The sequence below is a fragment of the Lissotriton helveticus genome, chromosome 11, assembly GCF_964261635.1.
Source record: "Lissotriton helveticus chromosome 11, aLisHel1.1, whole genome shotgun sequence".
Taxonomy (NCBI): domain Eukaryota; kingdom Metazoa; phylum Chordata; class Amphibia; order Caudata; family Salamandridae; genus Lissotriton; species Lissotriton helveticus.
Window position 1 is genome coordinate 613,510,011 of NC_136072.1, and position 72,089 is coordinate 613,582,099.

The following is a 72,089-nucleotide window of genomic DNA, read 5'->3' on the forward strand; positions in this document are numbered from 1 at the left end:
TAGACCTTGACTGATGGAACATAGCCAGTTGGCAGCGATGGGCGAGATGCTCCTGAGAAAGTCACCTCTGCCCTGCGAGAACAGCGAATGTGGCTCCTTATATGTTACATTGTAATATTACGCTACTGTTTGCCGTGTAGCTTCTCATGGGAACCCCAATCTTACTAGGCGGTGCCCAAACATGCAAATACAGGCTTGAAATGTTGAATTGTGATTGGTGTGTTACCCAAATCCTACCTTAGGACCAATCGAAATTGAGGGATTCTGACACTTTGCAACATTGGGGGGTGGTACACTGTCCCCAAACTGTATATCTACCCTGGGTTCACCTAGGGAACCGTCCGACTTGTCTGGTTTAGCTGACCTGTCACTGACCCATCGTACTCAATAGGTGACTGAAGATACAGAGCGCTGCAGAGCACTCTGTCCGAATTTGACCATAGACTAAGGTTCTACTGAACCTTAAAGTGCTGGCGAAGCACTTTGCTGGAAGTTCGCTGACCCAATCGGGGTCTTGATCGATAACTGCAGAGCGGGTGGAGCGCAGGCGTTGCTTCCGAACTGTGGGTTCCGGTCCTGTCCTGAGCGGTCCTGTCCTGAGGGTTTGCTGTCCTGTCCTGAGGTCCTGTCCTGATTCCTAATCCGAGGGTATTCTGTCCTATCCGGGGTGTCCATTCTGCACCTGCTGTCCTTTGAGGGGTATCCTTCCTTGAGGGTTTCCTGTCCTTAACTGACCCGTGGCCAGGGTTTGGTTTCCACACCTTTCTAGGTAAATATTGCTCTGAACCTCTTAAATCTTGCACCTTCTGAATTTCTAACTTTTGCTTCAATAAAGTTTACCATTGCACATGTTATTTTTCCATGTCTTTCTGCAACTATTGAAAGTCATTTGCATTTTTCCATAAGTTTGTTCCTATGTCTTCTCACTTGTTAGAAATTATATTTTGCATTGCAGTTTGTCATTTTCTGATATGGTCTAGAACCTCATTGCCTAGATTGTTTAAAGGCCCGTTCACCTTAAGTGAAGCGTGTTACTCTTTATAGGCCCTCCTGTAGTTATACCTACATAATCCGCCCATGCTTAAATATTATTGAATAGCATAGTATCTTCTCGTTACATTTATATCAGTATTTCAATGATTACTCTGTCATTATTTCTTTACAGTTATATCATTTACGTTATCTTGGTTATTGATTGCCTTATATTGATGTACCTTATACATGAAGCAAATGAACTTTAGATAAACATTTTAAAACTTCCCGTTGTCCGTGGTCATTTCAAACAGTATTTGAATGTTATTGGTTGGGTTTGTATTTTGCTGCCTTTCCTTTTACAGCTAGCTCCCTGATTCATTGTGGTCATTAGGTACCCGCATCGGTGGATGGTAAGTCGGGTGCACTGAGAAATAATAGTAGGGGACACACACACAAATTGGTAGAGCTCGTGAAGTCACCTGGTCAATGTATATGGTGATTTGAAAGTATATGGGCCCTGAAGCCGGAAACGGCGAAAATTATTGGTCGGGTGGCCTCGCGCGCTCTATCACTTATGCCCTGATGACAACAAAAATCACCACCAGTGAACCAATCATCATTGCTACTGGAGCACTCAGGGCAGGGGTACACGTCCATCACCATGCAAGGGACTTTACCGCCTGCATACAGTGCAAAATGCAAAAGGCCGATTAATTCATTAGCAATGTGTCCAAGAGATCTCATGTAATACCTCCACTTAAACATCTGCTTTGGGTGCCTGTGAAATACACTATTCAAATGCAAATACCATGGGGCTTATATACAAGCCCCTTGCACCGCCGATGCGTCAGTTTACGACGCGGATGTTACCCCACGCTACCATTACGATGCATCCGTACAGTGCCCTAACTTGCCAATGCAAGAAGCGGGCTGCAGTTCCTCTGTATATAGCTCCATACTGTGAAACTTCCTCCCGCCCTCGCTACTTCCTGAGATCGATCAACTCTCCATCAGACATATCTCAAAGGCCTGTCACTTCCAACAAGTATATTCATGTTAATTGGAGAACTCTGACCTTGTTCAGCCAGCGCCAAGAAATCAATGGTGAGCTAGCGCTACATTAGGTCTCAATTACAATTACAGGATTAGAGATACTTACTAACCATTTTCACATTCAAATGAATTCGTAATATAAATGCACGATTGCTCAGCCAATTTCAAACAGCAATCGGACCCTGTCAATCACTGCTCATTTCTTGGTCATTTTAATGAGAAGAGGCTTCTATTCCTTATAGTTGAACCTGGTAAGTATCTTGATGAAAGAAAAGCAGCCATTCCATATTCTGAGAGGGTGGCTGAATTGCGAAAAACCTCTAGACGAACAGAAATAAATTGAGTCATTATGAAGCGTTTTGTTGGCAGAAAAAAGAAGTGTCTATTCACAATATGAGTTCACGGTCAAAGAATAATAATGCATTTTTCAGTTCTTCATTAATGTAGTTTTTCAGAGGGTACTACTTGGTGGGATAAAATGCGCATATGCACAGGAAATTAGTAATCGCAGGCCACTAAGGGCACGATGCTGAATACTGCTTAGCTCTAAAAAAAAACCTAATGACAGCAACAAACAAAAACATCCCGAGGATAACTCAAAATTCAAATTTTAAAAAAGCATAAATTCTTGCCTACAGAAATGAAGGGGCATATTTACAAGGCGACGTTCTGGTTCCGCAATGCCTTGCCCCATATTGACAAAGTGGGATAAGCCAGTTTTATTGGCCTCACGCCGCTTTGTAAATATGGTACCCATTCAGGCAGATATCTGCGCGAAAGGGGCGTACAGTGGGTGTTGCTCTGGCCATTCCATCACAACACCCATTGCTTTTTGACGCTGTCCCAGATTTACAAAGATCTGTAAATCTGAGAAAGACTCAAAAATTAACATTTTGTGATAGCAATGTTGGTACTAGGCACTATTTAAAGCGCCAGTGCTAGGGACAACACAAGGGTATTGTTGTAAATATGTCGCATCACTGTGTTTTGGAAATGGTGGAGCACGGCGCTGCGAAATTTGCTGCAGCGCTGTACTTTGCCATTTCCTCAAAATCTGCCCCTAAATATGTGTTATATATACAATTAAATGGAAGATACTGTAGTGTAGGATAGAAAATAAATACTGGATTAGGTGTCAAATACCACAAGAAGAATGTATCTTTGAATGGAAAAATATCTATGAAAAATGTTTTATTCCAAAATACATGCAAATACTGTTGGCATGTCTTAGAACATTGGTTAAAGGCAGACCCATTGGCCTTGACACAGCACTTTTAATACAAACCACATCTAAGGGGCATTGCATACAGCATATTTAATTCAAACTTTCTCAAAAACGCATTATGCACACATGACCTTTAATACAAACGCCATCTAAAGTGCTTTACTGGGGCTTTCCCACTATATTATAAATGCTGCTCCACATCTACAAAGCCCTTCACAATGAAGGACCATCACACATTAACCGCCGCATGAACTTCCACCAACCCTCCAGACACCTGCGCTCCGCCTCACTCGCACACACCCCTCGCATCCGTCAAAGCAACAGTGGAGGACACTCTTTCTCCTGCCTCACTGCAAAATCCTGGAATGACCTCCACCCTCACCTCTGGACCTCATCCTCGCTTCTAGAATTCAGGAAAGGACTCAAGATCTGGCTGTTCAACGGAACCCTCCTGTAGCAGCAAGGTTCTCAGCACCTAGATACCCCTTGTTGGGATTAGCTGTGCTTTATAAATTCTGTTTGATTACAAGCTGTATCTAAAAGTCTTTTTGACAGCAGACCTTTAATGCAGATGGTATCAAAAGCATGTTAAAGACACAGTGCGTTTAAAACAATCTTTATCTAATTTCTTTTAACACAGAGTGCACTGAAAGTGCTCTACCAAATCTATGTTTTCATACAAACTAAATAAAACACTTTGCAGTTTGTGCTTTTCATAGAAACTGTACCTGAAGCACCTAAAGACCGGGGGCCGGATTTATCAGACTTTCACGCAACACAGTACAGTAAGACATCTTGCTGCACTGCCCTGTATGAAATAGAGAGTACAGTAATGCGCCATATTTAGCATTATATGGCGCATTCCGGTCCTCTCCTTGTGCAGGTGCACAATGTGCTACCAGGAGCCAATGCAGGCACCCCTGCACCATGGTTATGTTATGTTATGTTAATCTATATTTGTATAGTGCACGGCTACTCCAAGGAGTGTCCCGGCATTAAAGAGAAGAGCAAGACCTCATAACATCAAACCATGCACAGCCACGGTTCTGAGATTCACAGCTGGAAAAGCCACGTCTTTAGACTTTTCCTGAAAATGAGAAGGTCAGGGCTCTGTCTGATAGCGAAAGGAAGGCTATTCCACAACCTAGAGGACACAGCATGAAAAGATCTACTGCCTACCCAAGAGAGTTGAACCTTTGGGATGGTAATCAGCCGTTGGGAAGAAAATCTCAAAGTGCACTGCAGGAAGTAAGGCTGAAATCTGTCCCTAAGGTAAGGTGCTCCAAACTTGTGGAATGCTTTAAAACCCAGGAACAGGGCCTTGAAGTGTATTCTTCGCCGCACCGGGAGCCAGTGCAGTGAGGACAGAAGATGAGAGGGATGGGTTCTGGGCCCAACCTAGAAGATAGCCCTGGCCGCTGCATTCTGAATCACTTGTAGTCGGCCCAGAAGAGAGTCCGGTAGGCCGAGATACAAGAAATTTACACAATCCAGTCCAGAAATTACTAAGGCCTGGACAACAGTTTTCCTCTAGGGGATGGAGAGCAAGGGAAGGAAATTACGCAGCATTCTCAATAGTGCAAAACACACCCAGCCACAGTCTGAACTTGGACTTTCATAGCGAGGTTTGCATCCAGCTTAACTCCTAGGTTTTTCACGGTGGAGACAGATGGCCCAGTGGGGGACATGTCTTGTGGCCACCAAGTATGCCAGGCTTCAGAGGGACGTGGCCCAAAAAATAAAATCTCAGATTTCTCGGAATTGCATTTTAAATGGTTGAAGCTAAACCAGGACAACACTTTTGAAAGACAGGAATTAATTAGAGTACCATTAAAATCAGCGCCCTTCTCACAAGTAAACAGCAACTGGGTGTCATCAGCATAAGACACTATTTTAGCCCTTGATTCCTCAGCGAGGGGGGCTGCAGAGTCAATTTTGAATTGTCCTCATAAGTCTCCTCAAATCATTTTAAAAAGCTATTTGTGAAAACAAATTCCCTTTAAGGCACTCTCTACCCTTCCATATATTCTTACCCAAGCCCTCAAGGGTATATTGGGTAGCTCACTGATATAAACCTGCCGTGAACCAAGGCGCAGAGTCACGGGTAAGTTTAGCACTCCTGAGGGAAGGGTTGGCCAATTCCGATGCCTGGCTTCGGAGCAAGCCTTCTAAGACCTGAACGTCGTGTTCCAAGTTGCCACTTAAGGAAATCGGGTGGTGACTCAAGGCATGCTGAATCGCCTCAGGTGTCATCAGATGGAATGGCCTGGAATTGTGGCATGTTCTGGCATTGTCTAAAAATTGGGATCTAACGTTGTCTCGATGAATATTAAATACCACTAAATGATGATCGGACCAAGTTAGGGCACGGGGCCCTTGGCAAAAATCGGGTTAGAAGAGAAGACCTGATCCAGAAGATGCCCTCTATCATGGGTAGGGAGATGGACATAGGGAGTCAGGTTCAAAATGTCAAATAATTCACATAGTCTTGTGGAGTCAGGAGCAAGTGGCTTTTCCTTATGGATGTTAATGTCTCCGAGGACCACGCAGTGGCTATATTTAGCCGCAATAGGGGAGATAATAGGGCTAATAGAGTCTAGGGTGCTTGAATTGTAGCCAGGATTGTTTTTGTGCAAGAAGGAGACCTTCCTGCAAACATACACTCCTCAGAGGCATTTTCCTCTTTGTAAGGGTGCTGTAGAATACAGCACACTTAGAAAGAGAAAACAACGCGGAGAAACAAAGATATGTCTTCTCCTTGAGCCTCCCTAGGAAGGTGAAGCATTTAGATGTATACTCAGGTTTACATGTCTTAGCAAATCTAGAAATAGGCCAGAATCCATGGGCAGAAGCATTGGAACTCCCACGCTCCACCCATGGTACCCCTTCCCATGGCAGAGTAACACCAGGCAGCAACTTCTGCTGTCTTGCTCTACTCCAGCTTTACCAAGCCATGCAGAGTCATGCAAGGTGGCCTTGCGTGACTTGTTAAATCTTATTCTAGGTTTTGAATCACAATGCATCACCTTCTGTGGAGCAATGGCAACACAAAAGCTTGATACATTTGGTCCATGGAACGTTTTTTACATATCATGCCCAAAGCACTTTAAAGACTGTGCCTTCATAATAATTGTGCTTTAAACACTGTACAGACACTGCATGGAAATCAGCTTCTGGAGTGTACTCTCCATACACCTTTTTCTAACTTGCCCTACTAACGCTACTCCTTTCATACAAACTAAATCACCTCACAGACAATGCCCTTCTTATGCACACTGTACATAAATTACTTCGCCTACACGAATCCAGTAGTAAAAACTGTACTTACTTCAGGTACTACACCTCTCATACAAATGTTTTATAAAGGACGTTAATGACACTATGTCATCCACACACACAATAGTCAAAGCACTTTCCAGACAGTACTTTTCTCACACAATGTTTGTAATGTCCTCTTTTCAGTCACCACACTCTACACACTCATTGTAATGCAGTATTTTAGACAGCACTTTCCTTATAAACTTTACAGAATAGAGCTTTAGACAGTGTCTTTCATGCAAACTGAATCCAGATCTATTGACAAGTTATGCAATTTAAAATGTACACTTGGGCCCTGATTATGAGTGGGGCATAGTGACTCCCTTCAGCATGGGTATATGCAAATGATCATGCAACACAGTTAGCTTGGTATTACATGCCTTTATTTCTCAACATGTAACCCTTAGCTCAACTGACTACATCATTACTTCTATCACCCACACTCATGCACTTACGTCACTGTCTATGGAGGCCGTATGGAAACAAAAAGGTACCGTCAGCTCTACTTGACTAAACACTATATCTCCCCGTTTGTTAATAAAAAGTACGAATAATGCATATATACCTCTCACTCTTCAATAAGTCATTTTGGTGTGCTAATAAATCACCCAGATCTGGTCATGTGAGATGCAGGAGAAGTGTTCATGACTGCCACTGGTGACAGATACACTGTACTGGTAACAGTTGTTGGGCTTTCCGGATTCTCAGGTGGATAAGTCTCACTTCTGACATCTGGTGTTGGCAATGGTCGAGGCAGATGCTTGAAATGCAAATAATCTTGTGTAATGGACTTTCCAGGAAGGTGAGCAGTCACCATATGTACTTTACTAATCACAACCCTCAGCAGGTCAGTAAGAAAAGGAGAATCAGACTTGCATTTATGATTCTGCCTGACAAAGTTTTTGTTTCCTCTTTTGAACACAGTGCTCTGAGCAGAGAGCATCTATCTGCACAATTCTTTATTGTGTGTTTGTGAGAAGAATCAGTAGTGTGAAGTTTATCAATTTCAATAGATCTCTCAGTTGTCCATTGTGGCAATGTGGTACATATGGCTTTCTCAAACATTAAGGTGGCAGGACTTTCACCTGTTGTAGAATGGGAAGTTGACTTGTATGCACGAAGCGTAGACTGAATAACTGATTTGAGTTCAAGCTTTTACAGCGCAGTGCAATGAACGGTGTTTTTGAGGGCGCTCATAAATCTCTCTACCACAATATTCACCTGTGGCCAGAGAGGTGTGCTTTTCTGATGCTTGACATTTAGATGAGTGAAAACATCTTTCAATTCTTGACTATTGAAAGGCAGACCATTGTCAGATTTCAAAATAGAAGAAACACCTCATATTGCAAAAATACTTTCTAGTTTCTCAATGACTTTGTTGTGAGTAGTTGATAACACATCTTCTGACAGGGGAAACATGAATATTCATCTACAATTACTAGTAGATGATGTCCATTGTCAAGGGGTCCAAAGAAATCAATTGCAATCTTCTCCCATTCATGATTTGGAAGATCAGACAAGTTTAAAGGATGCCGGACTCTCTTGAAAGACAAGGAGTTGCACAAATGACATGCCTTTAACTCTTTTTCAATTCTTTCATCAAGATGAGGCAACCACACTCGGTCCTGTAGAGCTCGTTTAGTAGCAACAACTCCACAATGTCCCTCATTAACTAATTCAATGTGCACATTTATGTGGAGCTGCACTTTCATTGTGTTAAGTCTTCCAAGAAACAAGGATAGGAACTGATTCACTATCTGCTGGTAGGCATTGACACTGCAGTTTACATAAATCAGCCCAATGTCAGCAGTGCACCTGATAAATAATTATACCACAGTGTATGTATTGTGCGATTAATAGCACCTATTATGAGTTTAAGGGGAATAACATGCAGATTTTGACATGTAACACACCAAAATCTGCATGATACAGTAAATACTGTATGTTTTTCCCATGTAAAATTTTTGCAGGTGTGGCCTGCCATAATTTTATGAAGGTTGAGTTATTTAGCACATCCGATAATTATTGGATGCGTTAAATACCTAAAAACTTGCAATTCCAACCGGGGCGTAACAGGGGTTTATGCACAGTTCAGAATTAATTGCCTAACTCGTGTTCAGGCCCTATATAAGACACAGGCAATATAATACAACCAAACGACTTTGACACAAACTTGTAGAGCGTGTCCAGGTATTGAGGGCAGAGTGAATAAAGAACATCACTTTGAAAACAGTGCATTATTTAAATCACATGATCGGCCTATTCAACCTGTCACTGCAGCCTGCTCCCTGATCCTACTGCATAAACATAGGGGCAGATTTCTGACCCTGCCACACGACCCAGCGCAGCACCCAAAGTTGCTGAGCTGCATGACAGGAAGATAGGAGGAAAGCACCTTTCTACAGAGAACTGGTACTCCCCTCTCCCTAGAACTGGCACACAATCAGCCTGCCGCGTGCCACAAACACACCTTTGCACCATAGTGCAAGGTGGTCTGTGTGAGTCTAGCACAGGTTTTATACTGGAAAGGTTTCTTTCCAGTACAAAATACTGTGCCTAAACAAACTGTTAAACTTTTCCTACTTTGTATGTGTGTTGTACAGTGCAGCACACATGCAAAGTTGAAAAAGAAAGGAGAAATAAAAGTGTTTCTCCTTTTAGCACCAGGTTTAAAGGGAAGCTATTTGTTGGTGCAAACCCCTGTCTACTATTGTTAGTAGATGGGGATTTTGCATCAAAAAGAAAGAATGAAAGCACAGTAACACCCACGCATCACTCGTGTAACAGCACTCTGATGCATAGTATCAGAGTGACTATTTTCAAATATTTATTTGGACTGATTGAGGCAGGAAAACCTGTCATGCAGCTCAGACTGTACTGATGAAAAAAGAGAAACTCAGTGTCATGCTTGATAGTGAACTCTGCCAAATATTTATCAATAAAAAACATGCTTTTTCCAAGGACTCTATAACCCTATAGTGCTTCTCATTTACAAAACTGAATGATTTATTTCTTATAATTGAATGAGGGTGATATCTATTTAAAAGTGCAGCTGGCCAGTGTGCAAAATACGGCATTTAGACAAAACATCAGAAAGGAAATAGTGTGTGGCAAAACATGGTGTCAAGAATATCGAGGACAAAAATATCATGAAAGTAAGTTTCTATAGGTAAGCAAAGTTTGACTATATATAATTCCACTTATGTGTACCTTGACAATAGATATATCTTCAAGGTATGTTGATGTAGAATTAAGAATAATAAATCTATACAAACCTATTTGCACTTACCTTCTCAATACTTTGTTTCCGATATTTTGCCAGTAATCCGCAAAATATGAATTGACTGCTGCAGCGAGACATAGCTGTATCGAATTTCGGTAAGTTTCCTATACTCTGATTTTGAGTTGAACAGTTCTGATGGGGTAGAAAATGGGCATGCACATTTACTCTTACCATGCAGTAAATCTTCACCAGTACCATGCAATTACAAGTTGAGGCCCACAGAATGAGGCATTACCATGTACAACCACTTTTACCACTCATAAAACCACATAGATGTTTGTATTCTGTAGGGGTTTGCAAAATATTGTCCACTTGATCTGATCAGACAGTAAATGTATGCCTCTGCCTCAGAATGGGGTGGGGAATAGGGAGGGTGGCGTGAGTAGAGTGTAAAGATAGGTTCTGGCAGGTGATGGAATTTCCTCTCCCTTGCCATAAAGAAAACAAGGCATAAAGCTTTGCTGCTGTGGCAGCAAAAATCTCATGCAATTTTTCAGGCTGGAATAACTGTTTGGAAAACTTTGATCTACTGTTCCTACACCAAGAAAAACCTGGACCGAGATTTACCAAGATTTTGCAAAGCAATCTCGACACAAAATCCATGTTGTGATTCACCAAGCTACACAAATCAAGATTTGCGTGGCTTTGCGTGGGATTTTATCCCAAAAGTCAAGCCTTATGCTACATTGCATCTGTGAGGCATAACAAGGGTAAAAAATGGGCGTCCCCGTCCATCCGCCCATGTGTTTTGATGCAAACCCATAATTACAAAGTCAGTAAACATGGGTTTGTGCCAAAAAGGTGTGCGTATACGAGGCTGGCGTAACAAGGAGAAATATCTTCATTTCTTTTTTTTTGCATCCTCCTTGCATGTGAGTGGCATTCTCCAGCACACATACAAAAGGAAATAAGACTCTAAGAATAGTGCTTGTGCAGGAAAGTATCCCTTCCTGCACAAAAACTATTCTAAACACAATGCAGGCAACCTTACTTCATGGCGCAAATGTGCCTGAGTTGGCACTAGGCAGCAAGATATGGTGCATTTCTGCTCTCGCTCTTTGACACAATGCAGCACCGAAACCTGCCTTACTGTGTTGCTTTAAATGAAAGTTTAGGAAACCTCGCCCCAGGTACAGGAACAATGGCCTACTCTGAATAAGTCAAAGTGGAATTCCATATGGTAATTCAGTTTTGCCTCACTGATAATCAGGCATAATGTCTTAAGTAAGTAAAAAATGGGGAAAGCAACTACAATATACAAATTACTCGCAATGTATTGTATTGTATTGTAATTGCATTTATATAGCGCTTACTACCCCTGACGAGGCGTCGAAGCGCTTTTTCGGCAGGTAGCACGCTACTCTGGGACCCATAGAGGATTAGTGTTGAATTAGTATGGTGAAACATGCAAGTACATTTTAAGTGGTGGATAGGTTAGTCAGTTATTTGGGTTTGGAATGATAGCAGAAGGATAGAGTAGGACAAAGGTTTGTATTTATTTATCGCTCGCTTGTTGACGCATGCTATTCAGGAAGCCCATAAAGGATTAGTGGTGAATTAATATGGTGAAATATCAGGTAATTTCAGTGGTGGATATTAGTCAGTTACTTGGAGTGAGAAGAATAGCAGAGGGATAAAAGGGGAAGAAGGTTTGCATTCATATAGCACTTGTTACCCCTGATGGGTGTTGAAGCGCTTTTCTGGCGAGCAGCACGCCACTCCGGAACCCATAAAGGATTAGTGTTGAACATTAGTATAGTGTAATTATGAAGTAATTTGAGTAGTAGATATGTTATTCATTTATTTGGGCAGTATATTAGTATAGTTGAATATGGAATATGGAATTTGAGAAGTAAACATGTTAGTCTGTTAATTTTGATTGAAAAAGGATAGTGGAGGGATAAAAGAGTGAAGGATTTTTTTTTTTTGTGGTCCAGACCAGTCTCGAACAGGCTCAAACAGGCAATTACCCTTGTCCTCTAACAGGCTCAAACAGGCAATTACCCTTGTCCTCTCCACCCTTAGCCTCGACGCCCGGGCTGAGATGCCCTAAACATGGCCTTTTATAGCCCTAGTAATCAGGTGACCCCTTCAGGCAATGGGAAACCTAGCCCTAACACTATCCAATCACAACACTAGCCCTAACATCTAGAACCAATAGGAGACTAGGACCTTGCAGCCAATCTTAGCCCTAGTCCAAGCACCCAATCAGTTCAAAAACCCTGATCTCTACGTCCAATAAAGGCCTTAGCCCTACCACTAGTCCCAACCCAAGTCCAAGCAGCCAATGGTACAGGTAGCCCTAGTCCCTACTTCCAATAGAAAGCCTAACCCTACTCTTAGTCCCACAACTGGTCCAACAACCAATCAGACCAGAAGCCCTAAATAGCTACTTCCAATTAAAGGTCTAACCCTAGCCCTAGTCCTACCTCACTCCCAACAACCAATAACATAGGAAGCCCTAGTCCCTACTTCCAATAGAAACCCTAACCCTAGCCCTAGTCCCACCCTACAATGATTGAACCAGACCGAGAAACCAACCAGAACCCTCAAATACCCAACCAATGAGGACATTAACCCTAACCCAATAGAAACACCAGATACAACCACCAATCAGTGTACACATGTGCCAACCACTAGCAGACCATATAAGGTCCCAGCAACCTCAGACAAGGTTTGCTGGCGAGGGAGTTGGAAGCTGCTTTTCCTGTTCAGAATCTCCTAGGAGACAGACAGGCTCAATCCACAACTTTGGACTTCAGCAGGTAAGGGCTTCACTAACTCGAAATCTAACAATACTGTTTGAATAAAGCTTTACTCCCCCTGCTGGCCAAAAAACGAAGTGCACAGGCCCCAGTAAATACAGTTTAAACAGCTCACAGAAGCACTCTCTGATGTAGAAAATCCCTGTTGCTGGGGGGGGGGGGGGGGGTGGCCTCACTGGCTTGTGAGCACAAAATGGTGGCTGGGGGTGCACTGTTTTAGCACACAGGTCTAAGCACGGAGCAAAGGAGAAATTTGGAGGGAAAACAGATTTGTCATCAAGGAATGAGAGGGACAAACTACAGAGGTTGGACTGCAAATCCCACAATTCAACACACTAAATGAAGGCAATCATGGGCAGGGAAAACCACAAATTTCAAACACAACACAGGTGATAAAATATGCAATTACAGGCAGGTTAAAACTACAATTGTGATCACACAAATCTTTCTCCTGTCAGAAGAGCATAACACAAAAATGTAGCTATCACTGTTCTAACACAACGCTTTTTCCGTTGGCTGCACTGGTCGCATTTTCCAGGCTTTATGCCTTGAAGTGATTTCTCACACATTTCACTGCAAACCCTTGTCAAGCTTAGCCATGTGCAGGAGGATACCTGCGAAGAAAGGATTCACAGTACCGCCTTGAAATTCTGAAGCATTCCTGAAGATGCGCGTGCTTGAACTGAAACTGAGCTCCAGCGTTAATTTCAATATTCATTCTCATCTCTATAGAGACAGCAATATAGGCCAGGTTCAGTTATAATCTCTCCTGGGCCCACCAACATAAATGAGATAGACAGCCAGCTACTGGATTAGACCTACAATCAGCGAATGGTGTCAGTGTGGTCACCTCAGTTACTTTTATCAAGCAATTTTAATTAAACTACAATATCTGCTTTTTATACTTCGCAGGCGAAAAGACAATAATAGTACATGTTCCTCTATTTCATGCAATACTATGGTCACTCTAAATGGTGCCCATCTGTGAGGCGGGAGAATGTTGAGGAGAACTGGCAAAATAACAATGAGATAAAGAAAAACACAAATTTCCCAAAGAAACAGTCCAGGAAAAAATGTTAGGTCATGTTACTGTTAAGGTTAGTATAAGGAAAAAGGTTTTTGCAGGTTTCGCCCCACTTTTTGCTCTTATTTGTACTACTAACTGTGGTTGTTCGACTCTAAGAGTGCATTAAGGCCTACTGATCAGAACTCGGTGCCAGTGTTCTTACCCTTTGCAAAGATTATGTCGAATTTACTATCCCCGGTTGGAAGGACTGACTTACTTATAAGTCCCTAGTATAGGGTACCCAGGGTACCAAGGGCCTATAAGGCACAGTGTCCACCCATGGTTGCAGCACTGGTTGTGCCACCCTGTATGTGACAAAGTACAAATGGCTCCAGCCTGCCACTGCAGCCAGCCTGGAAGGTCAGTTGTCACTCTGCCAGTTCTACTTTGCCATTACCATTAACGGCAAAGCCACCACTTTCCATAACAGTATGTGTAAGTCTCCCCTAAAGAAGGCGTTTAGAGCCCTAATGCAGGAAGATGTATATTATTAAGAAGAACATGTAGTTTATATATTTGTCCTAGAGGCAAAGCCTGTAAAGTTGTTGTTTTTGCTGTGGATAAGTTAGTAGCCGCATTGGCAAACACAGCGTTACAGGATGGCACCCCAGCATGACTAACTTCTGAATGGGACTACGTAACTGGAAACTATAAGGAATCAAACTAATAGTGGCATTAAACCCGACCTGATGCCCAGGTCGAATGACATTTCACTATTAAAGTAAAACAACTTTTAGAAAGTTACTATTCTGTCAACTAGCTGTTCTAGTGGCCTCACACGGGCACTGGCCCACAGACTGCTTTCTGCCCTCCTGGGGAGTAGTGTGAACAACTCCCAGACTTTGAAACAATAGCAGCCCACTGCAAGGAGAGATGTCACCTTCCCCTTATAGGAAGCCACTCGGGTGTTAGCCCAAAAGATGAGCTTCAAAAGGGAAGCTGCCATTGATGGTCAAATAGGGATAAGACTCCTATTGAGTAGCTGGGGGCATGGCCAAAGGGGGAAATGTTGTCTCCAAACAGGATTTCCCATGGGCATGTAGCCCCCAGGTAGTCAAACCTCTGGGATGGACTACCAAGCTCCTCACAGTCGAGGGAAGGTTCCGACACCTTGAGAGTGAAAAGAATAGTGCATTCTGAGATCTGCAGATACCACATATCACTGGAAATTCATCACCAAGTAGGAGGGGTACCTGGTAGTCCATTGGTAGCGTTGTCCCCATGGGGCACTTTCCTGGGGAAAATATGGCACGCCTTGTGCCCTGAACCTTATATCATGTTGGAGTTGGAACAGTGATCAAATAAGGACTGCCCTGCTGCCCCTGGACTGCACAAAGAGGGGCTGCACCGTCTGCTGGACTGCACCTGCTGCACTTTCGGGCTAGTTAAATTAGCACAATGACTCTGGCTCCTGGCTGGGCGAAAAGTTGTTTCCCAGCCTTAGACCACAATAGTGACCCAAGGATCAGTTTTATGATCCCCTAGAACCAGCTCCACAGACAGAAGAGCTGAAGAAGTCCAAACTGGGAAGTTGCTAGCCACCAGAGAAGATTCAATTCTAACTGCTGCAGGCTGCCCCAAGAAACCAATCCTTGAAAGCCAAACGTTGCACCTGAGTCCGTCAGATCCAGGAGTGCCACCAGATAGTGAATTGGTGCCCAAGAGGGACTCTAGCACCTACTAAAGGATTTTGCTCCAACTGCTGTGCTCGCAGACTGGAAGCCCAGCAGCAGCTTGTCTTCTACTGTCTCAATGAAGACTTCGTGGGACCTCGACCTCTGTGGCCAAAGTTTCCCCACATTACCCGTGGACCGAGGAATCACCACAAATACACCCCCATTAACTGCACAGCAACTGGAGCATCTTTGAGCATCTTTTACATCCTGCATTCCTAGCATCAGGACCACTCCATTATCGTCTATGGCGGTCATGCTGTAAAGACTGGAACTGGACTGGAAAACGCTTTAGTAGTCAGGTAAGTACCCAAATCTACCGTACCAGCCCATAGGCCTCCTCCATGTCGAATTTGGTCACCCAAGGTGGGTCGGAGGAGCAGAACTAACCTTTTTAAACTTTTGAAAGGTTTGCAAAGTTTTTGTTGACAAATGCTTGTTAGTGGCTGGAATTGAAAGTGATAAAACATTTAAAATCTGGATCTCCAGAACTCTCCAGTGGATTTTGCCCATCAAGGACTCTAAAAGGACATACATATATACTCTATTTTTATAAATTGGTGTCTGATTTCTTTCTTTACTGTTGTGTGGCTTTCTTATGTCATTGTTTGGTACTTGTAAATGCACTACACATAGTACTTTTGTCTAAGCCATGCTGCTCGAAGCCACAGCTAACCAGGGTTAAGCTTAAGGTTAACAAAGGAGTCTGATTGGACCAAATAAAGGTTTTGCGAGTGTAATCCACGATTAGCCTACCCATCCATGTAATATAATACACCCAAATCCTCACAGTTAACATTTGTACAGGTCACTAGTATGGTGAAATAGGTCATTAAATATGAACAGTTATGGCTTTTCATGGGTTTCTATCAAAAACCAGAGTCTGACTCGTTTATGTGAAAAGATGTGGTCAGTAGAGTGAGCGGCTATGTGCCTCTGCAAAGTTGGTGTTTCAGATTTAATGAATTGTGAGTACGTTTTCAGTGGGTGAGAGCAGTGGACCATACCGAATTGTTGCAACTGGTCAGTACATGTGCCCAGTGTTAAACAAATAGATGTGTGGTGAGTAGCAAGTTCTAGGTGCCTTAATAGTAACATAAAGGCATTTTAATGCTGAGTTGTGCGCAGACTTCCATCTTAATGTGTGCTATTGCGAATCCAGGAACACAAATAACTCTAGGTAACTTACACTCCGTTTTGCGGTTGGTCTGATTGATAGATGCAGCTAAATTCCTTAGACCCTACAGGCTCAAGTTCAGACACATGTCTGGGAATAGTTGAAAACCAGGAATTCTTCTGGGTAACATTCAACTGCATACCTTATTTAAAACACAAACATTGCTTTTCATTCAACTATTGCATTTATTAAACTGTTTTCAATATTTTGTGAAGTGCTGGCTTGAGATAAACCGGTCCTAGGAAGCTTGTTTCCGGTCCAGGGAAGGCATGGCTTGGCAGTTCTGGCTGAACTGCTCCCATGAGGCACAGGGTCAGACTGATTTGCATATGCCCATGTCTGAACTGGGGTGGCAGAGTGGGCTAAAGAACGGTGATGGATTAAACCCAGATCTGTTGACTGGGTGTGAGTGTTTGATTGGTTCAGATGCTCTGTCCATCACCACCCCCTTTTGTACCGGCTTGAGATAAGGGGCACTTCATTGTGCTGTTAAGGAAAGACAAAATCTTATTGAGTAACCCTGTCTCCTTATTCAAATGGTCAGAGGAGGGTGAGCAATGTCTGTGATGGATTCAGGGTCACCTGATAGGTACCAACCTACAGACTTGAGCAAAGATCACTTTGTATTCTTCCCTATTACTGGAGGAGGGACATTGTCCCTGGACCTTTTAGTTGGGATAAGACTGCCTTTTTGATTAGAGGTGGTTGCAAGGTGGAATATTAGGTGGTATGGCTGGGATGCCTTACAATACAATATTCTTAAAATACATAGAAATGATCCTTGGATTCAACAACAATAATCCTTAGCTTAGTCCTGGTCGTGTTCCAAAGAGCACTCAGACATTTACTGGAGGAACATGTGTTAAGCACTTTACAGTACCACTATGTTGCATAAGTAATGGAGGCAACTCGAAAGAAATCCAACACCGATTTCTAAAAATATAGTGTATTTTTATACAAATATAGACACCAAAACAAACTTTGTATCATATATACAACAAGAGTGTTAAAAAATAAATACAGTAAATCTTTTATACTGGTCCAATTGAAAAGAATGAGGGAAAATACTAGTGACACTCGGCCACTTGCAGGTTGAGTTCAAATGAACCCTCTTATGGATAAGGTCATGCAGGTCCCTTGACCAAGTTCCAACAGTTGTTACTTTGTTTACTTCCTAGGGAGTACAGGTGTAGAGGTGACTTGGCTTTCTTTGGTGCTGAATTGGAATCCATTGGAGCTGTCAAGCTTGCAGCACTTGTTAAAATCACACTTGGAGATGGTGTTCCACTCTACACACGGTGAGTAGAGGCCTTTGTGGTCCTAGGACTGGTGGTTCAACAGCTGGAATTATTTTACCTTGCTCAGCGATTCCGGGATCAGACATAGCTGGCACCTGTCAATTACCGGGCAGGTCGTGCCATAGATGCTTTACCACGCAATCGACAACTCCAACTTTAGGATGCAGGAACACAGAGGCGGGGTTGTTGCTGACATCACTCACTGTCAGAGTGAGTTGCACTTGGTCTGGAGATGTCACACAAGGGGCTGATCACCCGATTGTCGATCTCCAAGCCTTGGCAGTGGCAAATGTAGTCCACGGTTCCTTTATCAGCTGGAGGTCAAACAGAGTGGAGTAGCAGCTTGAAACTTGGTGAAAGCTTAACTACCACTCGGTGCTTGCAGAGCACCACTTTTCTTCGGGCTAACTCTTGTCACACCCAGCGGGTTGCAAATCTAGTCATGCAGCATATCGATTTTCCTGCAGCTTACAAGGGACTGGTCCCACCAATCAAAGGAGTCTGCTTCGGTTTCTGACATCCACCGGAGTCCCTTTTGCTGGGAGCAATGAGGTTTTGCCACAAACCTATGTTGAACACATGGTTCCAGTATATGGTTTCTTCTGGGCACTTAAGTGTTCTCTCTTTGCACTGCAACAGAGTGCAAAGTCCTGTTGTCTGTGATGGCATTTTCTTTGTGCCTCTTCTCAGATTCACTGAGGTTCTGGTATCAGAGGAGCCCCTTTAATCCTAGTTTAGGGGGGCATTAGGGCGTAAGGGGAAGTGGCCAATTGGCTACTGATCCCTGCAGCTAACCCACCCCTGAGGAGACAACATCTTGTAGGTGTACATCACCTTTCTACCCAGAGTCATCTAATTTAGGGCATTCCAACATGGCAGAATCCTTCCTTGGCTATACAGACCACCTAGCCCACCCAAAAGGTGTGGCTAGTTTTTGGAGGTGTGTGCAGCCTGAAAAACTAATTTTGCCACCTGTTGGGCTGGACATGGTGGGAAGGGCTTTGTCCTCATGTGAGAGACACGAAATTACACATCAAGGGTGTGAAAGCCTTTGAGGCTCACGCCATGATGACTAAACACTAGCCATCCTGGGAGGGAACAGGTATGACCTCCTTCCTGCCCAGGCCTTTGCCTCCATCCTGGGGAAGTGGTAGCATATCCCACCAGGAGGGATAACTTTTGTCTTGGCAGTGAACAGCTCAGGGAAGCCCACCAAGGCATCGGGTCACTGTATCCTAGGGGAGCACCAACGCCGGGTGGCATCCCTGTGCATACCAGCTCACCCTTTACACAAGAATCATGTTGAGGGTGAAAAAGCACATTGTTTGACACCAAACACAACACAATTTAGTCGCTCCATAATGGAACTGGCAATCTCGAGTGTCCTCGGTAGCCAGCCCATGTCACTCTACTGACCGCTGGTCACTTACTGTAAAAACCTTGATTTACAGAGTTACTGTAGGGAGAGATATGTATAAACATATATAGCCACACCTTTAATGTAATACACTCTACCTACTAAGTTTAGGGGACAGCCTAAAGAGTGTCTTACTTAAACTAGGCTAGTGGTGTGGCTCTGTAGCACATGGTATGTACAGAGTCACTCTTGAGCAGACAGGCTGCTCATGCAGATTTACAAGACACACTTTTACTTGGGTCACACATGGTGGTAAAACCAGTGCGGCAGCCTGGTGACCCCTTTACCACCCTTGTCCTGGTTACCATTGGTAGCATATACTGAGGACTTATAGAGGGGCAAGGTACCTTGCCAATTGGGTGTACCAATTATTATTATTAATTAAAACTTATGAAGGGCATGGCTACCGTGAGGCATCCCAGCGCTGACAGCAGAACACAGGCATAGGGAAGCAGCTACCAGTTGATATTCTATAAATAGCCAGGTTTTTTTAAAGAACCCTCCGAAAGGTGAGATGGGATGTCTCTGGGTGCAGTTTCAGGGGAAGGGAATTCCATACTTTAACTGTGTTGTATGAGAAGGAGTGACACCCGCTGTGCATCCTTTGAATTTTAGAGATGGTGGCTAGATTTAAGTACCCCGAGCGCAGAAGTTTCCTTGGCCGCTATGCATTTATAAGTGACTGGTTGATGCAGGGGTCTGTACCCATTAGTGTCTTGTGGGCGATGCATAGGGCTTTGAATGTAATCCTCTTCTCTATGGGCAGCCAATGTAAGGTCTTTAAACTGGGCATGGCTGACTGCGTTCTGGATGAACCTGACAAAAGTCGGGTGGTATAGTTCTCTGCCACCTGAAGCTTCCTCAAGGTAGATTTAGGTACTTCTAGATACAATGAGTTGCCGTAGTCCAGGTGCGAGAGGACCAAGGCCTGGACCATAATTCTCCCTGCACCCATAAGAAGTAGGGGAAGGACTTTCCACAGCATTCTAAGGATGCCGTGACAGACCCCTGACACTGCCAGTGCTTGCTGGTCGAATTTAAGTGACTTATCAAGCCACACGCCCAAACTCTTTATTTTTGATTTTGGGACCGGGGGGGCCCCAGACAGGTAGGCCATGACAGTTTGGACTCCTTATTGGAAGTGTTACCTAGATACATGATTTCAGTTTTGTCTCTATTAAGTCTGGGACACAAATGTTGCATCCAGGAAGCTACCTTCTCCAGGCAGGATTCTACGTCGGGTGGAGCATTAAGTGGGTGACTTAGAGATACCACCAGCTGAGTGTCATCCATGTAAGTGACACCTTTGACCCCATACAGCTGGAATGACCTCAGCCAATGGCCTCATATACACATTAAAAAGTGTGGGACTCATTGAGGATACCTGAGGAACTCCATAGCTGAGAGGTACTGTCCTAGAGGTGGATTCCCCCGCAAAAACCTGAAACGTTCGGCCATTGAGTAAATTGAATTTAGGAGATGGCTCCTCCTGACACCCTGGCCCGCCTAAGCCTTTCAATAAGGATGTTAAAATTAACCGTGTCGAAAGTGGCCTAAAAATCAAGGAGGAGGATGGCCGCTGCTCCTCCCTGATCTATTATCTTTTTAGCTTCTTCCACCACGACCAACAGAGCGGTCTCTGTTGCGTGATGAGGTGAAAGCCCATCTGGGAGTGGAGAAGGAGCTCTTGGGTCTCTAGGAAGGATGAAAGTGCCGAGTTTATATTCTTTGCCAAGATCTTACTAAGAATAGGTAGCATGGATATGGGCCGGTAGTTGCTCAGACATTCCGGATTTAGACTTGGCTTTTTCAGCAGAGCCTTCACCATGGCGTGTTTCCAGGTCGGCGGAACAAGTCCATTGGTGATAGAGAGATTATTCATATCCTGTATAACTGGTAGTACCACAAATTTCACCTTACCCAAGATATGAAGGGTCGGGGTCTATAGGCAAGCCTGATTTTATTTCCCAAAGATGTCAGATACAGTATCCATGTCCAAAAGTCGAAATTCCTTCAGAGTGTGCATGATGTAATCCTCATGCCTATTTATGTTAAAAAAGTCCTGATCAATGTCATTGGTTTTTGGGGTGAGAAGATCGGTGGGCCCTGGGGAATCTGGGAATGTGTTGTATATAGTCTTAATTTTCCCCTCATATCACTTTTAGCAGTGGAATAACAAAAGCCCCCACCACCGCCACGGTGCAAGGCGGCCTGAGCACTGGGGGAGAGCTCCTTCTGACACTGGCAGATCCTTGGCCTGAGAACTCCGAACTAGAACTGAATGTCAGTGGCACCCTGCATGTACTTTGCAGGGGTGCCCCCTCAAGTTTCGTTATGCCACTGATTTTTAGGGGAAAGAGCATGGGCACTGGGGCCTGGATAGCAGGTTCCAGTGCACTATCTGAGTCAAAAACCAGCAACTAGCAGTTTAAAATGGGGCAAAAAGTGAGAGGTATATACGAAGAAGCCCAGTTCCCAACAGACTTGCTGACAGATTTCCATTTATAATCATCTTTTTATTATTTTTGAACAGATCACTACAACACAAACCCCTCAACAGTGTCTCGCCCTCCCTTCCCACCCTCATCATGTGCCCCCTCAAGGTCCACCATCTAGTTGTAATACTGCTTCAGTATCAATCATCAATCCATAATATGCCCACCACCGCTCCCAGATTCTGGAATGTTTCTTAGAACAACCTCTGGCCTTATATAAGGATTCCTCCTGTTTCAAGCAACAATCCATCAATGATCTCCATTCAGCGAGTGAAGGGGTTGGGGGATTTGTGTATTTTCATTTATGTGCAATCTTGCTCTTTCCTAGAATCATTGTCATCTCCACCAATATATGCATTCCTCACTCTTAACCCCTAGATCATCTGATGCCCCTGTAATGCCACTCTTGGGGACAGGTCAATAGGTCTCTCCAACACTTGAGTGGGTGTTTTAGCTATCAGTCTCTAGTAATTTACAATGCAGAAACATTGCCATGTCAAGTGCAAAAAACAGCATCTGGGTGTGAGCACCAAAAGCCCATGGGTACAGAGATTCTACCAGTACCAGAGGTGGTGTGGTGTAAGATAAGTCCTGTGTAGATATTGAAGCTAAATAGCTGGAGCTCAGAAGATTTTACAATTTCTCTAAGGGTCATACATGCTTCTCTCCTATTTGTGTCTTCAAGGTTACTTTCAGATGTGTATTGAATATAGCCAAAGTGGAAAATATTTGGGCAGATTATAAACATAGTTGAGCGCTCAGCAATCAGACATTTCTCTCCAAATTTCTTGCTTTTGTCAATAACTTGTATCATAAGGTTTGCCTTTATTAATCTTAGGTTACGGTTGTGTGTGCATAGAGGGAAAAGAGTTTGGATATATTTGAGTCCATGCCCCTCCGATGTTTTGAGAGTCGTACGTAGGCATTTACATTTTGTTATCTGTGATTAAGGCTGATAAAGTGTGATCTGATTTCTTCAGATTACCACACATTCTGATTACTGCATTTTGTAGACTATGCAACTTTGAAATCTCTTTCTTGTTGGCTTTGGATTAAACTGTGTTTCAATTGGCAAGCCTCAATAACGCCAATGCCTTGGGTCTACTATAGCCTCATAGTCCACTGCCGAGGGTCATACTGTTTGTTAAAAGCCTGAGGCTCTAGCCTATAATGAGGGAGAGGACCTTTAACAACTGCTATACCCTGAGGCAGAAGGGCTATAAAGGCTATTACAACATTCCAACCACTGAGGGTAGAATGTTCTAAAAAAGGGAGAAACACATAGACAAACATTGGAATGCTGGAGCAGAAGGCTTAAACCAGCCATTATAATCCCTGAGACACTTCATTGTTTTCAATGGAGCTTCCAACATTCAAATGTTCTAACATAGCCTTATAGCCTGCTGTTGCATGCTATACCGGCCATAAATGGCCTGCTCATGTGTTAAAAGCCTGAGCCAAAGACAGCGCCTTGATGCCTTCGGGCATTTGTTACGCTTTATAAATTCTGTTCATATCATAATGTATGGTATAGCCTGCAATGGTTGGCTATACGGCTATTAGAGCATTGGCCCAGAAATGCCCCACTTGGAATGTTAGGAAGAAGGGCCACTTAGGCCTCTCTACAATGTACGCATTTGAGTTCAGTGACAGCTCGAGCTGCGAACTGTGCACATGAGCACTGTTCTTCTCCTGTGCTGTCACTGAATGTAAATGAAGACAAGGATAAAATACATGAGGCTTTTACCCAACATGTTTGCGGATATCGGGCTTTCATAACTAGAAATTATCACCACAAGAGGCAGGAGAGACATGAGTAATCCAATGCAGAAACCTGTATGCTTTGAGCACAGGAGCGCTATACCAACCAACATGCACATTCTATAAAATTAGAGGAGACCACCACCATTTTGATCGTCGATACAGATTGCAGAGCACTCCAATTTCACATCTTACAGGGTAAGTGAGGTGTGGCATAAACGAGGTTCAGCAATGCTTGTAAACTGTCACTTTCGTAAGGTAAGTAAACTAGTTTTGATCTTTGTTTAGTCTACTCGGCTGAGCTGTAAATCACTGTCAGACAGGCTCGGTGTTTTACCTTCTAATTAATATCCACTTGGTGGAAAACATGTTAAAGTCTATTCCCAGCTGGGACTGTTTAAACACTAAAATGAGTATGTAATTTCCTTGCTGCTTTCTGTTTGTGGCCTTTCTAGTAACCAGTAGGGTTACCACCATTCCAAACATTCCTTGGCATCTGTTTGCTGCAAAGGACTTGACATGATACTAAATTGCACTTTAAAGAAACAGGAAAGTATTCATTTGTAAATTGACATTTCTGCAATTGTTTACTCAAATTATTAGTCAGGGATGGTTAACACAGCCCTACAACACATTGAAAAGTGCTTTCTGTGTATATGTGTTGTTTCAATTATGTACATACCATACACAGAAACAAGTACATAGTTTCCTAAACAAACAGTTACATGTTGTTTAGTTTGGAATACTCACTGCAGAGGGCCTTTACCAGTGATTACAGATCTCTGTAGCTCAATTGTCTTCAATGGAGCTCTCAACACTCCGATGCTCTAATATAGCATTATAGCCTACCGTAGAGGGCTATACCGGCTCTTAAATGCCCGCTCAAGCATTAAAGGCACAAGCCAAAGGCGAGGGACTTTAACAAGGGAGAGGGTCTTTAATAGGCCGTATACCCATCTACGAAGGGCTATAAGGCTATTAGAAAATTCTGCCACTAGAGGGCAGAATGTTCCAACAAATAAAACAAAGCCCTTTCGGAGTTTGAGGGGTTTAAATTCCCTCGGGCTCCGAGAGACCTTGGAAAACCACATTGGAATGTTGCTTTGCGGGCCTTTACCAGCCCGTAAAAGCATGGAGCACTCCATTGTCTTCAATTGAGCTCTCAACACTCCAATGCTCTAATAAAGTGTACAAGTACATGGAGCATTGAGGGGAGTCCCTCTCAGTAGCATGATGTACACATAGATGCATTTTACCGCAATGGAAATTGTGTTGAACTGAAAAAAAATATTTACATTAAACACCCTCCTAGTTTCTTTACTGCATGAGTATGGGCTTTGCTTGCTCCAACATGTTTGGCAGGAAGAACTTTAGGATGTAGTCTGCTGCATCTCCCTATTTCAGAATTTAGGCAAGTGATGGTGATGTTTATCCGTACTTCAAGGTAGCCCAGCCAAATGGGGAGATGGACGTCACCTGAGTACATTTGGATTTTAAGTTGACTCCCAGTTAACAGCTGAGCTGGCTTACTTCTATTTGACCAATTAATGTAACTGCTTAACAGCCACAGATGCTTTCGCAGCTTATTATAGTCCACCATATCATAGCTTATCAAAAGGTCAAACAGTTCAGAATTTCCAGTTGTCTTATATTGAGGAAGGCAATGAGATGTTCAATAATGTCACCAGTTGCAGTCTTTGATCAACCACCCAGTCCAAAACTGGCTGTCTTTTCATTCAGAATGCTGTCTGCTTCTACTAACCCCCACTTCATACTTTTGCTGATGAAGAGGGCATTTATTTGAGTCTGAAGATTGCTGGGTCTTGTGGGTTGGCGACATCTCCAGGAGCACTGGAGCAATAATTGTATTTTAAGACTGTGATCGTGGGGTGTAGGCGGACCGGAATAACAGGCGTGGAGGCCGTATAAAGTGGGCTATCTCTTAGCCGGTTTTTATTATTGTCAATACACAGTTTGGAGGGGGGGGTTTTAGGGAGAATAGTGTCCAGAAATGGTGCTTGACTCGGTGTTGAGACGACGGTTCCTCGCTGAATGGTGCTTGACCGGATGTCGTGTTGAGGGTTTCTTCCAGAGGGGATTAATCGGTCGATCACCGGGATGGTGGCTCCACTGAGGTATGGGAAGGAGAGAGAGAAAGAGGGCCGTTAGTCCTTCCAAGTAGAACAGGTTGATGCTGTCTACCTTCACCAGGGGGTGTGGGATTTCAAGCGAACGTGAGGTAGGTAGGGGAGGATCAAGAGGGGGAAAGAGGAAGAGAGGGGAGGGCAGAAGGGTGACTGTGTGACGGGCGAGTGAAGGGATCTTATAAACAACTGTGCCGGTGACTTCAAACGGGTTATATACAGATTCCTACAGTGCTGGGTGCAAGGTGTGGGAGGGCCTACTTTACACGCTAATATTTACACTCTCTATACAAGGAGAGTCGGTACTCACTTGGCCCGCCGCAACCCTCCCGTGAGTTGCGGCCGCTCTCCAGCCTCCTCCACCGGACTCCACCAGTCCTCGGTCCAGACCTCGTCTTCTTCCGCTTCACCGCTCGGCTCCCTGGGTTCTCCGCACGCTGTCTCCTGCCACGAGTCCTCCTGCTTGAACGAACTGCCCTCCTCAGTTCCGGCTTTTCCGCACTCCGCCTCCAGGTTGGGGGAGGGACTTCTGGGGTTACTGGCGAGTCCTTCCGGTTTTCTGCTTGTTGCTATTGGCTCCTGCAAAGAAGGAGAGCGGGGTGGAGTCCGTGTTGCTATGGACGCCACAGGTCCGAATGGCGAGGTCCAGGGCTTTGTGGAACGAGGGCGCCCGGACAAGGTAGGGGACGTGGATCCGTCACATCGACGCTTAGCACTTGATCTTTGATAAACAAAGTATTGCCAATTCCCAGTATTTACTGGTCACCCAGGACAAATTCTCCTTTACTGTAGCAGATAAGCAAGGTCAATAGAGACTTTCAGCTTTTCAGGAGCTTCTAACATCTGCTCCAGGCTCACAGTGGTGGAATTTTAAAATGAGTTTGAGATGGTAGGATGATCAGTCTGGTCACTAAGAGCAATATTTATCAAAGGGTTGCGTCGCTTTTACACCATGCAACAAGGTTCAAAAGTAGCGCAACCCTTAAGGTGTGATTTATCAAGCCATGCAATGTCCACTTGCATGGCCCTGAATAGTTTGATAAATCAAGAGTAACGCAATGCAGAGCAAATCACTGAGCTGCGTTACTCTGCCCCAGGGAGATGTTCCATGGGTGGTGCATCGGTATTCCCAAGCAAAACCCATGGATTTTGACACAATCCACATTTACCATAAGTGGCAGACCTGGGAATCTGCCAAAACTGCTCCGCCTCCCCAGATGAGGTGCAATGACTATAAATATGCTAATTTCTCCACGTTTTTTCCTCGGTCTATGTGTGCTGCATTATGCAGAACAAATAGAATGAGGAAAATACCTCATGAGATTGTTTTTGTGCAGGAAGGTACCCCTTCATACACAAAAACAATGCTGCTAACAATGCAGGCACCCTTGCACCATGGTGCAGGAGTGACTTTGTTGGTGCTAGGCAGCACAGTGTGCGCCAGCGCTAAGACAAGGCAAGAATGCGCCATACAAAGTTAAGTACAGCACATTCCTGTCCTTTCCCTATGAAGTAGCTCAGCAAGGTGACTTGCTGCATGATAAAATGATAAATATGGCCATAAGTGGTGTGTAGGGGCTTTCCAAAATGTTAGCTCATATCCCAAGAATAATATTTTAATAATGATGTCAGGTTCTCTTAGTGTTGCGCGGAGGTCACTCTTTTGATGCCCCTTGATGCAACTTTGAAAATGTTGACAAGTTCACTCTGATTTGTTGCTTGGTTTATTCGGGTTGGTAGTGCTCTTCTTCACCTTCGCATTTGCTCTGTGTTATTCTCTCATATGAATTTACCGAATGGATTACCAATATGCAAATCAAGCTTGGTCCTATTCAAAGGAACCGTCCAAACCTAGCCCCTGTCCCCCGTTTATGAGAATACAAGCAGCCTGAGACTTTTCAATTCACCTTGGGTGGCAAAAATACCTGCAGATGCCAGATTTCCCTTTGTCGGACAGTAAGGGCACATAAAGAAAACATGCAAGATGATGAAATAGCACATTTCGTTGATAATCTGCTGCCGAAATTGCTGGCCACATGTAAGTGGTTTAAATTGGGGCTGGGCGGAATTGAGATGAGTTCCCACAAAGAAGCCCGCAGCCAGTGCTATTGTATGTTCCTGTGCTGAATACCAAGGCTGCGTCTTTATTCCACCTCATGCCTCTTTAATCCATTAACAGACTATACCTACCCCTTTAACTCAATCTTGCAGGTTTTTGCTTTCACCCATTGTACACGTTTTTCTTTTTTTCTTCCTCTTTTTTACCCATTGTCGTGTTTTTCTCTATTTTGATATGGGTCAAAGTCTGCTGAAAAAAGAGAAAGTGCCGGCCTCCAAAATTTAGCGCTGGTGGGCCCCACCTGCAACCACCATCTCAAACTAACCACTGCCAAAGTTGATAAAATGACAGCTGCCAAGCTGCTCAATGTAATGTGTGACACTGTCGCAGTCGATTAGCTTTTTGATCAATAGCATGTTGCTGGGTCTATTGAACTGATACCTACAATGCTGAAAGTGAATGTACAAATCCTAGAATTAAAGGTACAGGTTGAGAAAAATGGCGAAACTGGCTAAAACGTCAAATATTTCATCTGGCTCCTATGAGTAGCTGCGAAAAATGTAATGCCAGGGCTTGTGAGTAAACAGAGCTCTCAATTCTCGCGTCTGTGCGTGAGTAGTCCAGGTTTTAACTCTGCACTCTGGGACTTGTAGTCTTTGTTTATTTCATAGTGAAATCAGCAGTGCAAGTCCCACAATGTAAATGAAAAAAAATGCGTGGATGAGCTATGTACGCGGGGAACTCAGCAGTTTGGAAGATCTGGGTTTAGTTGAGTGACAATATAGTCTGTACAAATGGTACGGTCGGTATTATTGCTTTTCCATTCAACCTTTTATTGTTACCCCCCTGCTGCTTTGGTTCCTCCGGGAGTGTGCAAAGGGCGGTTGGCAAAATACCCGAGTAGCCGTTGGTATTTTCTTACAATTGACGTACTCAGCAGGGCCATGTGGCAAAATGAGTTATTAGAAAGAAACGCACCTGTCACTTCGTATTTCTGTGTTCTTTGGATCATGTTTTTCCCTTTCTGTGGCTTAGAGTTGTTTGAGAAACTGACAGGTCAACAGATGTCACCATTAAAATGCACTTCAACTCCCAACCAAGGGGATCAAATGACGCTGTCACGCTTAGATATATTCCATTCTTTGCACTACAGCTTGTGACAATTCAACACATTTAAGAGTTTGAATGTACCTGGAGTATTTTTTACCTATGGTACAAAAAAGTAGTGAAACAAGCACTAATAGTCAAAAAAAGGGTGGCAATAATGTAATTAAACGTACAACGTTTTAAAGCCAAGTCTGCATTTCAAAGAAATAAGGTAATGAACAGTGGTGGAGGCCGATATTTGCAGGTTTTCGCATTTCCGGGTGTTTAGACTAGGGGTCAGAGAAGGTTAGAGTCTGAATTTGGTGCTGCACAGATGTGCTTGGCAAGATGCAATTTATTTGTGTCAGGTGTTCCAGTTCATTACGTTGGCAACTCATCCATCTAGATTTTTTTTATTTTATTTGTATTCTGGGGCTTGTTGACCTGTAGGCCTCATTATAAAATCAGGACTACATATCCCAGAATTGGGGGGGAAACGTGGTTTTGAAGGAGCCGTAGATCTGTGAACCTTGGGTACGTTGTTAGAGAGAAACAGAATAGAAACTGAATGCAAACCAAGGCTTAATTTGAACCGGTGTTTGCCGGTTGGATCCATCGGCCCTTATTTTTTGGTATCGGACAATTAGCGAGAGCAAGAAAGAGAAAACGCCCAAAGCAAAAAGGCAGGAAAACAAATACGGAAAACCGTCACAAACACTAGAGTGAGATGTAGGCAGGGAATTTCTGTTAGGGGAATATAAAGCCATGAGGTGGGATTAAAACTATGAAGTCTTGGTATTTGGCGCACCAGCATTTAATGGCTCTCGCCGTGGGCTTCTGAGCAGAGCTTTGGGATCCCGCACTCATCCTGTTACAAATGAAGCACTAATGAAAATGTATGCAAATCATGTTAAGTAAGATCTGGGGACAACAGCAGAGAGTAGGAGATTACACAGGGTCTCTAAGTGCTCTGACTCAGGTGGGGCTACTGTGTTCGAATTACTTCACACACTTTAGATTCTGTGGGAAACATCACCACTTAAATTTAAGGTGTAAAAGGCTGATTTACTGGAAGCAAATAGAGCTCACAAACATGAAAGCATCCTTCAGATTAAGCCTCACAATATAAATGTCCTTACGAATTTTCTAACATAAACAGCTACATATTGCTACCCCCCCTAGTAAATTCCCACCCTTTAATTTTAAAAAGCCCCTTCTCCTTAATCAATTTTCCTTATCTCAATTGCCTTATTTCTTACACATCCTGGTTTCTATTGCTAATCGCCACATACTGTAAACACCCCCACAATGTGCATGCAGCCAGCCTGCACTCTGACCAAGCCTCTCACCTTTCATTTACATCCTTCACTTCTCTCCACACTGATCTGAAGATCTTCCTAACTAATCTGAGCTGTCTCTGCTTGCCTTCAGCGGCAGTACATGGCTAGAAGCACCCCGCCGACTTGCTTCTAAAGCGGCGACTGACTCTGCACCAAGGTGGGAGGAAGGCCTTTGGGGCACAAGGGAAATATGAGTTTGCCATTACGCATGCATACCTCATCAAACGCTGATGTGGCTAACACGCGTCATTCTTAATGAGTGTTGATCGCCACCATCTTAGGGTGAAGAGGTTGTTGGGACTGGTGGCTTAGAGGACTAATGCGCCCACTATAGGGTCCTGAGTTCGAACTAATTGTCACAAGTTCAAATCCCGGTGGGTCCACTCATCCGTTCATCCTTTTGAGGTCGATAACATGAGTACCATTGAGTTAGGAAAAAATAAACATCAGACCCGAGATGCCCTTGGGTGAACATGTGCTGTACAAATACACATGTTATGTTATGAAGAGTACAGCTCCCTCCCCTTCGCGTCAGGCCCATATTGTCACATATCCATTCCCAATCAAATCACCCACTATTAATAATGTTGTTTCTCTTACCTTGATATGGCAAGCAAGGATACGAGTTACTCAGCAAGAGGAACACTGCTATGGGAGAGTGATGTCTTGCCTAGAATCAGATATCAGTGACCTGTTTCCATAGGATCATTTGCAACCGGGATCATATGTTGATCGAAACCTGACATCAGAAGAGCATGTGGCTAAAGTATCAAGCATCTGTTTTTGTCAGCAATAGATTCTGCCCTCTTTAAAGCTCCACCTCATACCAAACTATTCCAAACCCTTAAACATTCATACCTGTATTATGACAACAGGCTCTATTAGGTCAGCTAGGAGATGTTTCTCAATTGCCTACATCCGGTGCAGAATGGAGCATCTGGATGGATTGCTTACCTTCATTACACAAAGACCTTGCATACCATCTATCATTAACAAGCATTTGCAATGCAATAGGTCTCGCATTAGGAAAGTTTGAGCCATTGGTATTGCGAATTACATTTTTTTTATTTATGTGTTGGTTGTGAAAATAGCGATAGTAATAGCTAAAGTAATAGCTTTGTCATTTACAATGCCAATAGTTTTAACTTTCACAAATGTGACACCTATAGCATTTGCAATGCAATATGTGTTGTGAACCTGGCTGCCTTCCTGTTAGAGACACTAGGATTGCGTAGCTCTGCCCCTGAAGGTGCTAATCACATCGAGTCAACAATCCTGGTTTCTGGAATCTGGTGTGTTTTTGGAGTGGCTCCAGCTCAAACAACATTTTGTAATACTGACCAAGCTAGACCTAGAGTTCACATAGTGGGACTAGTTCTCGGACTTCATGGGATCTAGGTAAGTGGTGGAGGTGGTGGCTGTTTGATATTTGCACAGGAACGCAGGGTCATGCAGTCTTTTAATGATGGCTCGAAGGGTGCATTTTCAGGACCAAGGCTGGTAGCGATCTTTGCTTGCGCTTGACGGAGGCTAGTGAATCATGGGGTTGATGAAGAAAGAGGGTACCCTACTTAAACAAAAGATCTCTACGAAGCTGGATTTTGAGCGCGCCTACAGAGACTCCCATTCTATGTGAAAGCTCTCCTGGATTTTATTATTTGTACTGTTCTTGAGCGTCTCTGGAAGCCTTCCAGCTCTCTCTGTGGCTCATGTTGCCTTTGTTTGTTTAGTTGGCTTGCAGGGCAGTTTGCGGGGGGGGGGTTCTCCTCTCAGGCAGTACTTCCAGCAGTCATCAGCAGGGTCACATGAGGAGCTTAAGGTTGAGACAAAGTCTGGGTAAACATGCAGAATGCACCTGCAGTCCAGAAAGCACCAAAAGTCTGTTTTGGTCCAGTTCAGTGTAGTTCTTCAAATTACTGAATTGGAGCTTGAATTTCAGTTTGGGCATCATTCGACTACCTGTCAGGGTGTTTGTAATGCTCAATGATATTCAGTGTGTATTCCAAACCAAAGCCATTTAGTAAAACATGGCCTATCTGAGTTGGCCCCCAATTGTGTTGCTTAGGTAGGGCGGGGACTCTGTGTGCCCTCAACCCCTAGAGAGGAGCACCGGAATAACGAATGAGAGTTAGCATAAGGCGAGGGTACCTGAGCCAAAGGAATAGGAACTATGTATATGTGCACTATCTTCTCTGTGACATGCTTGAAGCGACACCCGCTATCTCCCACATATCGGGTGAATGGAGATGGCTCATTGCAGGAGTTTGAGAACTTTTGCTGTGGGAGCAAGGGTAAAGCCATGTTGTGTGTTCCTGTTGTGAAGCCTCCGACGCCTTCGGGTAAAGTCCGCGCTATATAAAAATGCATAAATACATACATAAATAAATACCGCCTTCGGGTAAAGTCTGCGCTATATAAAAATGCAAAATTAAATAAATAAATAAATACATACCGCAAAACATCCTCGTTACAGGCAGGCCGGGGGCGGTACTGCGGGACACCTCTGTGACGTCTTTCCCGGGCCGCGCTCTGATTGGCTGCTGGCCCGGGACCTGACGTGCAACCAGGACGAGGAGCCGGCAGCAGGAAGTGGCGTGAGCATTGCGGCCCGGGGCTCCCGTGACCAGGAAGGAGCCCTGGATACTGTTTCCCTTAAAGTCCCGGTCCCGAGATGGGGGACCGGGTGAAGACCCGCGGGGCGAAGCGGGCGCACTGAGGAGGCGGGGCTCCCATGTGGAGAGAGAGTCCCGCGTGATGTGGGGAGAGCCTGCAGCTGCGGAGGAAGGGAAGGAGCCTGGAGACCCGGGGAGCGCCTGCCAGACACCGGTGAGTGGAGCCGGGAGGAGAGGGGCTGGTGTGTGTGGAGGGGTCTCTGTGTATGCGTGTAGGTGCGGCGGCGACGGGGTTGTGTGTGCCTGTGTATGGATGTGTATGTGCGCATGCGTGAGTGGCGGTGTGGCTGTGTATGTGCGCATGCGTGAGTGGCGGTGCGCGTGCAGGCAGTGAAATGCAAGCAAAGCTCGTACACCTTCTCGTCCTTCCTTCCCTCGAGACAGCTAACTATACGTCTCCGACCCTAGACGCATCCTTTGGATGCTCATTCCAGGGCGAGACCTAAAAAGGAATGATTTTCAGGGATTTGGCAATGTTCCATGCAGCTACTTTCCAGCATGGACCTAGCTTTATGACTGTCAAGTTTAACTGGAATGCTCCTCACTCAGCTCTTAGGTCCACAAAGAGTGATCTGCTGAGAGTACAAGCAAACAGATCTGCAAGAACTGGAGGCAGGGCCCTTTTTCTTGTCACTGCTAAACTATGGAACTCTCATCCCTGTGGCTCTATTGGAAAGCCCATTTGCTGAAAGTCACGAAAAATCTAACTACCCTGCAGTGCTCAAATTACTCCAACCTTTTTGCGCTCTGTATGGATATTTCGTTTTAGCATCAAGAAACTTTGGTGGTTCTGTGCTCTGTGAATAATATTAAACTAGCATAACACTCAAGGGTGCAAACTGATTTCAGTATGCACATAATAAATGCCATAATGTAAAAAAAAAAACAGACTCAAACTGAATTTTATTCTGGATGTTTTGCACTTTGAATGAGCATCATTTGGCAAATGCAGTGTACTGTCCTCCACTGATATATTTGCTCATAATTAATATGCTTTTTTAAAAACAGATCCAAGGGACAGTCATTGCTATTTCCATCAATTTATCAAAAAGCGATTTGCCATTTTCTTCCTTTCCCGCTTTCTTTGCCAGAGAGGAATTTATGATAATTTATTTGCTCAATCTTAGTAGCTGCCAATATATGCACAATCGGAAATCCAAAAGCACTTCTGGTCTGCAAATTGCTGTATATGGTACAATTACATAACAGTACCCTTCATTTCTTATCACACTACAAAACAGTATTCCCACCCAAGAGAAAGGCAATTTTATAGCTCTGATGGAGTGGAAGTTTCATATCCTTTGGGAGAGTGCATTATAATCACGTGCAGAATGCATCCGCATATAATCTTGCAAATTATGTTAACATGAGGTGTTAGAATTGTGAAATGTATTAACACAACTATGTGATGTGCTTTAGTTATGGATAAGTGTCATGGAGAATTAACATAGGAAATAAATGTAACTACCAGAAAATGTTAACATGTAAGACTTGTGTTGTGAAGCTGACACTACTCTCATATTAAATGTGCCTGACAATTGACATTTCTTATTAGTAGGTAATTGTATTGGTTGAAATGTTATAATGTATTGCTGAAAGTGAACACATTCTTATGTTAGCTAAAGTGGTAGGCCTGAAAAGCAGGTCCCTGATAACTCTTGCGCTAGAATTATTAGATGTATTTCATGTGCACTGTAGAATCTGTTCTTTCTCACATTTTGCATTGTAAGTGGAGAAGCATTATTTTAGGTAGAATGATGTCTTTGTTTTAGTAGCTAGGCGAGGAGAGAAGAGTTTACAATTACATGGGTTTTGAGGATATAAGGACATAGACGGTTTCACATGGGAGAAGGCATGGGAGCCTAGGACAAAGATGCATGTCACCGTAAAGCTATAGTAGGGATGGATTTATTGCTTTTTACTCATCAACCCTCAATGCAGGGAAACTTGAAATCATGCTTCCTGATTTTCTGTATCATACTTCTTGAATTAATAGTTTTGTTTAAGCCTCACTGTCTAATTTGGATTCATACATTTCGCTTCACGTTAATTTCTTTGTATTTCTACACTCTCATGTTGAGGTGTCTTTATGTCCAGTTATTTTAGGCTTTGTAATAAACTCACTAACCTTATCTATTTGTCCGCGAGTGATTATGTACCAAGGAAGGTAATTGGCTAATTGATTGTTTACTAACAATTTTCTCCCCTTTACACTTCCATGCTTTGGAAAACAACCATTGATTTGTGTGTCTAGAACAGTCCTAGAACTAATAGGTCTGGCCCTTTCAGCTCCTATGCCAATTGTACAGTCTACCCAGAATTCATAGTTAAACCTCCATCTTGTTTGTCCTTTTACTTCTTTATCCATCACAAGCCATACCCCACTATGAGCCATAAATCTCACTACCTCCATTACCTGGGCCCCTTTTCCATGTCTCTCTCCAGAGACACACTTTGTTACTATACCTTAGAATGACACTTTCGTGTTGTATTGTAACTGTCAGCAGCACCTCACATTATTATTTTAAAAGTTTGGAATTCGCTCAGGCAATACTGGGAGATCATATGCCCTATGATGCTTTAACTGTGCCAGATCAAATATGACATGCATTTTCTTTGAAGTATGAGATGCATTTGTCACTTTTGGACTTATGGATAACATGCACTGCTAAAAAAGTAATAAATGCTTGTTTTAGAAAAGCTACGTGGCTCCCCTCCCTGAGCCTCTTTAAGGCACCGAGGATGCCACCCCCTGGGGCATGTATTTTTCTAAGAGGAGGGTGGCTGCGTGCCCCCCCCCTCACAAGCTGTTATAGGCCCTTGGGACCCTATCCTCCAGAAATATTTGTTTGAATAAAGGGGGAGGGGTGCATGTGGCCCCCTCCCCAGGCTGATTTTGGCACACATGGCTCCCTTTCCGGGCCTATTTTGGCCTTGGTGTCTCCATCCCTCGGGGGTCTTACCCTATTTTGATAGGGAGGGGGACACACAGCCCTACTCTCAGTGCCAATTTTAGCCCCAGTGACCCATCCCCTGGGGCCCAGCTATTTAGTAGGAGAATTGGGGCATGTGGTTCTGCTCCCTGGCCTGATTATGGTACTGGGGACCCCATCGCCATCCCCTGGGCCCTAGTAATGTTGTACAGGGGGAGGGGGAGGGGGAGGGGAACATGCCTCAGTGCAGGCAGGAAAACAGATGATAAGTCCACTTCCCGAGGACGGAGCTTTTTTGAAGCCTCTGCCCTCCGGGAACAGATTTGGCATTTGCTCCCACTTGTGGCTAGATTATAAAAATACTCCTGCCAAGAGAGAGAAAATGCAGGATTTCCCTGTCCACCCCCCGCAGGCAGGGAAACCACCAACTCCTGGGAGGAGGCTCCCCGAGATATAGCTTGTGATCCGGCCCCAGGGATGGGCTCCACTGGTCCTTAGAGTTTCAGGAACTGTGTGGCCCCTCCCCATTATTTTAAATTTCAGCCTAGGTGGTGGGTTCACCAGGGCGTCTGGAGGCACAGGGAGTGGGCCTGTTTGGTCACTCTCCCCATACAAAGTAATGTCTGCCCCTGGGATGAGCTACTTGGGCCTCTTGAGGTACGCTGGTCACACTGCTTCCCCCCTTAAATAATATGTTCGGCCCATGGGTGGTCTCCAGGGGGCCTTTAATGGCTTGGGGAGGGGGCGGCTTGTCCTCTCTCCACATTAACATTGTTTTTGACTATGGGGGTGGGCTCTACTGGGCCTCTGGAGTCTCGGAGAGGGGGGTACGCAGCCCCTTCTCTTTATAAACACAGCTCTGGTGGTAGGCTCACCTGGACATATAATAAATAAATGTCGTCCAGACGTCATTTTGTTTTTTTGTCCATCTTGTGAGATCGTGGCATTTTTTGTCATTTAGGTTTTCTTTTTTGGCCCCGGGGTTGTCTCACTGGATCCCTGCCCCTGATGCCTAGGGGACCCCATATATATATATATTTATTTTTAGAACTTCAGTACAGGGGACTAAGTCCCCAAGTCCTGAAATGGCTGACAGCAACATTTTTCTCATGTTGCTGGCAGCCAATCAGAGCACTTACAGGAGTCTGACTTCCACAGGAGCGAGATGGCCCAAGGGAAATAAAGCTCCCTGGGCCATTCAGAACACATTATTTTTAAATTGGTGCTTCCTTGAGAATCCCTGAGACCCTTGTGAGCCCAACCATTCAAATATCTATATTTAATGACCCTTAATATCTCAAACATTTCTGAATGGACACACAGCAAATCATAAATGAACCATCTTCAGACCAAGATCTACCTACCTGCCAAATTGACAGTTTTGCTGTAGCCTTGGCTAAATAAGTCCATGGAAATTGCATATGGATTTTGTATTTTGGGCCCTCCCTTTTTTCTTGGCCCCGGCTTGACAGATCACCCCAAAACTTTCCAGGAAGGAGATGAGGTAGGTTAACTTTTAAAAAAAGATTTGGGAATATTTTTCAAACAAGCCTAAAGTTATTGGCAAACCAAGAAATGCTCCATCTATCGAAAAGCAGACCTAACTATAACTATCTGTAATCAGACGAGTTCTGATTACATCAACAGCGAGGCAACAGCCATTTTAGGCTTCGAGACTCAGTCTCTTGTCCTAGAAAAAACATTTAGAAAATATATAAGAGACAGGATAGGAATAACCTGCCCCTCTAGGCTTGGTGAGGTGTTCCAAAAACATAATATGAAAATTAAATTGCTGAAAATTAGTAGTGGATCCATGATTCTGGCACAAAAAAACATTGCTGCCTCCCACATATTAAAAAATGAAACCCCCAGGTAGAGCCACGGCCCAGGGGGCTGCACAATTGTCTTTAAAAGTGGAGGGGGCATGCTGCTCTCCCTTTCCTGAGCCCCTTTACTACTGGGGACCCCATCCCCCAGAGCTGAATCAATTATAAAGGTGAGGGGGCATTTGGCCCTCTCCCCTAAAGCCTTGTTGAGGCCCCAGGGACCCCATCCCACAGGGCCAAAACATATTTAAACAGGAGCGATGGTGTCCTCCCTCCCAGAGCCTTTTTAGACTCCAGAGAACTTGTCCCCTTTGGCAGCTTTTTTAAATTAGGGAAGGAGGCGGCGCAGCCCTTGAGCCTTAGTAAGGCTCTAGGAATCCAATCCCTTAGGGCTGTTTTCTAATGTAGGAAAAGGGGTTGAGGCTCCCCTCCCCAAGCTGTCATTGGCCCTGGGGAATGCAAGTGAATGCAAACCTCTGCCACAGAGTTGGGTACCCCTTGTGCACTTGAAGAAACAGTGTACAAAATAGATTGTTGTCTCTCAATTTGTTTGAAATGTTTTTATTTTCTTTTAAACTTAGTTGTGTTATATGTTTTTCATACATTCATTTTTTTAAATTTCTTCATAGCAATAATTCTTGTAGAATGAAAGTTTGTCTCTGCCCAATGCATTTCAGGCGAATTGCAATACTATCCTCATGCTCAGAAGGATTAACCCAACTGCACCACCTACTTTTCGAACTATGTGAACATCACCCTTACACCAGGAGTGCGACCTACAGTCATCAGTCCACAGTCATTGACCCTGGGGACCCATCCCTATACTCTGTTATGTCCTGGGTGCTCACCCCTTGGACACTGTGGTTCCCTGCTAGGGAGACAGTGGGAATACCCTGCCTGCATTCTCCTGGGCAGAGTACAGACGTCTGCTCCTGCCCGGCAGGAGAAATAAAAAATGCTACTCCTGCCTGGGTGGAAGCAAAGGAATGGTGCTGGCTCCAACCAGCATCAGGTATGGTACTGGATGACTCCCACATTGGCTCCCAATCGGTCTGCTTTGTGGCTGCCCAGAGTGGGCACTGGGGTACCCACCCACAATTAAAAAGTGTCTGGTTCATGCAGAGGGAGTGGGCTGGGGCCACAGAGGGCATGGGGCTCCCTCTGCAGCTCCTACCAAAGATGCAGATCTATGTGGCAGAGGTACCCATTTAATGCAAAGATGGCTTCTCCCACCAGCACACATAATGGGTGCTGGCTGGGGAGCCTGCTAGGGATGTGGGGATCTAGGGCTCCCCCACAACCCCCAATCAAAATGAAAGATCTGATTGTCCCTGGTGGGCATGGAACACCCACAAAAAACTTTTATTAAAAGAAAAAGTGAATAATGATTCACTATAACTTGTGCTCTCAACATGCACTGCTAATTACCTTCCATATTACATTACTTGTGACATGGTCTATAACATAATTGATATCATGACTGTAACATCTGAAATGACATCAATTATGACAATGCTGTGCATGGTGGGAGCGCAAGTTGCACATACTTGAAACAACTATAATTGATGAATTTCAGTGGTTTAGCCTAATTTAAAATGCTATGTTTCATGTTACATTTTCACATAACTATAACTTCCCTTCAGCCTTTGTTTTTTAGTGGAAAAAAAAAATATATATATATATATATATATATATATATATACACACACATATCTATTCATCTATGCATATATAATATATTTACTGAAGGAACCAAAGGATACAGGGACGTTATAGTTAGGCTCAGATTTCACTCGGCCAATACCAGTGCAGTTCAGCATTTATAGTTACCTGAGCTAACTATAACTTATGCCCCCGCAATGCACTGCTTATGACCTCACATATTACTCATGACATGGTTAGTGACATCACTGATTACATCACTGATGTCATCTTAAATCAATTTGAACTAGAAACAAAATATTTTGTTGTTAAAATCTTCTGATTACGCTTATGTGGCAAATGTATACTTCAGCAAAAAAATGGCACAGTCACACAATAGTATAATATATATGTATAACGCACTGAATTTGGCCTAAAATTCACAACACTGAGATGGACCTCTTAGATCTATCGATCAGAGTAGTAGAAGGCATTGACAGGATCCCACAGAATGTTTGCAGATGCGACAGAGAGCAGAAACCTAGACTGCTGAAGTCAGAATATATCATTCTGCATGGGAGTAAAACTCCGGGAGGCCTCCCCCAATTGTCTACATAGGAAACACACTACAAAATGGATGCCACTTGGTTTTGTGATATTGTGCCTTGTATTGGTTCTATGTCAGTTTCTAAGTTTGCCTATGTAATGCCTTACTTTCCCATGTATCACTGTGTGACAAAGCTCGTTTGGCGAGCGAAACGCGCAACCTGAAATAAACACAAACACTGGTGGCTGCTTAAACTCTATGTGATCGCATCATTGCAGCTTTATTTTGGATTTTAATGTTGGCGCGCTCCGCCAACTCTTTGCGATCCACTGCGAGGGCGAGGGCAAACAGAAGGAGCAAGCAAGTGAAACATGTATATATATATATATATAAATATATATATATATATATATATATATATATTACCTACTGGCGGTCGCCAGTAGGTAGTTATAGTTAGGACCTAGTTTCCATAGGAAATCCGCAACATTCTATTGGGAATAACTTTGGCTCCGGTGGACGAATTTTCGCGAATTTCTCAAACTAGATGGCCCGCTCCGCTCTGCTCCTTCCCTGAAAGTTTGGGGGGGATTCGTCAAGCGGGGGATGAGACAAAAGGGGGGTCCTAAAACGTGTTTTCTCCATGTTAATTTCCATAGGGCGGTTGGACTCACTTTTAGCCCGAACGGCTGAATGGATTCCCACCAAACTTGGCAAAATTGTAGGGACTGGTAGCTCGATGTGCCTTTGCTATGTCTCAAGATATGTGCTCCAGAGGATTTTGAGTAATTGAGGCTCAAAAAAATATATATATCTATAAGCGCGCCCCGGTACGCGCACTGGGGAGCGCACCTGGCGCGCTACGCGAGTACGCGAGCGGAAAGCTGATTGGCTCTCGGGTGTCTGTCAACATTCCAAACAGTCCGGAGCGGCCGCCATCTTGTGTCTTGGTAGGATTGAGACACAAGAGGTGGCAAAAACAAAGGGGGAAATGACCATAAGGGGGCAGGGTAGACCCCCCTGACCCCCTAGGTTTGATGTGGGGGCTATAAAAGGGCCCCGCGGGAAAAAAAAAATCGTTTTTCGCGGGGGGAGCGCCCGGTACGCGCACCGGGGAGCATACCGGGGAGCGTACCATGGGTCTGCATGATTTAATAAATATATTTGAACCTTTCACAATCATGTGACCTGTGTTACCTCAGATTAGGAAGCAGATTGAGCTTCTTTCTTGTTGGTTTGTGTCATGTTTTTTGATAATGCTTGGTATCAACATTTGCAAGATAGAGGAATTGTATTTTGTAAAATAGTAATGTTTCACTAGTGAAATTGAATGCTTGTACATAGGATCTGCGCACTGTTTATTAAATGTTATTTAAAAAACTATTTTGGGGCAAATAAATGGCTTTTAAATTTTTGAGAAGGAATAAATAGTGTCTGCATGATTAAATAAATATATTTGAAGCTTTCACGATGATGTCACCTGTGTTACTTAAGATTAGGAAGCAGATTGAGCTTTTTTCTTTTTGTTAAGTTTAATGATAATGTTTGGTATCAACATTTCGTAGATAGATTAATTGTATTTTGAAAAATAGTGAGGTTTCAGTAGTGAAATGGAATGCTTGTACATATGCCCTGCGCTCTGTTTCGTAAATGTTATTAGAAACACGATTTTGGAGCAAGTGAATGGCTTTTACATTTTTGAGAAGGAATAAATAGTGTCTGCAAGATTAAATAAATATATTTGAACCTTTTACAATCATGTCACCTGTGTTTCCTCTGATTAGGAAGTAGATTGTGCAGATGAGGTGAGGTATGTCCAGGGGTGCAAAGGAGGTGAGGCCTGTGTCCATGAGTGCAGTGGAGAGGACTCACCTCCTCTGTGCCCCCTGGACAGGCCTCAATGTATTGGGTATAATTGATGGTAACAGGGTGCAGATGAGGTGAGGTCAGACACTCACCTTCTTTCAGTCCCCCTACTTCACTTCCCTTCTCCTCTCGTCCCTTTCTGTGCTTTCTCACTCATTTTCTTCTCGTTTATCAATGCACTCCACTTCACTTACTCTTTTTCATTTTTTTAAGTACACAGCTCTTTGATGAGAATTGGAGGTAGTTCTGAAAAGAACTTGTTTTTTTCTTCTTTTTTCCTTTTTTTAGAACAAAAACAAAAACAGGGAATGGGAAACTGCTCAACAGGAGCAAAAAACCAAAACAAAATTAGGGCTGGAAACGGCAACGATGGTTATCCAATGCTCGAACCATGAGCAGAACACTTTGTTCCCCATAGCAAAGTAACTTATCGCAATATCTGCATTTAATAACGCCTTTATTAAAAGCAGGCTGGATGTTGGGAATCTCCTCTTGTGATTGCTCCCTCCCTGATGCAGTTTGTCCTCCGGTTGAAGTAGAGGCCCCATCACTGGGAGCCTCTCGTGCCAGAGCCCTGACACTTTCCCAGGCAAAATTCTGGGGGTGCCTCCTCTCCACATGGCGAATCATTGTGGAGTTACCAAATGAATATTTCTTAGTGGGGTCACCCCGTGACAGGACAGTGTGACAAATCCTGCACTCCAAAACTTCAAAATAAAGTGTTCTTTTACTTTCGGCTGAGGAGCCTCTTCATCAAGAAATTCATTGGAGTCATCTTCACTGCTGGATGGTCTGGCAGCCATGATAATCCAAGATTTTATTCCCACAAAGATCCGACAGCAAAAAGGCAGGTCTTGCGGTCACAAAAGTGAAAGAAGAAGTGAAGGAAATGGGATGGGATTTGGGGGCATATTACCAAGCAATAGCGATAATTATCGCTATTGCTTGGTTAGAGTAAAAAATTTACCGCAGAGCTGCGGCGATTTTTATCGCAGATAAACCTTAGTATTACCAAGGTTTATCGCAAATGCGATAAAAAACGTCCGCAATGCATGAATATCGCTGAAAAGTCAGCGATATTCATGCATTACCGAGCTAATGCTCTTAGCCATGTTATCCACCTCCTATTGGATAACATGGCTAAGAACTGCTCAGGGGCAGGTGTTAGCTTTTGGAGATATTCGCGCTTAGCGCGAATATCTCCAAAAGTTGGTAATAGGAGATAGCGATGTTAGCGACTGTTTCCAGTCGCTAACATCTTGGCACGCCCACTTTGCATGTCATTAGTGATAAATATCACTGACATGCAAAGTGGGGCCCAAGATGGTCGCTATCTCTTACTAGCTGTCGCTAACTGGTGTTAGCGACATCTAGGTAATAGGGAGATAATTTTATCTATGCTTTCTTGGCTTTTAAAGCCAAAAAAGCGGAGATAAACCCCCTTGATAATATGCCCCTTCATTCTTTGTAAAAAAAACTGTTAGCAACCAATGAAAAGAGTTATTTTAAGGTCACATGACTTGACGCGCTTACGCTGCGCACTCCGGAGCGCTTCCGGGGGCGCTCACGTGGCGCGAACGTAGGCGCTTCAGGGGGCGCTCATGCGGCGCGAACATAGGCGCTTCCGGGTGCGCATACGCTGTGCTTCATAAGACGCATCTCGCGGCTATGCGATACGTCACGATGATGTTTTCATTTGAGGCAATAGCGCTAACGGGACGCTTACCGGTACGCGCACCGGGGCGCGCCGCAAGACTGCGCTCACCGTTGCGCTCACCGGTACGCGCACCGGTAGCGCTCCAGGGCAAAAAAAAATTTAAACAATTTAAAAAAATATAAAAAATAGTATTACATAAATATACAATATAGGATTCATTATAAAATAGAAATTAGCTATTAAAAAACCTATGAAATTCACTGAAAAAACCATAGGTTTCACACCAGTTATAGTTAGGAATTAGCATTTAAAAAACCTATTAAATTCACTGAAAAAACCATAGGTTTCACACCAGTTATAGTTAGCTGGAAATTTTACTCGCATAAAACCATTGAAATTCCCACGTTATAGTTAGTTGGACTCACTATAACATGCACGTGCAATGCACTGCTGAAGACGTCACATATTACATCACTCATGACATGGTCAGTGACATCACTCATGACATCACTGATGCCACCATCCTTGTGACAGAGTGACAGAGCTCCTTTCACTGTAATGTAACCCTTGAAACACATATTCAAAAATAGAAACAAAAATGTTCAAAAAAATGGAGATACCCATACCAGTTACAACAACCAATTCAATAATTCCACATCTATATACACATCCACTCATTCATCAACAGTTCTATATAGTCACTCATACATATACTCACTCATCATATGTAGTGATACACCTATACATCCTCTTACACACCGACAGTCATCCAAAAGGTACTCTCACACATACTCACACATGTAAATAAACTATTGAACATCCATTTATTTGCATATACAGCTTTACACACACTACCACTTTACTTCTAAGGAAACTTACACTTACTTACTCTCTTAAACAATCACTTATAGAAACACATACTAATTTAAACAGGAACTCTTACAATCCCTCACTCTCACTTATATACATCAATATTCACATATACTAGATTAAAACATATGTAGTTACTGATAAAGACACTAGTGAGACAGTCATTCACTCACTAACACACACATATACACACTCAGCCACCCATACAGTCCTGCACATATGCTGTCTTCAAAACACATACAAAGAGAGAGTCAGTCATTCATGCATGTATGTGCTAAGTAATACCCCACCAAACCATACAAACACTCATACTGATACTAAGAAAAACATCTAATAACCCATATACATACACATGTAGCTACTCACCAACCCATGCAGCCACTTATACACAAAGTGAAACACTAATACATATATTTAAATATTTAAACATTACTCTCTAATATATGTATTCACTAAGATACACTTAATAAACCAGTTAACCAATCAATTAAAAAAAACATCTATGTAAACACTTATTTAAACATTTATTCTTCCATCAACTTTTACATATACATATATAATACATATTTATTTTTCAGAAAGACACACATTCACTGGATGGTGTCATCAATGATGTCATGAGTGATGTCACTGACCATGTCATGAGTGATGTAATATGTGACGTCATCAGCAGTGCATTGCACGCGCAAGTTATAGTGAGTCCAACTAACTATAACGTGGGAATTTCAATGGTTTTATGCGAGTAAAATTTCCAGCTAACTATAACTGGTGTGAAACCTATGGTTTTTTCAGTGAATATATATATATATATATATATATATATATATATATATATATATATATATATATATATATATATATATATATATTACCAACTGGTGGTTGCTAGTAGGTAGTTATAGTTAGGACCTACTTTCCATAGGATAAGCATTTTTTGACTTGCCTATAATTTTGGAGTTGTTTGACCAATTTGCATGACTTTTTCCAAAAATAGTGTCAAAGTAGGTTCAGTGTGTCATGGAAAGTTTGGGGGTGATCCGTGCTGTGGGGACTGAGAAATAGGTACGCAAAAAAAGGGTCTGTTTGTAATATTGATTTCCATTGGAACGCTGTGTCGAACCAACCGCCTGGACCGCAGGACGGATTAGCACCAAATTTCGCAGAAAGGTAGATGTTGTTATGCAGATTGTGCTGTTTATTAGTTGGTGCAAATCTGTCCAGTAGTTTTTGAGAAATGTATTCTGAAATTATAGATATATCTCTGGCCGCGGATATTTCACTGTGGTTTCGTGATTAATCGTGGATGCACGTGCAGTGATTGGCTGGACACAACCTGAACAGAAAGGCCCCCATTAGGATGGCGGGCGGACTTTGCCCGCTCGCCATCCTCGCGAAAAACGGGACCGCCCGCGAGCTGAGCGGTGGTCCCGCCTTTCATATTATGATGCGACCGCCACAGTGGCGGGCGCATCATGCATTTATAACATTGTGGCGGGTGGTGTTTACACCAGCACCCGCCGCAATGCTATGAATGCATGGCATGCATTTGCATACAAAAAGCGGCAGGCACCGCGCGGTGCCTGCCGCATTGTGTATGCAAATGCAGGGGGGTAACCCCCACCTCGCCTTCACCATGGGGACCCACAGTGAAGACCCCCAAAGTGAAGACCGCCTGCCTTTCCGTGGCGGCATTGCCGCCACGGAAAGGCATCTCCTAAAGTCCATGCTAATTTGGCTGGGGGTGTCTGATAGACACCGCCACCATATACACCCTTTTCCGCCCCGGCCGCAAGGCGACCGGGGCGGAAAAGTGGCGGACGGTGTTTCCATCCGCCGCGGTCCCCCCGCCATAGTAATATGGCGGGGGTAAACCGGTGGCGGGCGGACAAGGATATCGGGCGGATCGCCACCGCCCGCATGGCGGTGGCGATCCGCCCGACATCCTAATGGGCCCCAAAGTTGGGGCCACCATTTTATTGTTTAGAAATGGTCCCTGAGGCTGAAAATTTGGGTGAAAGCTGACATAAGGGGTCAGGGTGGAGATACTCTTACCCCATGTTTGAGAAATGGGTGAGTTATGAGTCCAAAATAGATTTATTTCATTGCATGCAATATACGCAATGATGAAGAGTCTGCCAGCACAGCCCTCAATGTACCGTCGCAGGGAAATCGTGAGTATTGCAGTGACATCGCGAATATTGGTGGAAAAAATATATCAGTGAATCATTAATACACATTGTATTATATTGAGATTCTGATAAATGTTTTTTTGAGTTATTTAGATAGTGATTTATCTAGTTTGGTGGTTACAATTAATTAAATATGGTGGTGGCTATTGAATTACTGCTTTTACTTTCCGCTTTCATGCCGTATCCGCAGGAATCGCGATTACCGTCATCAACGCGATCTTCGGCCTCTCTGTGAAAATCCAAAATGGGTTTTAGAGATAGTTGTTCTAGAAATACGCTTGAAAAACATGAGTTTGAAATGGACAGTAATAAACCCCCAGTGTGTGAAATAATGTAATATGTGTGCATATATGTGTTTTTCACTTTATAGAAAAGGTGCGATTGTTGCCGTTAAAGGCGTTGTCGCAAAAACAGAAAATAGATATTAAAGATGGGTTTTAAAGAAACGTAATACCAAAACATAAATTTAAGCATGTTTTTAAAAAAGTATGTATAGCGCAATGTTTTGAATGGATTTTTTTACGTATTATTTTTGTATGTGCTGGTGGCAATTGAATGTCTCTGTATAAATTTGTGACCACAGCGACGTCACAATGAAGATTCTTAAAAACAAAAAAAAGGATCTGTATAAAAAAGTAACAATATTTCAAGTTCAAGGGTGGCTCTGACAAGAGCCTTTGTATTGATTGTATGTATATGACATCTACACATAAGACCGGATGCAGACTTTCAGGTCAGTTGGAACCACCCTGTTGCCTTCGTTTGTAAATTTCACTCCATAATTTTTTTTAATTCCTTGCATGCCAAAACGTACATTGTTGTTATAGATACAGCCCATGTGATGGTCACAGAGGAATGCAGAAACAGTTTTATTATCATGTTTCCTGGCTTTGTCAATTTGTGGACAGAACTGATTTGACCACTTCCATTTCTGTTTTTAGCATATATTAGAGTACACCAAGACAGGGTAAGGGAAAAGCGACACCAGTCCTGCGAAGGTTTCTTTCATAAGGATTTTCTACCCTACCCCAGTCAATGTGCCTAGGTCATTGCCACCACAGTGCACAAACATGAGGTGAAGAGCTCGGCAATCCACAATGGATTTAACCAAAGCCAGCAACTGGTAAAACTTTAACCCTCTCTGGCCAAACCAACCAATCTCCACATTTGGCAAACCCAAGTGCCTGTCAATACCTATCTTTTCACAGCCTCTCTAGCCCAATACACAGAGCTGTGGCCCACAATCCACACTCTAAGCATTTTGAACTTAAGGAGCAATAGCAGTCAGTAAAAGGCTGGAGCTGAATGAGGTAGTTTTCCAAAGAAAAAGCAGTTAAAATTGAGGTGTTTTTTTTAAAAGATATATTTCATTGGATGACGTCAGCATGAAAGTGAATAAAATTAGGTAGTATGTTGGATGCCTTAGCAAAAAGTCCTATTATTGGCTATTGTTTGAAAAAGGAAATGTAATACTGACATGGATATGCTTATTCTTCTGTGAAGTAAGCCACACCTGCTGTATCTCATTTGGAAGTAGCATACTTCTTCTAGAATGTGCTGTGAACTTGTGACCTTCTGGTTCCACTGGGTTGCTGGGTGCACTCCACTAAGTGTATATTGGGGGGAGGGGTGTTAAAGAGACAGAATTTGGGGAGGAGCTAGGAGCCTGCGCAAGATGGCCGCATAGACTCTCGGCTCCCCCGAGTCTGTCCGCAGGCCCCGAAATCCTGAATATCATCCTGCCTCCTGAGCCCGGGAAAGTGTGGTGGAGGTGAACTGTATCGGATGAGGCTTTAACCAGGGCTCCGGTGACGCTCCAGTCGGGAGTTGTGCCCACTTGAAGTTTGGGGCCTACCAAAAGCAGAAACCAGGGACTGGGGTATGGAGGCTAGCCGCCCCGAAGTTGAACAACATCGTAAGACCTGAAACCGGAAGTGTCCGATCGGGTCATCTTTGAAGAGGCGCAGGATCGGCTGCGGCGGACGGTGGAGCCCCCCTGCCCCCTGCCCCCCCTCTGTATGGAATATATGCTGGATTGGTGGTCTCTGAACTGATATCTACAGAGAGCAATGGTGCGGAGGATTCCTTCGGTTGACTTGGTGCATCGCGGGGACAACAACCCCCCTCCTCTCCATGACTCCCTACGTTCTCGGGGACATCGATATAGGTGGAGGTGTATGACTGGCCCTCCGGTGTACTCTGTGGCGCAGCTCGCTATTTCCGGAGATACACATAACTGGGCCCGGAGTCAATTGGAGTGACTTGAAGTGCATTGTTGACACTAGGGTGACTCGGAGTGAACCGGCAGAGAATTCCCTGTGGGACTGGCCAGGCTGAATGATAGCGGCAGAATAAATGGTGGCCAGGCAAGATGGCGAGAAGAATCCCCCGAAATCGCAGAGAGCACCGAGACTGACAGGATCGGGGTCTCCTACTTTGTGCAAGATCCGACAAAGAGGGGGAAGTCACGCTACAAGACATCATGGGTGCTATAGATGGAGTTAAGTCCTCCTTGGGTCAACAAATGGTAACTATGGATGCCAAGCTGGATACGGTATCTTTAGAAGTCAATCTTTTTCGGGCGGATCTGACCAAGGTGAATGAGAAGGTTAAGTCTCTGGACATTAAAACTTCTAGCATGGTTGATGATGTCGCCCAGCTCCAACAGGAGGTCCGGGTGCTCCGTGCCTCCCATGATCAAGTGGAACGTAAGCTGGATGAGTACAAGAGCAGCGCCTGGAGGAATAACATATGTATAATAGGGGTTCCGGAACGATCGGAGGGGCCTGCCCCCGACCTATTTGTGGAGGGAATTATCCTTAATCAGCTTCAACCCAAGGGGCTCAGCAAGTTATTCACAGTGGAGCGTGCGCACAGGGTGCCAGGAGGGATGCCGAAACCTGGGGCACCGCACTGTCCGCTGATCGCTAGGATTTTGAACTTTCGGGACAGAGCCCTTATCCTGCAGTCAGCCAGAGTTGGAGGCCCTGTCCGAATTGAGGACGCTGACCTTTCCTTTTTTCCGGACTTCACGCAAACAGTGCAGAAGCAACGGCGGAACTTTTTGGCAGTCAAAAAGAAACTGCGTGATCGAGGTCCTAAATATGCCATAATGTTTCCCGCGCGCTTGAGAGTTGAGGCGCGCAAAAAGGTATGGTTCTTCAATAATCCAGAGGTGGCATCGGACTGGCTGGACACTCTCCCTGGTGGAGAAATGGAGTCGTCAGACCGTACGGAGGAGGAAGCGGGACTGTAACGCGGGAGAGACCTATTATGCATCATTTGTATGCCTTTCTCAGGAACTCGTGCCACTACCGCACAGAGTCATAATATATCCTGAATGACTGGAACTTTTTGAGGGATCTTCGGATCCGGGTTCGGGGGTTGGGGAATTCATTTATTGTGGGGTGGGGTTTCGGGCGGGGGTGGTGGAGTGGGATCCTCCTCCATTTTTTATTTCTCTCTTTGAAGTGTTTGGGGCGACAGGCACTCTGCAGTTTTCAGTGGGTAGTTTTGTGGCCCGTGGGCAGGGCAGCAGGGAGGGGGGCAGTTGGGGGAACATGTTTATGTTTAGTAATGTTAGGTTTATTGGTTTCATCAGCATCAAGTATTCGTTAAAATGGCAGCGAGTGGTGGGGGGCGGATGGGGCTGGGCAGATGATGGGGGTAGTGAAATAAAGGTACTGAGTTGGAATGTTAACGGGCTGGGGGACAAGATCAAATGTAGTGTAGTCCTTCAGTTTCTAAAGAGACACGCACCAGATGTAGTGTTGCTCCAAGAAACTCATTTGGTAGGCAACACATGTAAGGCACTGCATCGCATGGGATATAAATTGATTGCACACGCGGGGTTCACTTCGGGTTCGAGAGGGCTGGGAGTATTGATTCGTACCTCGTTTCCGCTGTCTGTGACCTCTGTTTTGGAGGATGAAAGAGGCAGATATGTTGGAATATCGGGCTGATGGGAGGGTCGCCAAATTACCCTTCTTTCCGTATATGTTCCACCTGGGCTTCAGGCCTCAACTTTTGCGGACCTGGGATTGGTCCTCCTGTCTCTCCCGGAGGGTCTATTGCTGATGGGAGGTGACTTTAATGCTGTTGGGGCGTGCAGTATGCTGGCTACCTGATTTTATTGAGGCGATGGGTCTAGTGGATTGTTGAAGGATGCGGCACCCAAATCAGAAGGAGTACACATTCCATTCTGGTGCCCATAATAGTCTGTCGCGCTTGGACTATTGCTTGGTTCCTGCAGCCCAATCTATGTATGTTGCAGAGGTCAGCCATCTAGCAAGAGGGATTTCGGATCACTCTCCATTATGGGTTCATGTCACTATGCGGCGTGGCTCTGTGGGGCGAGTGGCCCCAATAAATACTTGGTATCTGCGGTGCCCCAAGGTTCGCAAGGAACTTCTCGTCAGACTAGAAGAATACTTTGTCCTAAATGAGGGGTCCGTTTCTTCATCTATATTTCCTGTGGGAGGCATTTAAGACTGTGGTTAGGGGACAGGCGGTCTCATTAATAGCGGGAACCTAGAAAGAAAAGCATAGGGAGGTGGTGGAATTAGAAGCAGAAATCGAGCAACTGGAGGGATAACTGGCGCAAGACATGACGCAGAATAGGTGTCACCACCTGAATCTCAAACAACATGACGTAAGGCGCTTGTCTCTGATAGGGCAAGAGCAATAGGTTGGGAACAGCAGAGTAGGCTCTATGATCTAGTTGATAAAGCGGGGAAACTTATAGCATGGCTGGGTAGGAAGGAAGAGGCTGACCGTCTTGTCCCTGAGTTGAAGTCAGAGGAGGGGGAGGAACTAGTCGATCCCCAGGGTATAGCAGAGGAATTCGCCAAGCACTTCCACTCGGTCTATACATCGGCCTCGGATATGCCGGAGGCTGATTCTCACCATTTGCTTCGGGACCTGCAACTTCCATGTCTCTCTCCGGAAGATAAGACTTTCATGGATAGTGATCTCTTGGCGAATGAGGTCGAATTGGCTATCCGTTCTATACGTTCTGGTAAGGCATCAGGCCCTAATGGTCTCCCTATAGAGCTATATAAGCTTAAACCGGATCGCCTAGCACCTTATCTAAGGAGAATGTTTCTTGAGTCTAGAGAGAAGGGGACCATCCCGAGAGACCAGAGGAAAGCGTCGATTGCTGTGATACATAAGGAGAGTAAGGTCAAGACCAGCTGCGCCTCATATAGACCTATCTCCCTCCTTAACGCAGAACCCAAAATCCTCACCAAGTTGTTGACCAATAGGTTGATAAAGGTCATCACCGACCTGGTTCACCCTGATCAATCTGGCTTTATGCCTCATAGAAACACAGCTTTGAACCTGCGCAGACTGCATGGGGTCCTGGCAAGGGCACAGATGATACGAGAGCCGGCTGTAGTGGCGTCCCTGGATGCTAAAATGGCCTTTGACACTGTCGAATGGCCATATTTGTGGGCGGTGTTGTCCAAGTTTGGGTTCAGGCCTGGATTTATTGGTTGGGTGCGTCTGTTGTATTCTGATCCTTTGGAGCAAGTTGCTGTAAACAATAAAGTTTTGGCGACCTTTCTGTAGGGGCGTGGCACCCGTCAGGGTTGCCCGCTGTCCCCCCTTCTCTTTGCGCTTGCAATTGAGCCCTTGGCGGCCTGGATACACTGGGAACCCTCGATAAGGGGGCTGCGGTGGTCCCCTGAATGGGAGGATCGCATTTCCCTATATGCAGATGACATTTTGCTGTATTTGACCTCCCCGCGAAAGTATCTTATGGTGGTGTGTTATGTCCTCGCCTCTTTCAGATGTAACTCTGGCCTCTCTATTAACTGGAGTAAATCGGTTTTATTCGTGTTGAGCGGAGAGTCTCCCGTACCTCCTGGTTACTGTCGTATACAAATTAGTGAAGAGGGTTTCAAATACCTGGGAATTATTGTTTCTTTAGATCCGTCAGTCAGGTACTCCCGAAACCTGCTTCCCCCTCTTGCTCGACTTGGGTGGGACGTATCTAGCTGGAAGAAGATCCCTCTTTCACTATTAGGTAGGGTGACTTTGTTTAAAATGATGGCTCTTCCGCGTTTTCTTTACGCCTTACAAAACTCCTTAGATGTAGTGCCAGCGAGCTATTTCCATGAGATTGAAGGGCTGCAGGGTAGTTTACTCTGGGAGGGGCGGCCACGTATTGCATTGGCTAAATTGACTCTCTCCTGGTATGATGGTGGCAGTGCACTCCCGGACATTATAAGATATTACTGGGCGGCACATCTGGCCGCAATTAACCACGGCACATATGGCCAGATCGATGATCCAGGATATGAAATGGATAGGTGGCTGCTCCCCGGTAATACTTACAATAGAGGCTTATATTCTAGGCCTAATAGAGTGCAATTGACGGGACCTACTAAACATTCGGTACAGGCATGGCATGGGGCGACAAGCTCTCTGGGATGGAAGGATCGAGGGACCATGGCGACCCCGCTGTGGGACTCTGAGAGTCTTGGTTGGCTCTGGAAGACGAAGGTATTTGACAGGTGGGATTTAATTGGTATCTACTCTGTTAAGGATATCTGGGGGAAGGGGAGATTAAATCATTTGTAGTATTGCAGAAAGAATATAAGCTTGCACCCTCTGAATATTTTCGATATCTGCAGATTTGACATTCACTCTTGGCGGCACTACCTAGTGGTACCGAACCCTCTGAGCCTTCTCCCCTGGAAGACAGGATACTCGATGGTCACTTGCCTAATAAGACGATCTCTCTCATTTACAAGAAACTCATCAATAACAGGACCGACTCTCTTGGCGCACTTAGAGAGAAATGGATAAGGGATGGGCTCGAGTTAGATGATGAAGTCTGGCAGTCTGCAGTGTCGTCCCCTAGAGAGGTCGCTATTCCTGCTCGCCTTCGGTTGGTACAGCTAAACATTTTGCACAGGATATATCTGATGGGCCCCAGGCTGATGAACATGGGTCTGTCAGATACGGGACTCTGCAAACGAAACTGTGGCTCTATCGCCACCTTCATGCACATCATTTAGGAATGCGATTTCGTAAGTGCTTATTGGCACAGCATTCACAATACAATCAAGGAGGTGCTGGGGCTCTCTCTTTTACCAGAGGCGAGGAGATGCCTGCTAAACGTATGGGAGCCGACTGATTTAACTAGCGCGTAGACACAATGGGTCACATTTGGATACATGATTGCTAAACGTGATATTGCACAGTTGTGGGGTGCGGAGTGGGCCCCCTCGCTTGAAGTATGGGAAACTAATCTTGATTGGAGGATGTTTATGGAAAAGACTACATATGTTGCAAGGGGGCGCCCTCGTAAATGGTCAACGATCTGGGGACCTTGGAATAGCTACAGGGAAGAAATCTGTACACCGCCCTTTGCGGAAATGCCAGATGATTCCCCTTCATCGTGATGTTCCGACATTTTAGTTTGAAGTTTTGTGTATTCTCCTGCCCCATGTTGTCTGTTCAGCTAATGCGAACACCCACTGTAATGTTTGTAATGCTGATGTTTGTTTTAATAAAAAGAAATATATAAAAAAAAAAGAGACAGAATTTGTTTTTTAAATATTGAGGAGTTATGACACTATTTAAGTAATGGCAAATTCTAATTCCAAACTCAGGACTTTGTAATAAACTGTTGTGTATTATGTAAATAAAAAAAAAACTGAAGCTAAATATCAGTTTGGTCTCCCATTTTTTCCCCAATTACTCCGTGATGATCACGAAAACATAACGAACACGCGGAGACAGGAACCTCTTTTTGAAAGATAGGGAAAGGGATAACAGGTGCTAAGCATTCACAAATGAAGACGCATTAGTTTAAAATGAAAGACTTGATTTAATTTGCTCCCTTTCTCATGATCATAGAGTGTAAAGTTGAAGACGTTGCCATTTTAGAGTTGCTTTCTATGAGAGAGGTGTACTCTTCTTGTGCTTAGTTTTTACATATCTTAACAGTTACAAAACTATCCAGCAAGTGGTAAAACAACAATATAATCTTTGAACTCAATTCACAGGCATGTATATAACTTTTTAATTATTAAAAGAATGTACATTAGAAATGAAGATGTATGTGGGAGTTTGATTAAAAGAGTATCACAGTGATGTGAAAAAAAATTATCGGATGAACTATATCTGTCAGCAGTTATGTGTTTAAGATATTAGTACTGTTGAAAATTACCATGAACAATGCCTTTAAAAATGACAATGTTTTAAATGTCTAAGCATTATGTGAAGAATAGATACATCAATATTATTTGCATTCTGAGAGTTGTGGTAGTTTTAGTCACGTTATTAAGCTGGAGTAGTGTAGTCAGAAATAAAAGATAAGAAAAGGTGCTGAGTCTGTATATTAATTATATACTAGTAATACTTGTTAGGTATGTATCTGGTAGCGTTAGTCATAGTGTTTTTTTTTACTTATTTGACTGGTTTTCATATACATAGATGGTGAGATATGGCTTTTGTGGTTGTAGATAGTTATATGTGCGATGAGACTATTGAGTTCACTTAATGATGCAGAGAACTATATAGTTTGGGAAAGATGGCCTGAAGGTGTATATCCATTATGAAATCACGTATATGTTTACATGATGATCTATGTTCTTTAGGTCTGTTGTAAATTTCATGTATATGCTGAGGGTGGTGTAGTTCTTTAAACATGCAATGGTTTTATAGTGTAGAAGGTCTCTTGAGAGTTTTTGAGCTTGCTTCGCTTTGTGTGTAACTTTTCTTTGAGAAATATTGAATATATGTTTTAAAGATACAAGAAATATTTGTGAAAATATGTAGGTATGCCATTAAGAAAAAGTTTTGTGCTTTGAAAAAGTGAGAATTGTTATTTTCAGTTTTGCAAACTTACTGATGCATGTGCACGCTGACTAACAGAGAAATGGGTGCTCTTGGAGATCCATGTATGTAACTATATATCAAGTGTGATATCTAGACTTATTCAATCACCCAGGCACTAAACATGCACTCTTCCGATCGTGCAGGCACAAAGTGTGTACTCATTGAAGTACGCAGGCAGCACCCATGTATTCATCCGATCACCCAGATAGTAGAAATACAGTCATGTTATATGCTGTGATACAGATTAATGTGCAGATTTTTATAAGCAGTGTATCTCAAAATATAAATCTGACACATCTAAGTAGAAAAATACTGAAACACTAAATCTACCAGTGAAACAGTTGTAGAGAGGTACAGAAATAGCTCTTATGTTGTGTTTTCAGGTTTACAGTATTGAGACACTGTATGAACTTTTACACTTTGGTTGATGTTTATTTTAAAATTTACGTCAAAAAGAGATAACGTGGTATTTTACCATGTACGAATGAGAACTGGAATATGGTGCAGCTGTGTTGCAGGAGACAGTATTATAATATTAAAAGGTAACCGATAAATTACGTTTTGGGTTTGGTTCATTGAGGTAAGTGCTAGTAGTTATGTAGCTAGGTTCATCTGTAGATTTAAAACTGCAAAATAATATAAACACAGGTTTTGCATTATCTGTCAGTAAGTAGTAAAGTAGTTGGTATTTTGGCTAGAACAAAAATTAAAATATAACTTTTTTACAGAACAATATCTGCATAACGACTGACAGAATGCCTACACAAACTCTGAAGAAAAAGGTAAAGGAACAACTACAGTATCTATGCAGAGCTGAGACACAATAGAGGCAAAATGAAGAAAAACTGGTGAAAGAAAGAAGAGCTATTGGTAAGAGGACAAAGTCATTTCTTAAAAATATATGTGGATATTTCCAAATATTACAAACTAATGGAAATAAAATTCAGACTATGAGAAAGAATAACAGTGGACAAAATCTATATAACAAGAACAGGAAAGAATGTGACAAAGATGGACCTACCTTAACCAGGAGATAGAAGCAGTTTAAGTAAATCAGAGACTGGATGTTTCTTATAAATCTACTGAGAACATTGAAAAAGTATAGAAAAAGGAGAGATGCAGTTAAACAGAAAGAACAAATTGAGAGAGTAGTTGATAAGGCCTTTGCTTTGAAGATGAAGATTTTCATTTTGATTATAATAGGATGAGACTCTTGACAAAATGGTCTTGTGCATGAGGTGAAAAACCTGAAACAAATTAGTGAAAAGAAGTAAGTTTTGTACAGGCTTTACTGGAGAATGCATACATACTTCTAGTAAAGAGTCTTTCTTTATTAAAGAAAGCTATGTCCAGGATAATAGATCAGTTCATGCTACTGATTACAGAGGACGATGTTATGAAATGAAAATGACACTCCTATAGCGAAAAAGATGATGGTACCTACAAATGTAGAACAAGTTATTGGAGAACAGGTATAAGGAAGGCCGAGTCAGGTGCCTGTATAGAAATGTAAGCTGTACGTGTAGTAGTGTTTGTAGTATTCAACAGCAACTCATTGATATATTGAGGACATTTCTACATACCTTTCCAAGGAGAAGCTTAAAACTAACCCCGGACGGGTAACCTGCTCCGCCAGCGGAGTTTTGCCTACTCCGTTGCGAATGTGGAGTTTAGGCGAAACTCCGATTCCGTGGCTGAAGACGGCTGAAATGCCAGAAACCGGTCTTCGGAAGCTTGTTTCCGGTCCAGGGAAGGCATGGCTTGGCAGTTCGGGCTGGACTGTTCCCATGAGGCACAGGGGCAGACTGAATTGCATATGGCCATGTCTGAACTGGGGTGGCAGAGTGGGCTAAAGAACGGTGATGGATTAAACCCAGATCTGTTGACTGGATGTGATTGTTTTATTGGTTCAGATGCTCCGTCCATCACCACCCCCTTTTGTACCACATGGCAAAGAAGAGGCAGCCACAGTAGGTAAGTGTGCAATTATTTAGGGAGGGAGCGGAGTTATTTTCCGTGGAACTCTGCGTAGTGGCTCTACGCCAACTCCACCCGGTCTTATTTAAAACACAAAATAAGTACTTTACAAGGATTGGATTCTTCTAAGATTAGAACATGTCCAAATGTGCAGGGACACTCACCATAGCTTGTTTATCCAAGAAAGAGTGCCAAAGCACCTCACATCATTCCACTCAACAAAGTGAACTTTAGTTTGGAGGCTGTACTGTGTGAAAACTCCGGCTTTATTTTTAGGAGAAATGAATAGAGCACTTTTGCATGGTACTGTGGCAATCGTAGAAAAGGTTTGTGATGATGTGCAGTTTCATTTCTTTTGTCCTGAGCATGACTCTAGGGAAAATGAAGAATTGTTAAGAGGAGGAGTTGCAGAACAAGACACATATATTACAGTTAATAGTGATGAAGAAGAGATTACAAGTTTAAAACAGGGTGGTTTAAGAAACCAGAGTATGTTTGTATATATTGTCGATGCACTCACTAGAAGACTTTAACACAGACTGTTGACTTATATTTAAAAAGTGAAAAAGTGAATAATGACATCTGGCAAAAGTTAGCTGTGTATTTTTTTGTAGAGGAACACTTTGACTTGTCCATACGGCAAGTTATATGTAAGTAGTGTTACAATAAATTAGAAGATAATAAAATAAACAACACATAGGTAATAGAAACCCATTTTGTAAGATAATAAAGTACCTGCTAATGTAGAAAAACTATGAAGGGCCCAAAATATTTTTTTAAAAACATTTATGATTCTTTGCAGCACTGCGAATGACCATTATGGACTGTTCTTCAGCACTCACTACAACTCCACAATCCATGCAGTATGATGCCATCCGATAGAACTGTTAAGCCAAATCTTGAAGTTGAGATTAGACTTCTGAAAGGACTCTCTGCCTCAGTGTTGTTGTGGCTGCTGTTGAAGTTGAGGGTCCTTCAGCTTTGTGTTGCTTTCTTGCTGCTTTTACACTATTACTCTAGTATGTTTTTAGATGGTAAAGCATGGATGTAGAACTGCAACAATATTTTTTATTTGTGCCCTAGACAATTTCTTGTGACATATTGTGCATTGCACAAATCTGCTCACTATGAACTCCTCTTAACCACTTCCATGCTAATGACAAGGTCAGCTCGTCATGCAGTGCCCATTCATTTCAATGGAAATTAGAGTAAATTGCTGGAATTGCCTTAGCACCAAAGTTCAAAACAGATAAATGGGTGTGTTCTTCCTATTTTTTTAGTTGAAAAGTGTATTATCCAATGACATTCCTTTATTTCCTGGTGACATTATTTTCTGCATTGTTTTTGATTTTTTTTTGGGTGGTGTTGTAAAGTTGAAAAACAAATTTTTCTTTTTTTATGGTAACAAAGATGGCAATTGAGACAGGAGGAATTCGAAAACTGCACTGAGAAATGTGCAAAAAATATTAAAAGGAGTAACACACTGCTCACTTTCAGTTGCACCAACAGCCCATGCAATAAGTGGCTATTCTTTAAAACTCTGAAGCCATATTTGCTGTAGCACCTCGGAAGGGACTTTCTGGCCGGTAATTTGTTGTTGCTGCCATTGACGGTCCTCCAGCTTATCGCTTCTTGATTGTCAGTTGGTAATTTTTTCTATGTTAGGTTTTAAGATGATAGAAAATGGACATCATTCTTCAGAGGGTCTTCTTGTCACAGATTATGCATTACATTAGTTTTGCAGCAGTTTTCGATTCCCCATGAGTTTGGGTATCAATGGGTATTTTGATGGGTGTTTGGTAGTTATGTTTTATTTGTGAGTTCAGATGTTTGTTCAATAGTTTTTGTCAAATGTGCTGTTAAAATAAAGCTAAACCCATTATGTTACTAAACAACTAGACTCAAAATGTGTGTAAAATATGTTTATATATCGGTTTTACACTTTGTCATTTGTACTCATGGCTACTGTTGTCATTGCAACCTGTTGCTGTGAAGATCGAAAATGCATTTTTATGGTGTTATTTCAACAAATGACTACATAGAGGAAAGTTACATTAGTGTCTTACTAAATAGCCACACTGAAACGTTTAGTAAAATATGTTTAAATGTGTTTTAAACTTTGTCAAAAATACCCGGCATTCACAATGTGTCCTTGGCAATTGCACTCATAGAATCACACAGGCACTACCTGTTCAATCATCAAGTACGTCATTTCTCCACCATTCTGCAAACACGCCTCCTGGCACACTACTAGTTGGGGGATGAAGTCCCCTTGGCTACTGAGGGTCATTGGGGACCAACTACCACTCCTGTTACCTCCAGCAAGTCCCACACAGTGAGTTTGCTAAGAGGTCTTTGGAGGGCATGCCCCCTTTCTCCACCAGTCCGCAAACGTGTCTCCTGCCACACTACTGGTTGGGAAACGAAGTTCTCTTGGATGCTAAGGGACCTTGGGGACCAAGAAGCCCTCCTGGTACTTTCCATAAGTCCTATACAGTGGGACTCTTGAGATCTGGTCAGAGGCCATTCCCCCTTTTTCTTACTCTGCAAACACCATTGCTATTTACAAAACCACATAAATTCACTGAAAATACCAAAGGTTACTGGGCTGTTACAGATAGGAAATGTAATTAAAACCCTCAGAAATTCTCTGAAAAAACAAATGTTACAGCGACATTATAGTTAGGCTAACATTTCACTCACACAAAACCAGAGAAATTCAGCAGCTATACTATAACTCACGCCCCACGATACACTGCTTATGATCTCAAATGACATCACTGATTACACCATCCACAGAATCCCTGACGCATCCACTCACACCCCCATAAAACCTTTCATACACCCACTCTAACTTTCACACTACCATTCTCATACCCGTTCACACACCCATATGAATTCTTACACAGCTATTCACTGACTCATAGATCAACACAGACATCCACTCACTCACCCATACATGCACTCACACACCCACTTACTCACTAAAACAGCCACTCTCATATGTACTCCTATAGTCACTCAGACACAGTCAGTCACCCATAGAGGTAGTCACACACATAATGACCCACACAGTCAGTCGCACAGTTACTTACTCATCCATACAGTTACTCACACACTCACTCACTTACTCATACAGATACTAACATATACTCACTCACCTATACAGTCACTGACACAAGCACACACTCACCTATATAGTCACTCTCACATTCATTCACTCACTGATACAGTCACTCACATACTCCATCACTCACCTATACTGCATGTCACATACCTAGTTACTCACCCAAATACCACTGATACATGCACTCTAATATAATCCATATGCTGCTGCCCTGAAATTGAAGCACTGCACATCAGCAAAGTTGCAAACTTTTATTCTGGAAAGCCGCAAATAAGGTGCAAAATTGCACAGTTTTGCCTCCTGATGACACCAGTGATTAAGGGCTATGACAGCCTGAAACGCGTACTTTCCACAGCCGTGGGTTTTACGGGTGGCGGTTTCATTTTAAAGAATTTATGCAGTTTCAATTTGCGAGTGAATTTAAACAAGTCTATTCTCGTTTGGGAGAATTCCAAGTTCTTTTGGGGGCAAAAGGAAAGACCAAGTTTCAAAATCGATTCTTCTTCCAAGGTTAAAACCTTGGGTGTCAAATTGACTATAGTCAAATTGTCCTCTATATTTAGGTCTTCTTCTTGTAAAAGTTCTTGCTGCGGGTCACGGGTGGCGAGCCTACGATATTTGCTTGAAAAAATGCACGTTACAATATGGCGGTGCTTTGAAGTTTGAATTGTTAGTCCTCTTTTGTTGTCCATGATAGTAAACACGAAAATGGTGAAATAAGAGCAATGGCCACCACGCCAACTGTTAAACAATTGACGAAGGCTATACGCCAAAACGCGTCTTGTTGATGTGCTGATGGTTTTAGAATAAACATCTTTGAGAAACCACCCCCACAAGTGCTGCTATTTATTACAGGTTTTATAATCTGTAGGATGTTTGGAGTTGGATAATATTGACGGGTACACCCCCGTTATGCAGGCACCCGCTCGGAGATGCGGCAGGCTGGTGTTTTGGAGCTGAAATATATGTATATATATATGTATATATATATATATATATATATATATATATATATATATATATATATATATATATATATATATATATATATATATATATACATATACATATATATATATATTCACTGAAAAATATAGGTTTTAGGGGAGTTATAGTTAGCTGGACATTTCACTCATACATAACCATTGAAATTCCTCCATTATAGTTAGTTGTACTAACTGTAACTCTTGCGCCCGCAATCCGCTGGTGATGATGTCACATATTACATCATTCATGACATGGTCAGTGACATCACTGATGACATCTCAAAATTTTTCCATACAAAAAAAGATATATATATCTATATGTATTTAATATAAGTGTTAAGGGGAAAAAATAATATTCTTTTAGTTTTAATAAACATATTACTTTTAAATGCAATTTTGAGAAGTCGCGCTAGATGTGTGCTGCGTGTACGCACCCAACGCGAATCCCTTGTGACCAAAAAAAAGAGATTTCATTGGTTTAACTATTGAAGAACCCCACCCATTTTAATTACTCTTCCTAGACCTTCCTTACGGAAGACCTATCTGAAAAGAACGTCAATTTTTCTTCATTGGAAATCTGAACATCTTTTTTGGAATCAAAAATGGCTACACCACTGCAAGAATCATCTGATTCTGATGATTTTGTTATTGAACAATTTCTACCAGAACCTCACCCTTCCAAAAGATACACATCCATCGTATGGAAATTTTTTACTTTTCCAGAGGGGCAAAAGAAATATAATGCCACCAAATTAACATGCAAGATTTTCCAGGCAGTAGTGTCCAGAGGAGATCCAAACAAGAAATACTCCTGTGGCACTGCTAGTATGCGCTAGAACCTTCAATCCATGCATCCTGTCAACTATGTTCACGAAGAATGTAGAAGACTGAGCCAAAATGTACCTCTATCACCGGCAATACCAAGTACCTCTGCAGCATCACCTTTAACATCACCACCAGACATATGTCCCCAATTCGTGAAAGTTAGAATGCCATGCGTGAAGTGAAATCGTTTAATTTGTTATGGGGAGCAATAAGTAGACCTAGTTTGCAGAGCAATTGATAACCATCAATGCTAGTTTTTTTTATTCCCTCAAAGTTCCTGGTTTTGTTCGTCCTGTTGAGGTATTTTCTTTTTAAAAAAGAAACAAAAAAAACTTCTAAAAATTAAAAAATAAATAAAAGTACAAAAAACAAAAACAAAAAGTTATTTTCAGAACTAACTACTCTGGTTAAAGAAAGAGCTAAATGTATAAGGCTAGTATTAAAGTTTACATAAATGTATACATACTGTATAATTGACTAAAGAATGCATTTGTCATATATGGTGAATGTATAACTGCAGAACTATAAGGAAATGCTGTAGCATGACACTGTAAGCTCTTTAGCTACAGTGTGCTGAGCTACTTCCGAAGCACAGAGATGCAACATATGTACATAAATATGTTGAAAGTCTTTCCGTCCCTCTGCACTGCTGTTTAAACTGCAGGCATGTGGTGATACAGGCACCCTTGCACCATGGGGCAAGAATATCTGTGTCGTGTGGAGTTCGTTTTTGTGCAGGAAGACACACTTTCCAGCACAAAACAATCAGTGAAGGAATTTTTCTCCTACAATGTATGCTGTGCATTGTAGCATATATTGAAAGAAAAAAATGAGGAGAAATTAAAAGAATTCAGAGGCAGATTTACAAGTTCTCTGCACCACCAGTTCGTCACTTTTTGTGATGTACTGGTTGCGCAGGTGGCTCCTCCATATTTACAAGGAGAGAAAAAGTTACCCTGCGTGACTTTTCCTTTCCTTCTAAATGCGGCCTTTTCATACGCAACTCTTTACGTATATATACTACCTCACTCATGACATGGTTAGTGACATCACTGATCACATCACTGATGACATCTCATATGACATCACTTATGCCATCACTAAATATATTGGATAGTGACTAAACTGTGTGAATATCTGTATTACTTTGTCAGTTGTTCTGCAAACTGCTGCACCAGTTGGTTACTAGCTACATGAAAGTCTATATTACTTTTTGAATAGTTAACTGAGTATTTGTATGGGAGAGTGAGTGTGTGGTTCGCTGGGGGGTGTCTAACTGCCCAAAGATGTGTGAATAGTTGATTCATTAGGTGTATGACGTTAAGACTACATCTTATAACAATTGTTTGGGTGAGTTAATATCTTTATGGTTGTGGTGATGAGCAAATATATCTCTCAATGGTACATGTCCAACAAAGTAGAAAAATAAAAGGCAGTGTATGTGACATTTGTTGTATATAAAGAAGTATACATATGACTCAGTGATTGCATGAGTAACTGTATGAACAACTGTATACTTGTAATAGTGATTGTATAACATTAACTATAAATTACTATCTATATGAGTAAATTAAGTGCTGTTTGTATAAGTGTTGTGAGTAGTGATTTAGGGTATAGGGTAGTGTAATGGTGTTTGTGTAGTGAAGGGGTTGTGCTGGGGGTAGATCTAGGGTTTAAGGTAGTGCAGTGGTGTTTGTGTAGAGTAGGGGGTCGTGTTGGTGGTAGATTTAGGGTTTAGGGTAGTGTAGTGGTGTTTGTGAAGTGTAGGGGGTCATGCTGGGGGTAGTGTTTTAGGGTTTAGGGTAGTGTAGTGGTGTTTGTAAAGTGTAGGGGTCGTGCTGGGGGTATGTATTAACATTACACTATGACCACCCTAAGCACAATTATCAGTAGTAACCACCCAAAAATTCCAGGTGTAGTTATCAGCAGAATGCTAGGAAAACGTTTATCAATATTAAATACTTCTAATCAAGTAAAATTCAAATCATCACATGCAGTGTGCCACAAATGGTATTACCACAGCTGTAAGTCTCCCCAACTTAGATTTAAAGTGGATAAACATATTTCATATGACAGACCCATAGGCCAACGGTGCACCTTCCACATGCTTCAACACCCTCCACATACTCAGCAAGACCTTCAAATAGACCAACCCCCCGAATCAAGGAACACCATCACCCAAGCACTCATCACCAGCAGGCTGAACTACGAGAACGCCCTCTATACCGGAATCGACAAATCTCTACTCCATAAACTTCAGACTGTCCAGAACACCACAGTCACACTCATCCTCAGCATCCCACGACAAGACCACATTACCCAGCATAAACAAGCACTCTTCTTGCTCCCTGTCAAAAAAAGAGTGACCTTCAAGCTGCTCACATACACCTATAAAGCCCTCCACAACACCAATCTCCAATACCGCAATCTCCTTCTACACCCCCAAAAGAAACCTCCACTCTGCTGACCAGGCCTTGGTCAAAATCCTCTGTATCCACAGAACCAGACAGAGGCACACCCTTCTCCTACAACATGGCCAAGACCTGGAATGAACTCCCTCTCAGCATCAGATGAACCCCTACACTGAAAGCATTCAAGAATAGCCATAAGACCTCGCTTTTCGAATGACCAAAGCTGCAAAAATCCCCCCCACATACTCCCCCAGCACCTTGAAACCCTCACAGGTGAGTAGTACGCTCTATACATCCCTTGTAGTGTAGTTCCTATCATCCCAATAGGCTCTGCGCATTGGAATAATACCTTCAATAGTAAAGGCCTAGACCAGACGTTAACTAGGTCTACTACTGTCGATATTAGACTTAAAGTTTTGGGTTTGCCAGATTAGCTCAGAGTTCACTAGAAACTTTCTCGAATGTTCAGGAAAGAATTAACTCCCCTGATTAGACAAGAAGGGATTTAGTTTCTGACAACCATAGAACATGACAACTTTGCTCTCCCCTAATCAAGAGTATATCTCGAGAGTCGTGTGAACAAAAGGCAATTTATTTTACTCAGTCAGTACGTGTATTCTTAGTCTCATCAGATTGTAGAGAAAAGGAAGAGACGGGCGTGTTCAATAAAAAGGTGTTATTTATTGATCAGTCTCTTTTCTCATACAAGAGAAATGGATCGATAATATTGCAATACTTATAGTTAAGTAAAGTGCATACATTAAAAGCAATAGTATAAAATAATACTGTAAAAACATTGATATGGTTTCTAAGCCATAAGATGTTTTAAAATGATTAAAATATATTACATACACATATACATTTGACTAAACATACTCAACTGGTGTTTCTAAATACGCCTAACCCGTGTACCTGACCTAAGTCTAATGCGTGGGCGGGAATAGAAAGTTACAGTTTAAGTTAAGTTTGTTTTTGCCAAGTGACTGACTAAAGAATTCTCTGTGAGGGGTTATTCAGTTCTGTACCTGGAAGTTAGGATGAATGAGGGATGGTATCTCTCTCTCTGGTCTCGATATTCCAGGCTGCCTGCGAGGGCTACCCGGAAGCGCCGGTGCTGGATTTCTCGGCAGGAGAAAGCAGCGCGTCTCGCTCTCAGCGCGTCAGGAAGGCGGGGCTGTGCCAGCGGGGTCTGCTCTGCTCTGGGCTTCGGCAAGTATGGCTGCTCCGTCTCGTCACCACCGCGTGTGTTTGCATAGGGCAATATCGGTAATATTTATACCTTTAAGGTGCCGAGATTGACGTAAGGATGGACATAGATACGTCAATAAGGATGTCATACGACTTGCTCGTTAGCACATTCTTTTGCTGAAGTTCTCGGTGAAATCAAAACAATGGCCGCAGGGTTTTGCCCAGGTTGTCATAGGTTTGATTTGTTATGAGAACTCCGTATGCCTTATCAGGGGCTGGAGGAATATCGCTTGTCTAATTAGATCGCAAGCGTTATGACCTAATCAGATAACACGTTCCTGTGCCATAGTGTGACTGTGTCAGATAACGGTATCTGCATCATGGGGGTTTTCTGCCTCATGGGCTGACTGCTAGTTAACTTGTTGGTTTGTTAACCAGAATAGGGTCAGGAATAGGGGGATCGATTCAGAACCTATAGGAATACATCACACCCACTCCACGCTAACTATGGACATATTTACTAATCTATGCATAGTAAAACATACTATAGAGTATAGTGTATACCTTACCACCCCAAAATACATAAATGCATTTTGAAATTTTCAAATATACGGAAAAATTGCAGTTATATGTATTGTATGCACTCAAGCTGTAGAATAATGCCAAAGTAATCACACATTTATATACATTATTGCCATTTGGTATATGAGAATTTACACATGAAATGGCTCTTAATACAGAAAAAAAGTTCGAGACCATTCCATCACAGAATAAAATATTTATGAACATACCAGCGGGCAGCTAATGTCTATAAGCTATCTAAAATTTAGGAACCTTAGTTCTCTAAGAATAGTTCTTACTTTAAGCAGAAGATAGTGTCCCGAAAAATATGCAAAAATATTTTGGGGCTGCTGAATAATTGCTGTCCGTGAACTGGAGGGAGAATTGTTCATGTGACTTTATTTTTAAAGTTGAAGGCCGAATTCAGGGAACGCCGTGTGCGAGCTTGCTCAAAAGTCTCTATTTCTGCTCTGGTGAGAACATCATATCATTTAGGTTTTCGAAAAAACTGTCAACAGCTTCCTGGGAAAGTTCCACTAACTCGGAAAAAGGTGTAACCATGCATTCGTGCGCATGATTGTCTCCATTGACATTCTGATTTGCATTGCTGACAGAAGGTCGTACCTGTTCGATGCTGCTTTCATCTTGAACTTCACTACCCCTCAATCGTAGTGGTGAAGCTTCCACGAATGCCGTCATCAGGATTGGTAGCCTTTGAGGGCAGCACAAAGCATGAACCTTGATCGGGCTCAACAATGTTTCTGCATCCATTGGCGCATCCGATTGTAGCGTCAGACAGGTGTCTAACACGCATTCTTCTCCGCATAGCAGACACCTTAATACAGGTAAAACACATCTTTGCCACATTGGTCGAAATGATAGAAACCAAGTCATATTCAGGTCTCTAAGCCGGGAGAGTCCCAGGATTCTTGATATCCGGTCCCGGTATCCAATGGCTAGGATTGTTTCTTCCCTTGTCGCAAGAGTTTTGTCTGTGACATGGGTTGCCATAACGAAAAATAAGGACTAAGAATAGGATTCCTGCAATTAGTCCCAAGATCAGGGGAAGTCCGCCAAAAATCGAATGGACGAAATCTGGAAAAATACCCAGTATGGCTTTGAATGGTCTTAATGCCATCGAAAATACTGTCTTAAATACCTTTGAGACCCCATTGGTATCAGAAATATTTAAGATTTCATTTAGTATATCTGCGAAATGTATGGGGGAATTAGTTGTTAACAATGAATGTATCTCTGCAGTCGTCCTTGCGACTTGTAGATCATACGTTTCTTTTGATGACGTGAGCCTTGTAGGCGTCTGAAGAAGCACTGTTTTCATTCTGCTTAAAGTATCTATTCGAATAGAAGTAATTTTCAAGTTGGGCCATGCCCTTGCCTCCCTGTCTGGAAAGGAGCTGGGGAACAATGAGCGTCCACAGCACTTGACCTTCGCAGTCGTAGTTACGAGATAAGGAGTCCCGGGCATAAGACTACAACATCTGCGGTCTACAATTAGAATGTAACTCCCATTATAGAGTCTTTGAAAGAATGGTTCTATCTCTGTTGCAGGTGCGCCTTGCTGGTGACATGAAAGGTTGTATGAATTCCCTTCACAGGCTCCATGCAAACTAATTCCGTTACACAGAAGCGTGCCGCTTAGTGACATCGCACAATTATTGCCACTAAGAAACACTTTCTGTCCTTTATTACTGACACATGCATGTGAATAGGGCAGGTTCCATGTTGTTTTAATGTACCCCTTTCCCAATTTCTCGTACATGCCAGCCTGTATATATTTTTGGCAGTATTGAAACCTGAAGGTTGAGATTGGGATATTTATTATCCCATGTATTATCCATTCACTGACAGGTCGTTCTGACATTGTCACTGGTAATCTTTCGAGTTTTTAAATGCTCAAGATTGTATAATCAGCACCCTTTTGTGCCATACTGATTTGTCTATCAGTAAGGTTAAAGATTTGGAATAGTGACGTTGTGTTGATTAAACGCCAAGGCACATAGCCTGAACGCAGATTTTGTAACGTCCAGCCAAGCTGTACAATAGAACGCAATTGAGACTGACCGTGTTGTAACAACAGTAAGTCCTGCGATAATATGTCGATTGCTGAAGACACAATGCTGTCCAAAGAAAAAATTCTGGAGGACAGAGTCATTAACCCATTGTCCACTACAGAAAGTGATTTTTCCAAATTAATACGGTCAATTTCCCGTATTCTCTCTGCTGTTTCAATTTGAGTAACCTTCCAGGCCTCATTGTATGCTGCATATACAGAGGCTGCTATGAAACGCTTTTGACGCTGTTTGCGTGGTCCCATAATGAAATCACGCAAGTCAGCACCATCAGTAAGTAAAGTTAGGTGTTGCTTAATTTCTGCCAGTGTGGAAGTTTGTAGCCATTGAAGGCATAATTTGCCCGCACTGTAGGTGGTTATTATCCCTGGGTGATGTCTTTGGGGATATCTAGGGTCTGGCCTGGTCATTTTGAACCCCTGTGTTTTGTTCAGGAATCTGTCTTGACAGTTATTAGTATCTGTGGGCCAGATCAACCACTGTTTCCAATCAGGATGTGTTCTGTTTTGGTTTAATACATAATTTACGTCTATCTCTTCATCTATAGAGCTATTGCTGCTCATTGTTGGCTTTGGAATAGACGGTTTATTTAAGTCTTTGATTTTGGCTAGGCCAAGACAGGTAGTTTGTTGGACAGTGTCATTTAAAAATATAATTTGTTCTGGGATCATACAGGCTCTAAACAAAGATTCTATACCCTGTACTTGCCATTCTTTTGTACCCCAAACACTTTTCAATTCAACATTTTTGTCCCAATAATCAAAACCAAAAGTATTCATTTTTTCAAAGAATGAGTCTGAATATATCAATTTTGTGTTTGTTATCATGGTCCTAGTTCCTGTCTTATTTGACAATTTGAAATAAAATGCTTCAGCATTACTTGTGTTAAAACCTGAAAAGTATGAATATTTGTCATAAACGGTTCTTGAGCTTCCTTTTGGAGGTGTTGCACAATGTTCCCATTGATTATAATTTAAAACATTTCTAGGTTGTGCAGATTTATGTAAAAAATGGTTACCATAGTGGTTATAGCAATACATACTATCATAATTTGTAGAACCCTGCAAATAATCATGTTTGGTAAATTTAGCAGACATTACTAAGTCAGACATCATATTATTAATGCTTTCGAAGTCCCAATCATCAGCAAATGAGTTTGGTTTTACAAAGTCACTCAATGAGATCTTAATTTGGTGTGGATATTTCAGGATTTCAACCGGACCATACATTTCGTAGTCAGTGTTGTCCCATGCTACCCCACCCGGTATAGGATTGGCTGTGAAGTTGACTGAAGAAAGTTCTCTTTTCTCGACGTGTGAAGATGTGTGTGGTTTGAGGATCAAGTTGATTTTCTGACTTGCTGTGTCCATTTTGGCATATTTTCCCTCAATGAAGCGTCCCAAAGTTAGTATCATGATGAGCCAAAGTATGAGGATAAATGCACCAAAACCCACCCAAAATTCAATCCATGGAGAAATCAGATATGTTTCTTTTAGTTGTTTCAAAAGTTCTTTAGCTTTATCTTTAAAGGTTTTTGATGACGGCTGTGTCTTTGATTCACTGAAGCCTTCAGAGGAATCATCGAAGTTTATGAAGTAGCCGGATGCAGTTCTGTCAATTGTTCCAATTGCTTCAGGATTTCTGTTTCTTGCATTTTCACTTGGTACTTCATTATAGATTGGTGTGTCTCTGCTAAATGTTTTTATTTGGGTTTTCAGAGGTCTGAGTTCTATTGCATTGTTGCATAGTCCTTGTTGTTCTTCTGTAGGCGCTTCGAATGTGATGAGCCTCTTTGTTAGGACCTCTGTACTGGTAGCAAACCTTGGTGTTCTGCTACTTATTGGGAGTCCACTTGGCCTACTATTTGTTATCGGCCACATGATTGTGGTTTTACCAGGTCGATGGATACAACTCGGTTCTCCTTTTTACCAGCAAGTGGCGGTAGTACAACTGATCTTGTCCCGTTGACAGACAAGACAGGAACTGCTTTTCTGTAAGAAGGCCCAAATTCCTTCTTTACCGCGATCTTTTCCCTGACTAGATCCCCGACTTTTGGAATCCAGACAGGTCTTGCTGGGACAGGTGGTGGTTCTTCAGTGGTTGTTGGCTGTTGTTTCAACTTTATGTTGCTCAGGTCTTTTCTTGTTTTGTTTAAGTCCTGCAAAATAGCCAAACGGTCTTTGATATCAAAGCTTTTTTCTTTCACCACTGAAGTCTGACTATCAATGTCAGAGATTAACATCCTAGTTCCAAATAATAATTCGTACGCACTGAATCCCTTCAGAGAATTTCTTGGCAAGTTATTTAGACTACGTTGGATACTTATTAGATGTTTGACCCACCCAGCTCCCGAACCTAATATCCTTTCCGTTATAGATTGCTTTATGCCTTGGTTTTTTCTTTACACCATCCCGTATCCCTCAGGAAGGAAGTGAGAAGATTCCCGCTGTGCTATGCTCATTTGGTCATGTTTCCCCTCAGGCTGGAGGGCTAGAGTGAAAACAATGGTCAAACGTAGCATGCTCTTAGCGTATATGCCATTTAGACTCGCAAATCTTTGTATAACAGTCCAGACGTCAGCCGAGTGCTGGTGATCTACATTATAAGTGGAAACTAGCCTGTATATGTTAATCGCAAGCCTTGCTTTTTACTCTTGATTTTTTCTGGAGTGAAACGACGAGGTATTACACTGTTTCTCTCCCCACTGCGATTTCTGTTGCAGTTTGGGCAGTTTTTTACAAACATGGTATGATGTAGGCTCATGCCTGGCCACCAGTACCTTGATTGTAATTCTTCCAGAGAATCTTTTAGTTTGAGGTGTCTGAGACCCTCGCCCATATGTGCGTCTGCGATTAACAAGTTTCTCCTGTCCATGTTTGGAATCACTCTATCCCCCACTCCAGGGATTCGAGCAAAAGGGACGGAGTTGGCATCGATTATGTATGTATAATTGAGTGGATAGTTGATCGGTAGCGCTGAGCAGTCGCCTTTTGATGACGTTTTCACCGCCAGCATTGTTTCACCGTCAATGTATTTTAATGTACGCTTTTTTCGAACTACGGGAGCCGATTTAGTGGCTGCCGCTGTGGCTGTTTCAGCCAATGAATTCCCTGCAACGTGAACGCCATCACGTTGATGACTCAGTGAGTGTGTCACGTGAGTCTTTGGTAGTTCTTTTTGTAAAAGAGCTATTTGTTCCCAGAGCAGTTTCTGCTTTATTGGTGCATCTGTGTCATCTTTGTAACCGTTTTGAATCCATGTCTGCAAATCCTTGTTATATGATTTGACGCAGTAATATGAATCTGACACTATAAGTGTCGGGAATTCGCGATCCGCATTATCTAGCGCCATTTTCAAAGCTAATATTTCAGTTTGTTGTTCTGAATTAGTTTCTACTGAGTGTGTTTTTGTTAATAGAGGTTTTAGTTTACCTCCGCGCCACACTTCTTTTGTAATCCCATATGTGGGGTTGTATGCTTGTTCTCCCCAAACGGGGGGTTGAGCATGTCCGTCTGTATATATTACACAGGCGTAATGTCGTAAAGGCAGAATGTTGATTGGCAGAGGGAATGTTTTTTCATATTCTAAATTTTCCATTTCTTCTAGTTCTGGATCAAAGTAATAGTATACTTTGTCCGTTGTGATTGAATTCACCCATTGTATCCATTCTGGATCCAATGTTGTTGTTGGTAAATTACACGGTGTTGTTAGTGCCTCAAAGGCTGATTCTGCTGT